General features: G+C 44.1%; 1 protein-coding gene across 1 annotated transcript; it reads right to left on the bottom strand.

Annotated features, from left to right (window-relative positions):
- Positions 1 to 11,065: 11,065 nt before the first annotated feature.
- On the bottom strand, positions 11,066 to 47,306 carry LOC124965197 (zinc finger protein 345-like). The gene is made up of 3 exons (XM_047525885.1): positions 47,153 to 47,306; positions 26,353 to 26,479; positions 11,066 to 14,727 (listed from the first exon to the last, which is right to left on the bottom strand). The coding sequence occupies exons 1-3, from the start codon at positions 47,153 to 47,155 to the stop codon at positions 12,395 to 12,397; spliced, it is 2,463 nt and encodes an 820-aa protein (XP_047381841.1). The 5' UTR covers positions 47,156 to 47,306; the 3' UTR covers positions 11,066 to 12,394.
- Positions 47,307 to 72,089: the final 24,783 nt, after the last annotated feature.

Below are 72,089 nucleotides of genomic sequence, written 5' to 3' on the forward strand. Positions count from 1 at the left end.
GGGCAGCGAGAGTCTTCCCCCAGCAGCCCGGCTCCCTCCAGCGGCAGCAGGCCCTGTCTATAGCCAGCTTCTCAGAGCAGGACCACCCAGTGAGAGGATTTCCACACAGAACCAGCCCCGAGCCCTGGACCAGTAGCGGGCTAGGGGCAGCCTTCTCCAGAAGCACGGCATTATCAAGTTCCTCCAAGGCTTCAGGCTACTGAAGGCTTGGAGGTGATACACTGGAAATCTACCAGGACACTATAAGCCAATAGAGGAAATCTGCAATATCTCAGGGTCCCACTAACATCTGACCAATATGAGAAAACAAGGGAAGAAAAGGTCCCAAACAAACCTAGATACTACATCAATAAAACCCAATGACAGCACAGTAGAAGAAATGTCAGAAAGGGAGTTCAGAATGTACGTAATTAAAACAAATAGGGACGCAAACGAGGAGATGAAAGAGCACATGCAGTCATTAAACGATCGCATCAATCAACAGTTAAGAGAGCAAATACAGGAAGCAAAAGATCATTTCAATAAAGAGTTAGAGATACTGAAAAACAAACAAACAAACAGAAATCCTTGAAATGCAGGAAACAATAAACCAAGTTAAAAACTCCATGGAAAGCATAACCAATAGAATAGAACACCTGGAAGACAGAACCTCAGACACTGAAGACAAAATATTTAATCTTGAAAACAAAATTGACCAAACAGAGAAGATGGTAAGAAATCATGAACAGAATCTACAAGAATTATGGGATATCATGAAAAGGCCAAATTTAAGAATTATTGGGATTGAGGAAGGCTTAGAGAAACAAACCAAAGGAATGAACAATCTATTCAATGAAATAATATCAGAAAACTTCCCAAATCTGAAAAATGAAATGGAAAACCAGGTACAAGAGGCTTATAGGACTCCAAATACACAAAATTACAACAGACCCACACCAAGGCACATTATTATGAAAATACATAACATACAAAATAATGACAGAATTTTAAAGGCTGCGAGAGAAAAGAATCAAATTACATTCAGGGGGGAAACCAATAAGAATATCAGCAGATTTTTCATCCAGAACCTAAAAGCTAAAGGGCCTGGAACAACATTTACCAAGCCTTGAAAGAAAACAGATGCCAACCAAGAATCTTATACCCAGCAAAACTTACTTTCAGATTTGACGACGAAATAAAATCCTTCCATGATAAACAAAAGCTAAAAGAATTTACAAAAAGAAAGCTGGCATTACAGAACATTCTCCCCAAAATATTCCATGAGGACGAGATGAAAAACAACGATGCAAATCAGCAACAGGAGGAACCAGCCTAAAGGAATAGCCAAATAAAGGAGAAACCAAATCATGTCAAAAAACAAAAATGAGTCAAATGACTGGGAATACAAATCATACAATAATAACCCTGAATGTTAATGGCCTGAATTCACCAATAAAAAGACATAGACTGGCAGATTGGATTAAAAAGGAAAATCCAACAATATGCTGCCTGCAAGAGACTCATCTCATAGAAAGAGATACCCATAGATTAAAGGTGAAAGGATGGAAAAAAACATAACAGGCACACGGACACACCCAAAAAGCCAGGGTATCCATCCTCATTTCAGATAATGTAAACTTCAAGCCAAAACTAGTCAGAAGGGATAAAGAAGGACATTACATACTGCTTAAGGGAAGCATCAATCAACAAGACATAACAATCATAAATATCTATGCCCCGAACAGTGGCTAATCCATGTACATCAAACAAATCCTTCTCAATTCCAGAAATCAAATAGACCACAACACAATAATACTAGGCAATTTTAACACCTGTCTCTCACCACTGAATAGATCTTCCAAACAAAAATTGAATAAGGAAACCATAGATCTCAATAACACAATCAACAATTTAGACTTAACAGACACATATAGAATATACCATCCAACAAAGAACAAATACACTTTCTTCTCAGCAGCACATGGATCCTTCTCTAAAATAGATCATATTTTATGCCACGAAGCTACTGTTAGCAAATACAAGAAGATAGAGATATTACCTTGTATTCTATCAGATCATAATGGATTGAAATTAGAAATAAATGATAGAATAAAAAACAGAAACTTCTCCAACACCTGGAGATTAAATAATACACTATTTTATGATGAATGGATAACAGAAGACATCAGGAGGGAAATAAATTCTTAGAGGTAAATGAGAACAAAGACACATTATATCAAAATCTCTGGGACACTATGAAAGCAGTACTTAGAGGAAAATTTATTTCATGGAGTGCATTCAACAAAAGAAGAAAAAAATCAATAAATAAATGACTTAACACTACAGCTCAATGCCCTAGAAAAAGAAGAGCAGACCAACACCAAAAGTAGTAGAAGACAGGAAATAGTTAAAATCAGAGCTGAAATCAACGAAATTGAAACAAAAGAAACAACCAAAAAAATTAACAAAATAAAGAGTTGGTTCTTTGAAAAAATAAACAAAATTGATAAACCCTTAGCCACACTAACAAAGAGAAAGAGAGAGAAAACTCAAATCTCTAAAATTCGGAATGAACAAGGAAATATCACTACAGACACGAGTGAAATACAAAACATAATTAGAAGCTACTTTGAAAATCTATACTCCAACAAAACAGAAAACCTCGAAGTCATCAACAGCTTTCTAGAGACATATGAATTACCTAATCTGAACCAGGAGGGCATATACAACTTAAATAAGTCAATTTCAAGCAATGAAATAGAAGAAGTCATCAAAAGCCTACCAACAAAGAAAAGTACAGGACCAGATGAGTTCTCAGCCGAGTTCTACAAAACCTTTAAAGAAGGGCTCATTCCTATACTTCTCAAAGTATTCCATGAAATAGAAGAGGAGGGAACCCTCCCAAACTCATTCTATGAAGCCAAAATCACCCTGATACCTAAACCAGACAGAGACACATCAAGGAAAGAAAATTTCAGACCAATATCCTTAATGAACATCGACACAAAAATTCTCAACACAATTTTAGCAAATCGCATACAAAAATGTATTAAAAAGATAGTGCACCAAGATCAAGTGGGTTTTATCCCAAAGATGCAAGGTTGGTTCATCATCCAGAAATCAATAAATGTCATTCACCATATCAACAAACTTAAAGTTAAGAATCACGTGACTATTGCGACAGATGCAGAAAAAGCATTCGATAAAATATAGCACCGCTTCATGCTCAAAACATTAGAAATAATATGGATAGTGGGAACATGCCTTAACATTGTAAAGGCCATCTACGCTAAGCCCATGGCTAATATCATTCTAAGTGGTGAAAAATTGAAAGCCTTCCCCCTAAAAACTGGAACAAGGCAGGGATGCCCTCTTTCACCACTTCTATTCAACATCGTCCTTCAAACTCTAGCCAGAGCAATTAGACAGACCAAAGAAATTAAAGGGATACGAATTGGAAAAGAAGAACTCAAACTATCCCTGTTCGCTGATGACATTATTATATATTTAGAGGAACCTGGAAATTCCACCAGGGAACTTTTAGAACTCATAAGTGAATCCAGTAAAGGAGCAGGTTACAAGATCAATGCTCATAAATCCAATGCATTTTTATACATAAGTGATGAATCTTCAGAAAGAGAAATTAGGAAAACTACCCCATTCACAATAGCCTTGAAAAAATAAAATACTTAGGAATCAATCTCACAAAAGAGGTCAAAGACCTCTACAATGAGAACTACAGAACACTAAAGAAAGAAATTAAAGAACACCTTAGAAGATGGAAGGATCTCCCATGTTCTTGGATAGGCAGAATTAATATTGTCAAAATGGCATACTACCAAAAGTGCTATACAGATTCAATGCAATTCCAATTAAAATCCCAATGATGTACCTTACAGAAATAGAGCAAGCAATCATGAAATTCATCTGGAAGAATTAAGAAACCCAGAATAGCTAAAGCAATCCTCAGTAGCAAGAGCAAAGCAGGGGGTATCGCAATACCAGATCTTCAACTCTATTACAAAGCAATAGTAACAAAAACAGCATGGTATTGGTACCAAAATAGACAGGTAGATCAATGGTACAGAATAGAGGACATGGACACAAACCCAAATAAATAAAATTTTCTCATACTACACAAAGGGGCCAAAAATATGCAATGGAGAAAAGATAGCCTCTTCAACAAATGGTGCTGGGAAAACTGGAAATCCATATGCAACAGAATGAAATTAAACCCCTATCTTTCACCCTGCACAAAACTCAACTCAAAATGGATCAAGGACCTCGGAATCAGACCGGAGACCCTTCATCTTATAGAAGAAAAAGTAGGTCCAAATCTTCACCTTGTTGGCTTAGGATCAGACTTCCTTAACAGGACTCCCATAGCACAAGAAATGAAAGCAAGAATCAACAACTGGGATAGATTCAAACTAAATAGCTTTCTCTCAGCAAAGGAAACTATCAGCAATGTGAAGAGAGAGCTTACAGAGTGGGAGAAAATCTTTGCCACTCATACTTCAGATAGAGCACTAATCTCCAGAATCTATAAAGAACTCAAAAAACTCTACACCAAGAATACAAATAACCCAGTCAACAAATGGGCTAAGGAAATGAACAGACACTTCACAGAAGAAGATCTACAAGCAATCAACAAACATATGGAAAAATGTTCACCATCTTTAGTAATAAGAGAAATGCAAATCAAAACCACCCTAAGATTCCATCTCACCCCAATTAGAATGGCGATTATCAAGAATACAAGCAACAATAGGTGTTGGCAAGAATGTGGGGAAAATGGTACACTCATACATTGCTGGTGGGGCTGCAAATTAGTGCAGCCACTCTGGAAAGCAGTGTGGAGATTCCTTAAAAACTTGGAATGGACCTACCATTTGACCCAGCTATCCCACTCCTCGGCCTATACCCAAAGGACTTAGAATCAGCATACTACAGAGATACAGTCACATCAATGTTCATAGCTTCTCAATTCACAATAGCCAGGTTGTGGAACCAACCTAGATGTCCTTCAATTGATGAATGGATAAACAAACTGTGATACACACACACACACACACACACACACACACACACACACTGGAATATTACTCAGCCATAAAGAATGATAAAATTATAGCATTTGCAGGCAAATGGATGAAATTGGAGAATATCATGCTAAGTGAGATAAGCCAATCTCAAAAAACCAAAGGACGAATGATCTCACTGATAAGCGGATGATGACACATAATGGGGGCTGGGAGTGGGGCAAGAATGGAGGAAGGAAGGACTATACAGAGGGAAAAGAGGGGTGGGGGGAAGGGAAAAATAACAGAATGAATCAAACAGCATTACCCTATGTAAATTTATGATTACACAAATGGTATGCCTTTACTCCATGTACAAACAGAGAAACAATATGTATCCCATTTGTTTGCAATAAAAAAAAAATTAAATGGAAAATCTTTTCAAGGTGTTAGATACTGGGGCTGATGTCTCCGTCATTGTCCTGAAGCAATGGCCAAAGTCTTGGCCTCTAGATATGGTCTCTGCAGACTTATAAGGTATTAGTCAAGTTTTCCCACCTCAACAAAATGCTCAAAACCTTAGATGGGAGGACTCTGAAGGTAATACTGGATTGGGTAAGCCTTATATTCTTGACCACCTTCCTGCAAATCTTTGGGGATGCTATGTTAGCTGAGATGGGTGCCCTGTTACCCAGTCCCAATGCAGTGTTTACTTCTCAAATGTTAAACCAAGGTTCTGATCCTACTGAAGGGTCAGGTAAAATGCAACAAGGCAGCCTGCTTCCAGTCCCTCCCACCAACAGGGGCAATGAGGGCTGGGTTATAAAGCCTCCTCGCCTTTTCACTCGGGCCTGGATCACCTCTCCCACCCAGAACACAGCAGCTAATGCCACCTGGCTTTCTGAAGACCCTGTTTGCGTCAGTCAATGGCCCCTGATGAGAGAGAAGCTGCAGCTCAATTATTAGTACAAGAACAGCTTCAGGTGGATCACACTGAACTTACTTCAGTCCTTGGAATACTCGTGTTTTGGTGATTAAGAACGATCTGGAAGATGGAGGTCACTAGAGGACATTAGAGCAGTCACCAAAACCCTGAAGCAGTGGGTCCTCTACCGCCTGGCTGCACTCACCGACTGCTATTCCTTTACCACTTACTATACTGGATCTAAGATGGCTTTTTCTCAATCCCTTTGCACCCCGAGGATTGTATGCATTTTGCTTTTAGTGTCCCTCAGTGAATTTTGAAGAGCTGGGCAAATGGTACTGCTGGAAAGCATTTGCCCAGGGAATGTCTAACAGCCCTACCTTGTGCCATCGTTTCGTAGATCAAGCTATTTCCTCCGTTTGTATAAAATATCCGTTACATGGATAACATCGTCATATCTCACGCAGAATTGCTCGAGCACCAGGAAGCCCTCGTGGACTTGCACATTCTTACCACACGTGGGTCATGTACAGCTCCAGAAAAGGTTCAAGACTCCTGTTTCGATATCCTGGAAGTCTGACTGAAGGGCACACAGTTCGTCCCCAGCGGCTTCAAATTACAATTAGACACCTTATGTACCCTCGGTGACTTCCAGAAACTTCTGGGTGGGTGACACTAATTGGTTACATCCTTCTTTAAAATTACAGCAGAGTTGGGGCCTTTGTTCAATATCCTCAAAGGAAAGCCACCTCCATCTTATCCTCGGCAACTTACTCCAGAAGCAAAGCTGCGCGGACTCGCGTAGAGTCTGCTCTTGAAGCAGCCCAACTCACCAGGGTTGATCTAAAGAGACCTATTTAAGTACTACTTCCTCCGACTATGCATAACCCCAAGGGAGTTCTTTGGCAAGAGACAGGAACTATAAAATCTCCACCTGCCGAGTTCTCCTTCTAAATCCTTAATGCCATTTCATGACTTAGTTGCCCAATTAATTGCAAAGCTTGACATCGAGCCTGGCGGCTCTCAGGACTAGAGCCTTCCCTCACTGCAGTTCTTTTTACTACTGCACAAGTTTGGTTTTGGCAAAATTCCACAAGTTGGCAGATCACACTTGCTAATTTTTCTGGCCAAAGTCATTACCCTGCTAATGAAGTTTTAGTTTGTTTCTATGACTACTTTTGTTTTCCCTTAAAGTGTTCGTACTAAACCAATTTCTCAGACTTCAACCGTTTTTACTGATGGGTCCAGTTCAAGGAGGTCCAGGTTTCATAACAGAAAGTCTAGTTCATCAGACAAATTTCCCCTGCACAACGTGCTAAAACACAAGCTGTATTTGCCCTGCAACACCTTCCATCAGAACCTGTCAATATTCACAATGACAGTGCTCATGCAGGAATAAATTAGAACAGCCTCCATGGGCATGACAACTCTGACAGATCCTTTCCGCTTTTTAAATCTTTACAAAATACTACACAACATTACCCAGGCTTTACAGGTCATATTCCAGCTCATTCAGGTCTTCCAGGACCTTTAGAAGGTTATCGATGTCACAGGTCATCTTGTTTCATCAATAAAATGTATGTCACCTTATTCCTTAGCTCAAGCACCACATGCCTGTACCACCAAAATGCTTCTAGTTGGCACAAAAAAGTCCATCTCACTAGAGAACAGGTTCATACCAGAGTTAATCGATGCTCTCAAGGTGTTATTCACCTGGTGGTCTTATCAACTGAGAGAAAGCCTCCAGGCCTAAAACCAAGTCATATTTGGCAGATAGATGTTCCACGTGTACAAGAATCTGGAAGACAGCAAAGGCACCTGTGTCTATTGACACCTGTTCCCATTTTATTTTTGCTACGGCACCAACGGGAGAAAGTGCTACATGTGGCATGACTCGACAGCTGGCTGGTTTGCAGTGTTTTTCCATCAGTATTATTTTAAACTCAAATAATGCACAAATGGACCAAGCAGGATGTGGTAGAACACACTTGTAATCCCAGCAACTCAGGAGGCCGAGAAAGGACGCGTGCACACTTCACCAGCTCAGCAGTGCCGTCTCCAAAGTAAGTAAACAAACAGGGTTGGGGCTGAGTGGAAGAGCGCTTGCCTGGCACGTGCGAGGCCCGGCTTCCATCCTCAGCACCATACATAAGTAAGTAAATTAAAGGTCTATCGACAACTAAAAATATTTCTTAAAAAAAATTTTAAAAGAACACAAATAAATAATAAACTAAAAGCTGGGGATGTAGCTCAGTGGTAAAGCACCCCTGGATTTAATCTAGTGCTACATAAAAAAGATCCAGCTGTGCATAAAAGATTCACTTTAGATTTAAAAACACAAATAGGATGAGAATGAAAGTGCTACACAAATAACTGGCATGAGGCAGTTGGAACAGCTTGGGGAACAGCAGACAAAATGCTCTAGAGAAAAAAGCTGCTGGAGAAGAGAGTCAGTCACACATTAGCAAAATGGCAGACCTCTCAAGATGTGATGGTCGTGAACACTTAAACACCTACCAAGAGTCACACGTATGAAACTATCGGAATCAAGGAAAAGGAATCCTATGAAAAAGCATGGATACAGTAGAGCCCCACTTCAACAAGGGCAGTCACTAGAAAAATGACCGATTTTACAAGAAAGGCTGAACGGGATCAGCCAAGCAGAACGACGCGAGCTGCGGAGGGCTGGTCCAGCGGCAGAGTGCGCAGTTTTTCCAAACACTCCTGGAACAGCCCAGATGGGGCATATTTGGGTCTCAGAACATTTTAAGTGCCAATAAACAGAGACTGAGATCAGACTACACATCTTTTGTGGTCATAATAAAAGAAGCCAGGAGAAAATAACAAAAGGAAAACTACAAAATTAGAACATATGTGGAAATTAAACAACATAAAGAAGAAATTAAAGTAAAATTAGAAAATACTTTAAGCTGAATGAAAAAGGTAATATTCCAACAAGGTGAGAAAAAAAATTTATAGCTATAAAACCTTACATTATAAAAGGTAAATGAACAACTTACATCTACACTTTAAGGAAAAGTCTAAGCTAAATCCAAAGCCAGCAGAAGGTGAACATAATTAAGACCTGGGCAGAGATAAAAAGAAAAATTAGAGAACGGAAAACAGAATCACTGAAAAATAATTGGTTCCTGTAAAGATTGATAAAATTGACTGTTAGACTAACCAGGAAAATAGAGAAGACTCAAATTGTCAAATTTAAATAAAACTGGGGACATCAATACTGAATTCACACAAAAATAATTTCAAGAGAATACTGTGAACAACCTTATGTCAATAGCTGAGATAATCTAGATGACATGGCAAATTCTTAAAAACAAAATTATGAAAACTGACTTAAAAAGGGAGTAGATACCTATAATAAGAGATTGGATCAGTAATCAAAGAAACCATAAATGACATCCAGGTGAGATATTAGCAGAGTAAACGGCTTTGTGTTTAGAAAACCATCAGGATTTCACAAATGAACTAAAAAAAAAGTGCAGCACAGCTGCAGAATCCAAGAATACACAAAGAATAATTCAACTTCAGTAAATTATGACAGTATCAATAACTAAGATATTCAGCAATAAGTCTATGAAAATTTTATGAAAAACCTGCCAGTCACTGGACACTAAGCATCCCACTGAAAGATTTTTAAAAGAACTAAGTAAGGGCTGGGGTCGCTGCTTGGTAGCAGAGCGCTCACTTGACACATGTGAGGCCCTGGGTTCAGTCCTCAGCAACACAAAAACTAACAGTTGTTTTCATCTACAACTAAAAAAAAAACTTTCTGAAAAGGAATTAAGTAAATAGAAAAGCATCCCATATTTGTAAGATTTAATGTTAAAATGGCAAATCTCAGTAAGATGCACACATCAATGCAAACCCATCAAAATTTCCACCTGTCATTTTGCTGAATTTTAAATGTGATCCACTGATTAATATTGATGTAAAGGGAATCGTGTATACTCAGTACTCTTCAAAAAAGTACAAAACTGGAAGACTGTACTTACCAATTCCCAATCTTTATATTACACCTTCAGTAATCAATCAAACTGGACCTTTATCTCTCATTGTCTAAAATCAACTCAAAATGAATCAAAGACCCCAATACATTACCTTTTTTTCCCTTTTTTTTTTTTGTAGCGGGGATTGAACCCTGGGTGCTTAACCACCAAGCCACATCGCAGCCCTCTGTAATATTTAGACAGGGTCTGAGTTGCTTAGGGCCTCACTAAGTTGCTGAGGCTGGCTGGAACTCCATCCTCCTGCCTCAGCCTCTGCAGTCACTGGGATTACAGGTTTGCACCACTGCACCTGACTCCCAATACATTACCTTAATCACTGAAAATACAGGATACAATAGGGGAAACACTTCAAGACTTATGGTATGGGCAAAGATTTTTTTATATGACCCTAAAAGCATCAAAGACAAACACAGAAATAAACAAATGGGATCACAAACCAAAAAGGCTGTGCAGAGCAAAGAAAACAACTAAAAGAGTGGAGAGATGACTCACAAAACGTCTGACACTCATGCAGTGTATGAATAATACACAGAACATGCAAAAAAACTAAAACTGGTACACTAAAAAAACATGTGATCCAATCTAAAAGTGGGCAACTATCTGACCAGACACTCTTCCGAAACGATCCAAATGGCTGATAAAATGCTGAAATGATGAGCCTTCAGGGACATGCAAATCAAGGCCACAGTGAGATGCCACCTCACTACAGTCAGAACAGCTGTTTTCCAAGAGGAAATAAATAATGAACGTTCATGCAGATGTGCAAGAAAAAGACTTATGCGCTGTTCGTAGTTGCAAATTTGTGCAGCCACTGTGGAAAACTGTGAAGGTTATGCTATGCATTCCACTTAGTTTTAATCTAAAACAAACTGGCTCAGTGAATCCACTAAATTTTATGATGTAACATAACAAACTAAAAAGAAAAGAAAATTACAAGGACCAAGCATTCTCCCATTGAGAGGGAAATAATGGAATATGCTGATAAAATAAAATGTATGTTAACATGCTCATTGTATCTTTAAACTGTTTCTAAATAACACTAAATGTTCCAATAATCATTCTTAAAATCCCTGAGCAGGAGATCAAGAGGTGTTTCATCACATTCAAACAAGTCAGTCTTATGTTAAGTGTAGAATGAGAAAAAATGAAGGGAGAAAAGTCAGAACTGGCCTGAGATTATAAAACACGAACGATGACACTTTGGAGAAATGAGATCAGTGTATTTAAAATGAATTTTTTTTTTCAGGTACCTGAAGTTTCCAGGTTACTAGTAAATCATCACCAATCTTGAAATTCTTTCAGTTGTTTCCCTTTTCTAAAGAGAACACTTGCACACAGTTGGTGCTTTCAGGTGCTCTTACCATGAGATTCACCATAAGATTAGAACATTTGTACAGTTGAGTCAACTTCAATCAAACCAATGTTTGTGTTTTGTTGATACCCGGAAGTGACATGTGGAAAAAATACTATAGGGTAAAACTGAAGATACAGAAATCTGGACTTATTGGCATTTCTCTCTCTCCCATAACATCCTAAATGTACAACTAATTATAAAAAGGAGAACTATTTAAAATATAACTTGTGATAATACTTGCCACACAATTTGAAGCTTAATTACACTGCCTAAATGGTGTAATGACCATTTATACCAAATAATATCTTTTATTACCTGTTACCTATAACCTTTAGGAAAGTAAAATTCTTTTAAGCCTGGCAGAATAACACCTGACTCAACAGAACAGTGTTAACACGTTGAGAAGCATTCACTTTACTTGAAACACTTTATTAATATTATGCATGAACGTTAACTATTTCAAATTCCATCACAGTCTTCAGAAAAATACAGATGGAAAATTTCATTAATGAGTCTTCTGATATAATTTCTAAGTGAGAATTATAATTTCTTCAACATTCACGAATGAATATACTTACGTAATCTTTGTAAGTTGATATCTTTTTAGAGATGCACTATCACTATTCTGATATCTGAGGATTTATTTCTATCACATCAACTAATGATGTTCCGTAAATTTTCATCAACAGTTAAAGGCAACGCCACATATCTGTTTTTACAGGATTTTTCTCTATTAATAATTCTCATATACATCTAGATATAAAGAATTTGCTATAATTTTTTCATTTGTCAAGATTTGATCTCCATCATAAACATTTTGCCGCATCTAAGGCATATGTTTTGGACTTTCCAGACACTTTGTCCACGAGGTTCTGACACGATGGAGTTTCCTGATGTTGAAGAACGTGTGAAACCCCGACAGTCATGGTGCATCACCTCTTCAGCACTGCTCTTGCTGTGCATTCTCTGGTGTCGGGCAGGCTGAACGACTCCAGGGGTTGCCACGTCCCCACGCTGTGCGGTCCCTCTCCAGCACGAATCCCGAGGCTGAGGAGGACTCAGATCTGATTAAGCACTCAGCATCTCTTCATTTGGAGTGGTCCTCTCCAGTGTGAGTCCTGTGGTGTCGAGTAAGGGTTGGACAAGACTTGAAGGCTTTGCCACACTTTTTGCATTTGTAGGGCTTCTCTCCCGTGTGGATCCTCTGATGCTGAGTAAGGGTTGATGTTTGATTAAATGCTTTGCCACATTCTTTACATTTGTAGGGCCTCTCCCCGGTATGAATTCTCCGGTGACTAATGAGGTGTGAGTTTATATTAAATGCTTTGCCACAGTCTTTACATTTGTAGGGCTTCTCTCCAGTATGAATTCTCTGGTGACCAATAAGGTTTGAGTTTTGAGTAAAAGCTTTGCCACAGTCCTTACATTTGTAGGGCTTCTCTCCAGTATGAATTCTCTGGTGCTGAGTAAGGTGTGAACTTCGTTTAAAAGCTTTGCCACATTCCTGACACTCAAAGGGCTTCTCTCCAGTATGAATTTTCTGGTGCTTATTAAGGTGTGAGGTCCGAATAAAAGTCATGCCACATTCTTTGCATTTGTAGGGTTTCTGTCCAGTATGAATCCAGTGGTGTTGAGTAAGTGTTAGAGAATCCCTAAAGGCTTTGCCACATTCGTTACATTTGTACGGTCTCTCTCCACTATGAATCTTCTGGTGTTGAGTAAGCGTTGCAATTTGCTTGAAAGCTTTGCCACATTCTTTACACTTGTAGGGCTTCTCCCCAGTGTGAATCCTGTGGTGCTGAATGAGGTGTGAACAATCCTTAAAAGCTTTGCCACATTTCTTGCATTTGTATGGTCTCTCTCCAGTATGGATCCTCTGGTGTTGAGTAAGGTTTGAGTTTCGATTAAAGGCTTTGCCACATTCTTTGCATTTGTAGGGTTTCTCTCCAGTGTGGATCCTCTGGTGTTGAGTAAGGGCTGAACAGTCTTTAAAGGGTTTGCCACATTCTTTACACTTATAGGGCTTCTCCCCAGTATGAATTCTCTGGTGTTTAATAAGGTGTGAACATTCCTTAAAAGCTTTGCCACATTTCTTGCATTTGTATGGTCTCTCTCCAGTATGGATCCTCCGGTGTTGAGTAAGGTTTGAGTTTCGATTAAAGGCTTTGCCACATTCTTTGCACTCGTAGGGTTTCTCTCCAGTGTGAATCATCCGGTGTTGAGTAAGGGTTGAGGTTTGGTTAAAAGCTTTGCCACAGTCTTTACATTTGTAGGGCTTCTCTCCAGTATGAATTCTCTGGTGTTTAATAAGGTGTGAGCTTATATTAAATGCTTTTCCACAGTCTTTACATTTGTAGGGCTTCACTCCATTTTGAATTCTCTGATGACTAATACGGTTTGAGCTTTGATTGAAAGCTTTGACACATTCTTTAAGTTTGTAGGGTTCCTCTCCAGTATGAATTCTTCTGTGTTGAGTAAGGCTTGACATTTTCTTCGAAGTCCTTTCACATTCTTTGCATTTGTAAGGTTTGTCTTCAATATGGGTATCTGAATGGATACTAACTTTTGAGCTCTGATGACAGACTTTCCCACGTTTACTAACTTTGCCGAGGTTCTTTGTAAAATGAACGCAAGGGTTTTTTCCAGGATTTGAACCAAAGTTAATATTTTCATGAGTTTCACTGCATTCAAAATTTTTTCCACCAATATAAATATACTGATAGTTACGTAGGGTAGAGAGTTGGCTAAAGGTCTTGGAGGTTTTATTATAAACATACAGGACTTTCCAAGTATCTTTATCTGAATTTTCATTAAGCAATAATGGGGAAGAATGAACCTCCCCACCTTTATTAAAATTGTATGTTTTGGCACAAGGAAGAACTGTTTGTTGATTGCAAAATAGCAGACTTTTTGTGAAGTGACACTCAAAGTGGTCACATTCAGAAATCTGTTCTTTATTTCTAAATCTCTTATCTATACAAATGTTTGAGTAAAAGTTTAAACCAATGCTGCAACTGAAATTGTTCATGTTGTTAACTGAAGCTTGGGACAGACTCCATTTCAGGTTTTCCAAGTTTCCTTTCAGAGGGAAGGTATGGTTCAAAAACGGCTGTGGATACACATTTAAGAACACACCGAGGTCCTCAAAGGTGACGGGGACGGAGTGAGCTGCTTTCTGAGATGTTGCGTGTTCGTGGAGTCTGCTGACACTGAAGTTTTCATTATGGACAGTCACCAGACATTTGCTACGTTCACCATGACACGGTTTCGGACCTTCACTCTCTCTGACACCTTCCCCATCTTTCCTAAGGTGTAAATTTTCAACGCCATGGGTTCCATATCTTCCCTTGATCACTTTTTCAAATAAATGTTTTAATCCCTGCTCTGGCAAAAAGTCTTGGACTTGATGAGAATATATAGCTGAAAGAAATAAAAAATAACCAATTATTTCACTTTCTAGACTGGTGAGAATAATTTGCAAATATATGAAATTACACGAAGGTGGGGAATCACTGGGGAGCAGCACAGTAAATCCGTGGTTATCCTTATCCCAGAAGTACATGGACTTGACAAGCACACACTGACGGAACTGATGAGCAAGAACCTTCAAGACCACCTGAGAGTTCAACCACTGCAGATGAGCCCACCACTGAAGAGGCACGCCGGAGAGGAAGGAACCACACCACTCAGCTAGAGCACGTGCAATGAGGGAAAACCAGCAACACCTTCTCTCTCAGTAGGAAAAGGGAAGAGAGAAGCATGCAAATATTTCTGGCTTTCTTGGGGGCTTTCTAAAAACTGGTTTCTGTCTAAACAGAGACCTGGAGATCATAGGTAGATTTGGGGTGACAGTACCACAGAAATGCAATAGAGCAGAAGAATCATTGGGCTCTTAAGAGATATGGACAAACCTTTATGATGGGAAAAATACATGTACACTTCTAGAGAAATATCCTGAAAACAAAATTGAGGCAGCAACCATCTCGCACAGCAGACATCAGTACCACCTAGATGAAGTCAACCCATAGATCAACCACAAAGACTCGCTTTACAATTGTTTTAACTTTTGCTGTTTATTGATTTCACTGAAAAATTAACCTTTATATATCATGATGTTTTCAAGTATATGTTTTAAAGGTAAAATGACTAAACCTAACTAACACATGCATTATTTTGTATAATCAGCATTTTTATTCTTAGAAAGCTTTACATCCATCCTAGTAGCATTTACTAAAGCACACACTAAACTACCCAGCCATGGTGGTGCACAGTTGTAATGCAGTGACTCAAGCAGCTGAGGCAAGAGGACTGTTAGTTCAAGACCAGCCTTGGTAACTAACCGAGACTGTCTCTAAATAAATAAATAAATAAGCAGGCTGGGGACGTAGTAGGCTCGTGGTGAAGTACCCCTGGGCATCACTCCTCAGAGAAAAATACAATAGCACTCACCTTTTGTACCGCAGAACTCTTGACCTCCTTACACTCATTAAGATGAAATCGCGCACCCTGTGACTAACATTACAGCAGCCCCCTAAGTTCCAGGCCCTGGAACCACATTTTATATGAAATTTGGGTCCTACTTTCTCAGATTGCACGTGAGTCCATTGATGCAGAAACTGACCTTCTGCCTTATTTCTTTTCTTTTTTCTTTTTTTTGCAGGTGGAGGGTGGGGGAGAGGATATTTGTGATCAAACCCAGAGCTGCTTTACACTGAGCTCTATTTTCAGTCCCCACTTTTTAAAGTGTATATGTATATATAATATACATGCATGTACAGAAATTAAAATATATGCACATATAATTTTTTTTTGAGGCCAGGTTTCATTAGCTGCCAAGACTCATCTCAAATTTGCAACCTCTAGTCTCAGCCTCCCAACTAGCTAGGATTACAGACATGTGTCATTACATCTGGCCTATTTTTTATTTACTTAGTAACTGTCATACTCATTTCCAAATTGACTTCCATAATCTGCTGGCTGGTTTCAAGTGGAAAATGTCCAGTGAAAAATAACAGGAACACAAAGAAAAAGTGAAAGATGGCTCAATCAAAGTAACAAAATAAAACAATAGGAACTGACCATTAGGAAACTGACAATTATGAACTACTAAAAGAACACTAAATAGCCATTTGAAAGATATTTAAAAAACTAAACAGAAATGACAGCAACAAAAAAAGAATGCAATTCAGACAAAAAATTTTCAACATAAGTAAGTAGAAACTGTGTAATAGAATTCCTTAAGAAATAATGTTTGAGGGCTGGGTTGTGACTCAATGGTACAGAACTTGCCTAACACATGTGAGGCACTGGGTTTGATCCTCAGCACCACATAAAAATAATTAAAAGTACTATGTCCATCTATAACTAAAAATATTTTTTTTAAGTTTGAGAAATTAGAAATATGAGGAAAACAACAGATATCCAACTTTAGGAATTTCAATGATTTCTAGAATAAAGCAAAAGATTGAATATAAAGCACATTATAATCAAAGTTTCAAAGTCAGAAAATTTTGAGAGGACCAACAGAAAAGAGGGTGTCACCTGTATATAATACTATATGTTTTAGTGTATGTCTTAGCAGAAGATTTCCAGAAAAGAATAGGGGGATGCAGTCAAAGGGGGTAATGAAACAAAACAGGAACCACAAATATTACACCAAGAAATATAATCCTTCAAAGGTGAAAATAAAGACTTTTAAGATATGCAAATGCTCAAAAGGTTCCTTACCACTAGACCTTACAAGATATACTAAAGGGAATCCTTCCCATTGGAAATAAAATAAATCTACACAGCAATACGAGTAATTTGAAATTTTAAAGCTTTCTGAGGAAAAAAAAAAAAGCGTAGGATTCTAAAGAACTGTAATGGTGGTGCATAAAACACTTGATTTTGCTTCAGAATTTAAAAGACAAAAGCACAAAATCATCGCACCTCTGTTACGGCACATGCCATTCCAAAATAGCTGTGACCTCAATAACCTAACACTAAGAGAACATTTAAAGACAATGATTTTTACACAGAATTGTCACTGACTTGTTATCACTTCAAAATATCCCATAAGCTTAAAGTGGTATAATCCCAATATAATGAAAAAAATAAATAAGAATAGAAGATATAAAGGGAATGAGGGGAGAAACCAAAACATGTCACTGTAAAACTCAATGAACCACAAATTAAAGCAAAGTAGAAAAAGCACTATAACAAACAACTTAAAAATGGCAAGAGTAACATATTTAAGTAATACATTTAAGTGTAAGTGAATTATTATTAGCCACCGATCAGTACACATAAGGTGACTAACTGGTTTAACCCCCAAATAGCCAGCTGGCTGCTTTGAATGTCATTTTTCACTCTCTCGGTCTGGCTTTCTATATTGTCCAAGACTAATGAATTACACATATACTTAACTATTTTTGTAGTATCCTAAAGGTGGTCCCTTTTACCTTTATATTTTTCTTTGTCTCTTATCAAAGTGTTTTCACTTAAAATGTATTTGCTCTTACGTAACTTCTAGGCTATTTAAGGTCTAAGGTCACAGAGAGTAAAAGCGAAAGGATGAAAAGGATATTTAATGAAAAAGCAAATTAAATAAAACAGAGGTGGCAATAATTATATTGAGTAAAACAGATCTAAAATAAAAGTTATATGAAATAAAATACATTTTAAGTGAAAAAACTTTCACAAAACACAGTAGAATATCATATAATAAAAGGGACCTTTCTCTAAGACACTACAAAAACAGTAAACACGTCTGTAACTCGCCTCGCACTTTTCAAATATAGAAAGCAAATTTGAGCAAATTAAAGAAACAGAAAGCAACACAATAATACGAGGAGAAACCAATCCCCACTTACTGTAATGAAAGCTAAAACCAGACACAATGGTAATCAGGAATTAGAAAACTTCAAAAATTATTACGTAGCAATTAGACTTAGAGTCAATCTTCTTAATAGTTCATGAAATATTCTGGATAGACCAATTTAAAAACACAAAACAAACATTAATAAATATAAAAATAAAATTAGAAATAAAAAATGGAAGTGCCCACACATAGTAACAGGTGGCAATTAAAGAATAGACTCTTGAAGATGGTCTTGTTTAAGAACTGGAAGATAAAATTAAAAGATATCTGTACTACCCAAAGGGATCTAGAGACACTTTATAATAGCTATCAAAATCCCAATATTATTTTATACAGAAACAGAATTTTTAAAAATTGTATGGAATCTCAAGGGTCCAAAAACAAATAAAAAACATTCAAAACACAAATAAACTTGGAAAAATCATGATTCCCTAATTTAAAAAACATATTTGAAACTATAATAATAGTTTAAAACTGACATAAAGTCACACAAATAGACAAATGGAACAGAGCAGAATGTATAGTAATAAATCCTCACATATGTGGGCAAATAAAGATATACTTTGATACCAATGATCATTCAATAGAGCCAACAGGAAGAAGTAAACCAAAGGTCCCTTAACATGAGTGGATGAAGGCAATGTAGAATGTAGAAACTATGAAATACCTTTCCACTGTAAAAAGATATCATCTAAGCCAGACGCAGTGGCACAGGACTGTCAACCCAGAGGCTCAGGACACTGAAGCAGGAGGGCTGCAAATTCAAAGCCAGCCTCAGCAACTTAGTGAGAGGTCTTTATCAACTTAGCAAGACCCTGTCTTTAAATAAAAAATAAAAAGGGCTGGGGATGTGGCTCAGTGGTTAAGCACCCCTGCGTTAAATCCCTGATACCAAAACCACAATCAAAAACAAAAACCAGTAAGCTTTATTTTATGTCATTTAGATCACAATTAAAATTTGAAAAACTACATAAAACAGAATTTGTTCCTGGACAAAAAAATAAAACAGATGCATCACAATATAGACAGCGCACATGCCAGCGATGCCAGCCCCCAGGAAGGCCAAGGCAGGACAACTGCAAATGAGAGGCCAGCCTCAACCCTTAGCAGGAACCTGTCTCGAAATGAAGATAAAATGGGGCTGGGGACGTGGCTCGGTCCCACAGCACCCCAGGTTCCATCTTCAGCATGTGCACGTGTCCACGTACTTACTTGATAAAACTGAGATAATTTCCACAAATACGCACCTATACAGGACAAGGAATCAATTGAGATACAATATACAAATCATAAATGAAACATGGACAATATTTTATATAAGCAAATAAAAGCATATATAATCTCAGTGACAACAGGCACACGGTTTATGCGTATTTTAATTTCACCTTAAAGTGTGAAATAATTAAAATCTCCACCTGATCATAATATATGGGTAAAAAAATAAGGGCTGGGATGTAGCTCAGTGGCAAATCATTTGCCTGGCATTTACAAAGCCCTGGGTTGGCCAAAAATAAAGACAAAAATAAATGAATAAAAACATTATTAACAAACATAAGGAAATTCAATCTACAACATAGAAACTTCTCTAAAAATGGAACACAAAAAAGGAATCATGAAAAAGAGAAACTTTAACCCCAAAAATTCTGAATAATCATATTATAAAAATCCTATATATGTTCAAGTTTTAACTCTGACAATGTACCCATAAAGAGCAGGCATTTGAATCACTGACATTCATTAATTTGGCAGAAAAGTCTCACAGAAAATCCATTATAAGCATTCATAAATAATGCTGATGAGAAAATCTGAATGAATATATAAATCATATCAGAGAAACTGATTTATACCGTTAAGATGTTACAATTGCTCAACCTGAACATATTCAGAAATGTGCACACTTTCTGGAGACCCCAAAGAACAATGAAGAATTGCCAGATCATGCAAACCCTCACAGGCGGAGGGGAGTACTTCGGCTGTTACTCTGAATGTCCTGGGGGAAATCACTAGAATGCAAGGCATTTTAAAGAATTTTAAATCATGATGAAGACAGAGCAGAACATGTCCTTCTATGACACAAAGAGAAATAAACCTAGGTTTCTGAAAAAACGTTTTTATTGGATTATAGCTTCACCCTTTAAAGCGTGGCTCTCCCCAGGACACGGGATCTCTCAGCTGCCCTCTGCTTCATCCACTTCTATTTGACTGGGTACATACAAGCCTACTCTTCCCTATTCAAATCTGATGGCTCTTTCCTTTGCTCCAGAAGGTGGCCAGGGATGGCTTAGACAGCAAGACCTCTCAACCAGAAAATGGAAAGTAACTACCAATGTTTCTATCCTAGAACCATGCTCATTAGAAAAAGGTTTAATAAAAGAGCCTAGAAAATATTTTTTTCAAATGTTGTTTCTTGACAGACCCATTAGAATGCTTAGGAAGCGCTTTGAATCTGCAGATCCTGCACTTGACTTCCAACTATCAAAAGTAAAGAAATCCACCAAAGATGGTGGATGAGAAGAGTGCACTGCCCAGCACTGCCCTCGACACAGGACTTACTCAACAGGAACACTGCATCACAGTGAGGCAGGGGACGAGGGAAGTCAATGAGATCAAAACTTGAAGAGTAAATTAATCAGAGGGACAGAGTCAGACGCTTTGAACATAATATGAAAAATGGTATGTCAGAGATGCACCAGCCCCTTGCTGAGGGGTGGGGAGAACAGGAAGAAAGACAGGAAAGTGCAGAGATTTAAATCAGCTTAGAAACTGTGGAAAAGAGAGGGAGGCCGATCCTAACTAACCCGAGTGTGGGGGAAGTTGCTGAGTGAAAAGCAACAAAGCCCCTCAGTCCCAGGGCAGAGGCCTGCGGTGCGGGAGCCATTCTCAAGCTGCTGCAGAAAATCCCCAAGCCATAAAGGAAGTGACTAGTGTGACCCCGCAGCTGCTGGCTGTGGGTCCAGAGCTGCCTGGAGACTGAGACCCGCGCTGCGCCTAGGTGATCCCGTCTGGGACACAGGCAGAGACGCCCTTTTGCAGCTGGCCTCGAGAACACGGGAGGGCCTCAGTAACCAGACGCACCGAGGTACTTGCCTCCAGGTCTGCGGGGACCAGGCCTCTCACTTCAAAAGTGCCCGAGACCCAGACTCCAGCACAGGGTGCGGGCAGGACCTCCAACACCCACCACGATTCCGAGGGCCGCCCAGCACAGCCTCACCTAGCGAAGCTCCCACAAAGCCCCACGCCAGCCCCATGTGCCAGTGCACCTGTCGCCAGCCCGGGCTACTCGTCCTGTGTGCGAGAGGAGGCACGAGAGCCACCGCTGGCACTGGGCTCCATCCTCAGCACCACAGAGAAACACACTTCAACAATAAAGGTGTCGTGTCCATCTGCAACTTAAAAAAGGCACAGCAGTAGGAGCAGTGAACACCCAGGCACCAAACCTGGTCACCCAACACACAAACCCTTCTCCTCATTAACAATTTTTCCAATCCTACCTTTTCCTGTTATTTTACTTTTTCCGATCTGTGTCCTTGATGCATTGATAGGTCTGAAAACATATGTGTATGTATTTATATAACTCTTCTTTCATTTTAATTGCTTGTTTTTTCACTCATTTATCATTTAGTCTAGGTTTAACTTTAGTGTGGTAAATTTTTTTGTAGTTTTGAATAGTTTTAATCTTATTTTTGGTTGCTTACACCTTGGTTTTTGTTCACTCTTTCCCCACTAATAGACAAATTTTCCTGTTACAACATTCTCTTTTTCTGATTACTTGTAGTTATTTTTCACTCCTCCATCTTTATAGCTCTCTTCTGCTCCTGTCCCTGCTTCTCCTATTCACTATTGAATATTTCAAGCTTTCTCCTACCTTCCTACCCAGTCTGCTTCACTTTAGTATCTCCTACCTAACAGAACTGTATGGTTTGCTATTCCAGTCCCATTCCTGTTGTGATTATTAATACAGCAGAAAACACAGTAGACAGCAGCTAATGTCTGTAGATGAGGAAGCAGACACTGAACATTTGTCTTACGGCTGCACATTGGTAGCTAACATTTTCGCTACTCCTTGCTTCTCCTTTCTCTAAGAGGAGCTAGGAAATGCCTGGGACACGTTAAGTTCATAGAGCAGATTCTGCTGCTGAGCAACCTGTACAACTGAGCCAGCTAATAACAAACCTCACTCCCCACATGAACTAGCCCCACTCAAAACTCAACCATAGCTCAACATATAAAAGAGGGAAGAAAAAAACCCCAAACCAACAACCAGAGCCCAAGTAGGAACAACCAGAGGGGGAGGCCTTAGGTCTCATTCTTAGACATTTAATCATACAGCAAAAACAAAGGGGTGGGGCAAAACCAGTCAGAGGTCCCTAGGGAAAAAAGATAACTACACACCAAAGGACACATGTCAAAAGAGGAATGCAAGAGGGACACATCTTGATCATGCAGAAGTCCAAGACCCCCCCCCCATAGTAGGAGGAAACAGGCGACGCCCCACCTGCCCCACCCCAGTCCCACCCAATTCACCATCATCCAGCAAAGGAACCCACAGATAAGAAGGGAACAAAATTCCAGAACTATAAAAAAACTGATTATCAAATTGTTTAATGAACTAAAAGTAGATCCAAGGAACGAATGAAGAGAGCAAATACAGGTGAAAGACCATTTCCCAAATCCTGGAAATAAAAGGCACTAGGAATCAAATCAAAAATTCACTTGAAAGCATCACCAACAGATTACACTGGGTGGCAAAAAGAACTTCAGACCCTGAGGACAGGGTATGTGAACTTGAATAGTCAGTATTCAATTAAGGGGGAAAAAGTAAAAGACCATGATCAGACTACATAAGAACTCTGGGAAAACACCATGAGACTGAAGCAGAGTCACTGGAATGGAAAAGAACACAGAGATACTGGGTAAAGGCATTAAGAACTGCTTTGGTGAGATGAAGCAGAAAACTTTCCTCATCTTAGAATAAAGACAGCCGCGTATAAAAAACACATAAGGGGCTGGGGAGATAGCTCAGTCGGTAGAGTGCTTGCCTTGGAAGCACAAGGCCCTGGGTTCGATCCCCAGCACTGAAAAAAAAAAAAAAAAAAAAAAAAAAAGTCTTCTAAAAAACACATAAATCCTAAATAGACAAGATCATAAAAGAACCTCTTCAACAAACATCATGATCAAAATGCCTAATACAGAAAATAAGGAAAAATATTAAAAGTTGAAGAGAAAAACATCAGTTTACACTTACACGCAAAACAATAAGGCTCATTTCTGACTTCTTAAACAAGATCTTAAAATAAAGGAGAGCCTGGAGTGAGACAGTCCCAGCTTTAAAAGAAAAAAATACCAGCCAAGATTGCTATATTCAGCAAAGGTATTTTCAGAACTGATGAAGAAAAAAAACTTTCATAAGGATAAACTAAAATAGTCACAATCACTAAGCAGCACAACAAAAAATACTTAAAGGTGTACTACATACCGAAGAACCCAAAAACAAATGCAGACTTACCCAAATAGATAAAGCTAACTAGAAGAGAAACTACCTCAATGAAAATAAAGAGCAAATTAAATATAAGAAACAAAACATAACAGCAGGATATAGCAAACAACTATCCATAACAACAATGAATGCAAATGGTCTCAACTCAGCAAAAAAGAGTCACAGGTGGGCAGAACGGATTAAAAACAAGATCCAAATGCTAGCATGGTGGTGCACACCTATAATTCCAGTAGCTCAAGAGGCTGAGGCAAGAGGATCATAAATTCAAAGCCAGCCTCAGACTTAGCAATTCCAAGTCTCAAAATAAAAAATACAATGAGCTGGGGACATAGCTCAGTGACTAAGTGCGCCTGGGTTCAATCCTTGGTAGGCCTCATACCAAAACCAGACAAAGACAACTGGAAGAGAGAAAACTACAGACCAACATCCCTGAGGTACATACATGCAGAAATCCTTAACAAAATATTAGCAAACCACATTAAAAACACAACAAGAAGACAGTATGCCATGATCAAGCTGGTTTTATCCCAGGGGTACAAGCTTGGTTCACAAATCAATACATGAATCAATAAATATAATTCACCACAAAAAGGGAATTAAGGCCAAGAATCATGTAATTATCTCCATATATGCCGAAAAGGCCTTTGATAAAATCCATTCATGTTAAAAATGCTGAAAAAAACTAGGGATAGAAGGAACTTATCTCAACATTATAAAGGCTATATGTGGCAAACCCAAAGCCAATATCCTACTGAAAGGAGAAACTGAAAGTATTTCATCTAAAATTGGGAACAAGACAGGGATGTCCACTTTCACCACTCCTAGTCAATATAGTTCTTAAAACTCCAGCCAGAGAAACTAAGATAAATGTTACAAAGAGGAAAAGAAGTCAAATTATTTCTGTCTGCAACACAGCCAGACCCTGCCTCAAAATTTAAAAAAGTAAAATGGGCTGGGGATGTGCTTGATCACAAAAGCACCACTGGCTCAATTCCCAGTAGAGGGCAGGGGGAGGGGGAGATCAAGAGTCAATAAATTGAATGGAATCAAATTAAAAAGCTCCTGCAGAGCAAAGTAAATGATTGAGTCTATGAAATGAGAGAAAATCTTTGCAAGGTACTCCTCAGAGGGAATTAATATCCAGAATATATAAAGAACTCAAAAAGCTGCTAATACCAAAAAGCAATAACCCAATCAATAAATAAGCAAAAAAAACAAAAAAAACCAAAAACCCCAAAACCAAACCAAAACAAAACAAAACCCTAAATAGACAATTCTCAAAAGAAATGTAAATAATCAATAATTACGATAAAATGATCAGTTTTCCCAGCAACTGGGAAATGTAAATCAAAACTATAAGGAGATTTCATCCCATTCTAGTCAAAATGGAAACCATGAAGAAAACTGCCGGTGAGGACGCAGGGAAAAGGTGCGCTTATACGCGATTGGTGGGGCTGCAAATCAGTATAACCACCCCAGAAAGCACCACAGATTTCTCAAAAACTAGGACTGGAAGCACCAAATGACCCCACTATCCCAGGAAAATCGGTGTACTCTAGTGACAGAGGCACATCAGAGCTTACAGCAGCACAATTCAGAACAGTCAAGTTATAAAACCAGCCCTGGTGCCTCCAACAGATAAATGATTAAGAAAATGTGGTATCTATAAAACATATACACACATGTTCTTTACTCAGCCACAAAGAAGAAAGAATTTATGGTATTTGCTGGTAAATGGATGGAAACAGAATCTCATGCTAAGTAAAATAAGTCAGACCCAGAAAGTCAAGGGTCAAATATTTTCCTTCATATGCAGAAACTAGGACAAAGCAAGGAGAAAGGAGGAGTCCCATAACGTGAAGGAGAAGGGAAGACCAGTGAGGCAGAGGAAGAGCGAGGGGAGGAAAGGGGGACAGAAAAGGAAAATGTGCAAAGAATCTGACAGTGTTCTGTTACGTGTGTGTGCAGATATAGCACAGGGAATTCCTCCTTTATGTCTATCTATAAATCACCAATTAAAAATAAGCTGATAAGTGAATAGAAGGTAGGTAGAATAGAGGCAGGGGACTAGGACGAGAGGAGGGGAGAGAGGAGGGGAGAGGGAGAGAGAGGAGGCACCATGAACTGAAATGGAACAAACCAAACTGCATACGTGTATGATCATGCAACAATGACCAACTATGAGACTGAACTCTGATGCACTAGTAAAAGAACAAAGAGGCAACCAGGAGGAAGACTCCCGGAGCAGAGGTGGGGGACGGGGGGAGAGGGGAGGAAACAGAGGGACTGAAATGGAGCAGACTGCAGCCACCAAGTGTGACCATGCAAAGAAGGAGCCACTCTTACACACAAATGCAGGACACTAATAAGTACCTTAAAAAGTAAAGGAAATGAATGAAAGATAAGGGAATAAATGGACTTTAAGATAGAGGTCACAGTATTTTATACCACAGAACTGCTGTAACTACCACTGATCTAAAGTGAAGAATGTTTACCACCTTGAGAAAGAAGTTCATCCGAAGGGAAGTATCATGACTACTTTCCTGTCTATACTAACAAATGCCCAACCTCCTCTGAAAGTGTGTACCTAAAACACTCATTCGGAGCAGCTTCCAAGAGTTCATCTGCAAAGGAAGGAGGTTTCACACCGATAGTGAATGTGAATTCTGAGGGAAGTCATGCTCACCCAGGAAGAAAAGGTTCCTGTAGTTTTCTAACATCACGTCTCTATACAAACTCTGCTGCAGGGGCTCCAGGCAGTCCCATTCCTCTTGAGAGAAATCAACGATAACATCCCTGAAGGTCAACGGTTCCTGGAAAAAGATAAGTGTATGAGTAGCATACCGACCATGTGATCACTGACAGTTCTTATCTGTTGAGATGTTAGAACTGGCTCTCACAGCAACTGACCTCGGTTACTCAACAATACACTTTTAAACAGTGAGATACTCTAGTATCTAACTCTGAGGAAAGAAGATGACATAAGCAAAAGGAATATATACCACTAAAAAGAACATGCTAAATGGCTCTAAAATAAAATGTAAAACTAAGGCATTAACACAAGAATATACATTTTAACTTCTATGTTTGTATAAGATAAATCACGTATCATTCTCAAATGAGAGTTACACTGAGTTCGAAGAATGCTTCTCAAATTTTAACATGTACAAACGAATTAGAAATTTTACAAAAAAACACAATGATTCAGCAGTTCTGGAACATGATACGGCTTCCTGAGCACACAGCAAGCCCTCCAGTGGTTCCAATGCCAATAATCCAAGGAAAGCCCTTGAAGAGCAATGAAGTAGAATAATAAAGGAAAACTCCATTGATGAATTTGAATTTGAATATTTTAAGAGATTTATGCATTTCATCATAACAGCAAGGAGAAACAACAATCCTTTTGGATCACTGGAAATATATAAATATCACTCTAAGAGATTTTCATATCTTATGTATAAAACCCATAATAACTGATGAGAGGAGTAACACTTTTCATCTTTTAATGATACTTTATCAAACATCCACTAAACGGTGGAATTCGAGTTTTACCCAAATTTATCTGACATACAATTCATAAAAAGGGAACATAAAGGTCAAAATAAGTGTGAATATTAAAAGAATTTTCAGAGCAGGACAATTATAACCGAGGAGTAATGTAAACCTTGAGAGGGCAGCAAAATCAGAATGATCAAATGACATTTACATTTTAGCACACATAAAAAATGGCAACTTTTTATACATTCATTAAAACGACAGAATTTTCCATGTGAACATAAATAAATATGTTCAATTGTGGGAAAAATTATAAATCAATTTGAGGCTGGCTTTTTTATGATATTATTGAGATAGACTGAAGAATAGAAAATAAAGAGCTACAGCTGAGTTGTGTATCTTCTTTTTTTTTCTTCTCTCATTTGTTTTGAGCTGTAACTTAGAACTTAAAAGACGCATGGTGTACATATTCCTGTTTTTATAACTGAAAATGCAGGGGGAGGATGCACATGCAAGGTGGAATGAAACGAAAGCACATGCACTAGGTCTGCCTTAGAGACTCCAGGGAGGAGGCCCTTGTCTCTGGCAGACCAGAGACTCTTCACTCTCCAGAGCAAGCCACACGCCAGGAGATTTTTGTACCAGGGATTGAACCAGGGGCGCTCAACCACTGAGCCGCACACCCAGCCCTTTTTATACTTCATTTAGAGACGGGGTCTCGCTGAGTTGCTGAGGCTGGCTTTGAATCCATGATCCTTCTGCCTCAGCTCCCCAGCTGCTGGGATTACAGATGTGTGCCACTGTGCCCATGCTAATCAGTAGCTTTTCTACACAATAATCTGCTGAAAAAGAAATTAAGAAACCTATTCCATTCAAAATAGCTTTAAAAAGTAAAATGCTCAGGAATAAATCTGACAACAGAAATGAAAGATCTTTACAAGCAAAATTATAGAACACTGAATAAGGCAATAGAAGAGGATGCCAGGAGAAGGGAAGACCTCCAATATTCATGGATAAACAGAATCAGTGAGAGAATTCTACAACTACAGAGCTTCAAAGCAATCCCCACCAAAATACCAATGACATTCTGCTCAGAACTAGAAAAACAACCCTAAAATTCACATGGCCTCCTAAAAAGCCAGGCAAGTGAAGCAATTCTGACCAAGGACAGTAAAGTTGGAGGAACCACAATACCTGACTTCTAATTATGTGACAGAGACACAGTAACAAAACATGATGGTACTGGCGTAAAAACAGCAAGGAGAATGAGAACCGGTGGAACTGAACAGAAAACAGAGTCACATAGCTATAATCATCCGATTACTGAAAAGATCAAAAGGAATAAACATCAGAGAAAAGAAGTCCTCTTTAACAACTGGTGCGGGGAAAATGGGACATTTAGAGAGAAAATACGGAAAAAAAAGACCTCATAGAAAGAAGAGAGAGGAATGAATCTGGAGTGGAATGGAAGGCAACAGAGATACTGGGAGTGGATGTGTGCCTCTGAACATATGCCACAAAGAAACACCACTGTCCTGTGGAATCAATACCCACCCATGAAGACGTATTAAGAGTCCACTGACACCCACTGCTTTTGCCCCAATTCTGGTTCCAATTTCAAGGTGAAAACGTGAAGTTGCAAATCACAGAAAGCTTAAATATAGGTAAGGTGTTATGTTTTCCAGAAGCCAGAAAATGTAGTTCTGACTTATTTTAATTTCCAGTTCCATGAAGACTAATCAAATGACCACGGGTTCACGACAAGTGAATGTTCGTTTAACAGTAAAGTGAATGTGAAAGGTGTGTGGTTTCCAGAGAGAACGGTGAATTAGATCAACAGGGAATGAGACCTGGTCTTAAACAGACATAAAGACAGACATACTACTTGACGTAAACCTGAACACGGAAGACAGCACTAACCATGACCTAAAATAACTTCCAAAGTGTAACAGAGGAAAAGGATACTTAAAAATCATAGCTGGCTTCTGAATTAGGTTTGTAGTTACAGTAGAACTGATAAAAAGTGTTTCTTCTACACATGAAATAAGAAAAATGATGGGGGCTGGGGAGATAGCTCGGTGGTAGAGAGCTTGCCTTGCAAGCACAAGGCCCTGGGTTTGATCCCCAGCACCAAAAAAAAAAAAAAAAAAAAAGGTGGGAAAAAACAAAGAAGGTTAGGTACATAGCTCAGGGGCAGAGTGCTTTCCCAGAACACATGACATCCTGGGTTTCACCCTCAGACTGCAAAAAGGAGTTCAAAATTAAAAATAAATGATATTTTCTGAGTTCGTGCATAATATCATAAGAGACAAACAATCTGGTATTTTGAGAATAGGGAACCCTGAAGAAGACACAGGCTACCATGATTGATTTCTCCAGGAAAACTATGTTAAACTAGAAAAATGAAACCAGTGTTTTGAGCCAGTCCCTGAGAACATGGGCAGGAGGGTGAATGTGAAAGTGAAATCCTCCAGGGTACAGACCAAGGGTCACCACCACCGTGCCTGCTTGTCCTCAGGAACCTCAAAAGCACGTCAGAGAAGACGGGCAAGATCCTGAGGCTCCTTCCCACAGGGAGCTCAAGAGGAGAGATCACCATCCACTGCTACAACTCTGGAGACAGCTCTCACACGTCACCTGCAGAGGAAAACGCCTCATATAACCCGGGCCACAGAGCACTGAGGCAAGGGAATGAGTCACTGTCTAGGTTCAGACACGCACACTTCCACATCCTCCAGCCGTAAACCTGAGAGACAACCGAAAAGTCATCATCAAATAAATGAATTATCTAGTGCTCGGAGGGTAACCACCACAGTGACAAGGTTGATCCCAGTCTAACCTTGTCTAGACTGACACAAACCCCCACACTACAAGTCTAGGGAACACTGCTCATCAAAAAATTTTAAAATGTTTCCCTGAAAACCACTATTCTACACAACGTAGTCTGCCTTCGACAAGTATTTTCAATTGAACTCATATAATTTTGTTCTTATTTTCAATGTTGGCACGGTCATTTGATTTCCTTTTCCTTCCCATAAGAACTTTAGTGTCAGTTAGCTAATTTCAGCAAAGAGATTGACCTAATTACACTGAATTTGCAAAAGCATTTTGGGATACAGTGCTTTTAACTTTAAAATTTTGGTCATTAAATATCAGCTGCTTCTCCATTTGTTTTACATCTTTTTTTCTTTTCACTGGGCAGATCTTGCACATATATTCTTCCATTCACAGTAGTGAATATATATCTTCTTTACATTCACATATATTCTTTACATTCACAGTAGTGAATGTAATCATGTCTTGAAACTGATCATTGCTAGTGTAAAAATCTACATACTTTAAATATAATTTAATACAATTTTATTCACTTTGCAACTAGTGCTTTGTATATGTGCTAATTCTTCAAACATTTCATATGAAGGGGTGGTCAGCACCTCATTAGAGCAGGAGGTGCGAGCCACCTGGGAGAATGAAAAGTCTGAAACAATCAGTAAAAGATAAAGACAAAGACAAAGATCAGATATAAAAAGTGGAGCACCTGGTGGGTCTTCCAGTCCTGACAGGAACGTGAACAACTGAAAAAGGCCCAATTCTCTAGTTAAGGGGAGGTCACCGAAGGCAGGGGTGAGGTTTCAGTGGGAGGAGTCTTGTTTCTCGGTGTGGCAGGGGTCTTGCAGTAAACAGGTTGACTGGCGTTTGGCATGCTACACCCACCTCTGGAGGTGCTGAGCTTGAGCTGTGAGCAGGTCAGGGTGCAGCCTGAAGTGGGTGGTCTCACACCAGGGGGTCTCCACCAGGGGGTTCCCAAGACAGCCCTGTCCCAGCCCATTGGTTCCAACATGCTCAGTTCACACACAGGGTTCATAGATGGCTCCCAGCAATTTTATATGCAGACGATATCATCTATGAAGGCTATTTTGCTTTGTTGCATGTTTAAAATTTCCAGAATATGTCATAGAAGCCATAAAAACATATTTTTCCAATTTAAAGAGTAAAGCACTCAGATTTTCACCATTAAATATAATATTAATTCTAGGTTTTTCATAACTCCCTTTGGTGAAGTGAAAGAATTTCCTTCTAATCCTACTTTGCCATGTATTTTACCATGGACATTTGATTGGTCAAAAGTTTTTCTCTACAAAAATGATTTTCATAAATTTAAAAAATCATGATGTATTACTTGATTGGTCTTGGATATTAAATATGTACTTTTGAGATATCCCTCTTCGTATGGTGTCAAAATCTTTTTTTAATATACTTTTACCTTCAGTTTGCAAGTGCTCTGAATACCTGAGTTTATAACCAGAGTACCCATAGTCTGTAACTTCCTTCCTTGTGCTACTTTTGTTGTGTGGTAAATCTGGCCGTATAGAAAAACTTGATGAATGTTTTTATTGATGAATTTTTTATTGTTGGAAGTGATCTTAAATGATCGGTATTGATTCCTTATTAAATATTTGGCAGAATTCATCAGTGAGGATGCTTGTTGTCAGTCAAGGGGGTTTTTGTTTTTGAGATACGCCCTTCTTCTGTTGCCCAGGTTGCCCTCAACCTCCTGGGCTCATGTCCTTCTTCTGCCTCAGCCTCACAAACAGCTGAGATTACAGATACAAACAGCCATGTTCAGCTTTTGAGCTCCTCATAATAACATTTACAATTGCACTAATTCTTATTTATAGATCTATTTCATATTTCTTCACATATAGGTCAACTGACATATTCTATTTATTCTTCAATTAACATTCAAAACTCATGTATAGTTACAAATTTGCCAGTAGGTTTTAATATTCCATGTTTCTAGACATTTCACAATTGGGATGAAATACTAAGTTGGGAAATGGGGTCTTAGCAATTTGTGAATTCCCCCAGGCCTAGGGATGCCTTTTGAAGGATGCAGAATAGGCAGTGTTTAATACGTACATCTGCACCACGTAAATGAGGAACAGAAGCAAAAGGCAATCAGGATTTTGGCTAGTTTGTTCCTGATTTTGAGTACTTCAGTGATGCTGAGCACTTTTCACATACTGTCAGACATTTTATGTCCTTTTTAGATTTTCACCCATATATGAATTAGGTTATTAGTTTTTTCTCTTTCCTTTTTGATGAGTTATATTCATTTCATTTATTTTGGATTTTAAACTTTTATCAGATATGTGGCTAGCACATATTTTCTTCCAATTCATGACTACTTTTTCATGTCACTGATTCCTTTGCTGGGTAGAAGCATTTTTTTATTTTGCCATAGTCTCACTTACAGACTTGATTGTTCTTTGTACATTTTATCCAAAAACTGTTGCTAAGACCAATGTCTAAGAATTTCCCCCTTTTAATTTTAGAAATTCTGAGCTACCAGGTTATATCACAGTGAGATACCATGACATGCTTGTCAGGATGTTATTTAAATGATAGTAATAACAAATGTTGCAGAAGATATGTGCAACCTATAATGTTGGCAGGAATATGAACTGGCAGCGACATAGAAAACAGTGAGGTCACCAAAAATTAAAAATAGAACTACCCTAAGATCTAAATACTCTTCTGGACACATACACTTATACAATCTGGGATTCTTAAGGAAAACGGAATCAATATACACGTATAAATGTATATGGGAGATGGTAGATTTCACATGTTAATCATACACATCAGCATGATATTTCCATATATGCCTACACATGCATTGATAACACCCAATCACACTTATTCCAACCTCCCCCCACAAGTCCCTAGTAATCAGTACTCTACTTTTAGGTCAACTTTTATTTTAGTTTTCATATGTAAGAGAATATGTGATACTTTGCTTTCTATGTCTGGCTTTCTTTGCTTAGCAATGACATCCCCCATTTCCTTCAATTTTGCTGGAAATAAAAGATTTTATTTTTATTGATGGTCAAATAATAGTCAATTGTGTATATAAACCGTATTTTCTGATGCATATGTTAAAGTGCTTACCTACACCACTAAAGTTACTCTTTATGTGTATTGCAAAGCTGTGTGATATACAACTTTAATTTATACAGCAAAGGGAAGAAATAAATAAGTAAAGAATGAAGGAAATAAGAAAACTAGACCACTTGGCCTAATTTTACCCAACTTTAAAGATGCAATCCAAAACATGAAAAAAATCATGTCTCTATTTTACTCTAATACACAAGAAAATAATATGGCAATTCTATCTGAACCCATCATTCACTGATTTGAGTCTTTAGTAATTATATTAGTTATTTACTATTGTGCAAATAATGAAATAAAACAACGGGGTAATAGAGGGGTGCTCCATAATCCTTCTATAAATTTATACTTTCAGTATTCCAGTTATACGGCCAGAAACCTCTCGAGTTCACTTAATTTATCAATTTTCCTAGAACAACTTATTTAGGTGTGTGTGTGTGTGTGTGTGTGACAGAGATAGTCCTGATGTGTCACTCCTGCCTGGTTCCCGCTCGGAGGAATGCATGGAGTTCTGCCCACACTCCCCAGAGCTCCACTGTCACTGACTCCCTGTCTCTTCGAGCAGGGCCAGCCTGAGTGACCCCAGTGGATATGGGCTTGCTGGTGGAAGGACAACAGGAAAGTGACGCTCGTGTGTAAATGCATGTGTTACAGTTCTGACTTTCGCCCAAGACCGCTCCCTGATGATCGCTTTTCCTACATATGCTCTGCATTGTTCCTATTCTTATATATTCTCTGATCCTAAAAATGACCCTAAGGGACTCTATTCTTCATAACCAAGTAACTCACTTTGATTTTCTCAGAGTCTTCTTCCCTCACATTTTTAAATCCCAAGTCTCCCTTCCCCAGAGTTCTGGCTTCCAGGTCTCATGCAAACAATTATTGTTATACTATCTGGAGAACCTTTCAATACTGAATAACTGCAGGCTTGGGTGAGGCCAAACAGTACTTGGTATTTTACTCTCGAGGATATGGATTATCACTCCCTCAATCACAGCTACTAGAGAAAATGAGGCAAGAGGACCACAATTTTGAAGTTAGCCTCTAGAACGTAGTGAGACCTTGTCTCAAAATAAAATTAAAAAGGGTTGGGGATGTAGCCCAGTGGCAAATCACCTCTGAATTCAATCCCCAGTACTCACCTCCCGCCCCCCCCCGCACCCCCCCACACACACACACAGCAATTCCTTTGTTCTCCTGTGAAATTAAAGGCCTCAGAGACAAAGAAATGAGTCTTGGGGACACTAGGTCTTCCCAAAACAAGCCATGTATTCCAGTTTTTAACGTTCAAGACTTCAAATCTTGAAAACATTATTCCCAAGTGTTTGGCTTTTGATATGACTGTCACTAAAATCGGTTCCTTAATTTTATGTTTGGATTGCTCTCTTCCTGTATACATTAAAAACAATCGCCAGACCAAGCACGGTGGTGCAAACCTGACTCAGCGGCTGGGGAGGTTGAAGGCAGGAGGATCATGAATTCAAAACCAGCCTTAGCAACTTACTGAGGTCCTAAGCAACTTAGCAAGATCCTGTCTCAGAATAAAAATCAAAAGGGCTGGTCATGTGGCTCAGCAGTTAAGCACCCCTGGTTCAATCCAAGTACCAAAGGAGAGAGAAAAAGAGAGAGAGAAAAGGAGGTAATCAGAAGCTTGATAGTGTCAAGGAAGTAAAAACATCACAAAGAGCGTGTGAGTTGGTCTAGAGGAAATTCATGCAGGTTAACTGACTGCTGATTTTGGAAGTCAGGCTCCTGATCACCCATAAAAGGAAAGGAGACAGGAATCCTACCTTCAGGATTGTTGTGAGAACAAACAGGTGTTTCCACACAGCCTTCAGTTTGCCCAGATGTACACACTAACCGGGGATGGGGTCATGCTCAAAGGATGGCTCTTGGAGCCGTTAGAAACCACACAGGTGTTGTATTTAGGACTTTGTGGACCACGGTTAAGGCCCGGTCTGACACAAGCAGCAGGGTCACTGAACACCAAGTAGTCTAACCCAAGATGTGGACAATATGTTGTACAGAGTATATGGCAGCCACTGTGTGCTCACTTGTGCTCAGCTGCCCACAAAATTCAGCCAACAGGGCATCTCTCCACCTTCAGAGAGCAACAAATTGAACAAGAGGGATACGTATTCCTGCTTTGGTATGTCTCAATGCTCCCTCTAAGAAAAATGACAGAGGGACATGCTTCTAGCCAAGCAGTTTTAAAAGCTCGTCCCCCTCAAGACAAAAAAGGGGAGGGGGCGGGACAGATCTACCCTGGGATGTGCTAGCCTAAGCCAGCGCTCTGCACAGCCTCCATGGGAGCCCAGGCGGACAAGCAGGTGCCCATGATCCACAGCAGAGGGACAATGGAACTCAGATCCAGGAGGGAAGGTGGACTCCCTCCCAGGCAGTGGAGAAGGAAGGCATCCACATCGTGGCTGCAGAAGGCGGGAGGTCAGTCATCCCTGGAGGGACTCTGTATCTGTAGCTGGCAGTGGAGAGAGACGGTGCCTGCATAGTGGACGCAGACAGTGGTGTTTGGACATGGATGGGATGCTTCCTCGGTCCCAGTGAGGAGAGGGAAGCAGTGCCCATGGTTTACAACCTTGGGCAGTGGAAACCAGAACCCAGGTGAATCAGCTGAGTGTCTTCATTCATTCACGGACAGCTGTCACTCAGGGGAATGCTTCTGCACCAGAGACCACCCGCTGACAACCCACAATCACAGGACCCATGCTTGCAGATACCACCATGCTCCATGCCACTTTGAAAGAGATGCTGTGGAGGGAACAGGCTCATGGTGAACTGTGGCAATCAGAATCACAGCCCAGAACGCTGCACTCCAAGTGCCTGTCCACAAAAAAGACAGCACTAACACTGCACCCCCGGAGCAGCCAGCTCAGGCCCGACCAAAGGGAACCAGCTAGAGGGAAGCCCACAGCAACCAGGGGAGTGGCTTCCCCGTCCCATCAACTCTGGAGGGATGCAAAGGCCAAGAAAGATGGACACCTTCTAAAGCTCCCAAATCCTGATGAAACCCAAACCAAGTCACAATAAGCTCCACCTCCACCTTGACATGGTTTATTACATAGCTCTTACATCAACTGTGATCACATGTATTTCACACCTCACTGTGACTGGATAGCTGTTGTCCTAGTACCTAACACTATACCCTCAATCCACTTAATTGTACTTCTTCCAGTGTTTCTAAGGATTAACTGAAATAATATATAACAAGTCCTGAAAGAAAATGGGTGCCAAGATGACCATAATCAGCAAAACTATCCTTTGAAACTGAAGATAAAACAAAAACATTAACATGATAAGCACAAACTAAAAGAACTTAACCATTAAGCCTGCACTACAAAAAATACTCAATGAAATATTTCACGCCCACAAAATGAAAAATAAAAAGGAAAACCAGCATAGGCACAAACTGCACTAGAAAAATAGTCAATTAAAGGAGAATCACTTAAGTGTTAGAATTAAATTAAAATGTCAGGAAATAAAAATCATCTCTATATAGTAAAACTAAATGTAAACAGTCTAAATTCTTCAATCAAGAGACACAGATTGCCAGGTATGGTGAGGCACACCTACAATCCCAGAGGCTTGGGAAGCTGAAGCAGTAGGATTGCAGGTTCAAAGCCAACCTCAGCAACTTAGTGAGACCATCTCAAGATAAAAAATAAAAAGGGCTGGGGATATAGCTCAGTGGTTAAGCACCCTTGGGTTCAATCACTGGTATTAAAAAAAAAAAAAGAAAGAAAGAAAGAAATAAAGGACAGAGACTGGCAGACTGGATAAAAAAGCAAGACCCAACAGTATGTTGTTTGCAAGAGACTCGTCTTACCAACAAAGACATTCAAAGACTTAAGGAAAAATGATGGGGAAAAATATGCCACACGGGGCTGGGATTGTGGCTCAGTGGTACAGAGTTTGCCCAGCATGTGTGAGGCGCTGAGCTTGAGTCTCAGCACTACGTTAAAAAAAAAAAAAAAACTAAACAAAAGTATGGTGTCCATCTACAACTAAAAATATTAAAAAACGTGTGTGCGTGCGCATGTGTGTATATGTGTGTATGTGTATATATATATATATATACACATACATATATATATATATCTCACAAATGATAGCCCAAAGCAAGCCAATGTAGTTACTCTGATATCAGATAAAGTGAACTTCAAGTCAAAAATTACTCAGAAGAGACAAAGAAGGTCATTTCATACTGGTTAAGGGAATCATTCAACAAGATACAATGACTGTAAATATTTATGCCCCAAACAGTAGTGCAACCATGTACATAAAGCAAACCCTTTTCAACATTAAGAATCAAAAAGACCACAATACTATAATACTAGGTCATTTCAACACACTTCTCTAACCCCTTGATAGGCTATCCAGATATAAACAAAGTAAAGATCATTTGAAACTAAAAAATACTATTAATCAAATGGACCCAATAGACACTTATAGAGTATTTTATCCAAAAACTGAATTTACTTTCTTAGTAGCACATGGAACATTTTCTAAAATAGATCATTTTATGTTACAAAGCAAATCTTAGCAAATGGGAAAAAAAAGATAATTCCTGTATCCTATCAGATTATAATGGAATCTTTATCAATAAAAAGATAAAAAAAAAAAAACAGAAACCACTTTAACACCTAGAGGTTAAATAATACTCTTTTGAATGTAGAGTCCTGGACTACATAAGAGTCTCTGCTAAATTCTACTAATCTCATTGAAGGAAGAATTAACACCAATTCTTCTCAAATTACTTACTGAAATAGAAAAGGAGGGAACACTACCAAATACAATCTTCAAAAACCATTAACAAAAAAAAAAAAAAAAAAAAAAAAAAAACCATTAACACTCTGCTTCTAACACCAGACAGCACATCCAGGAAAGAAAACTTCAGGCCAATATCCGTGGAGAGCACAGACGCACAAACCCTTTTTTCTGGTACCGGGCTGGACCCCGGGTGCTCAACGAGCAAGTCACATCCCCCTTATTTTTCATGTTGAGACAGGGCCTGGCTGAGTTGCTGAGGCTGGCTTTCAACTCCGGATCTCCCACCTCCGCGTCCCAGCGGCTGAGATCACAGGCGTGCGCCCCACGCCCGGCACCGCGCTTCTTCATGAACTTGATGCAAACTGCACTGAGGGCACAGAAAGAGGGGGCGCGCCGCGACCGCAGCTCGGAGCTCCGGCACGCGCAGCGCCAGCACCGAGTCCTCCCCGCTCGGCGCGCACACAGCAGACTGCGCCACCGCGCGGGCGCAGCGCGCTGCCCGAGGCAGCCTGGGTGCGCCTAGCTCCCCCTCACCCGCCCGCCGACTGTGACTCGCCAGCTCCCCTCCGGCACCCTCGGGGCTCCAGCGAGGCTCTGCGCTTCAGCGGCGGGGGGCTGCGCGGCGAGGCCTCCCCGGCCTTCTGGAGACCCGAGCGGGACTGCGCGGCGAGGCCTCCCCGCCTTCTGGAGACCCGAGCGGGACTGCGCGGCGAGGCCTCCCCGCCTTCTGGAGACCCGAGCGGGGCTGCGCGGCGAGGCCTCCCTGGACTTCTGGAGACCCGAGTGGGGCTGCGCGGCGAGGCCTCCCCGGCCTTCTGGAGACCCGAGTGGGGCTGCGCAGCGAGGCCTCCCTGGCCTTCTGGAGACCTGAGGGGCGCAGCCGGGCGAGGCCTCCCCGGCCTCTGGAGACCCGAGGGGCGCAGCGGGGCGAGGCCTCCCCGGCCTCTGGAGACCCGAGCGGCACTGTGCGCGCCCACGGAACAGGGAGCCAAGAGGCGCAGGCCAACAGCCGCGTCCTGACAACGCCACCCACAGGAAGCGTTTCATTCCCAAAAAACAGCCTGTTTCTCTTCTTCCTGTTACTGGTGGTTCGGAACATTAGATATTTTTTCCATGGGTCAAAAGGCACCAAGGTATAAGATGGCAAGTGGAAAAATAGGGGACAGAAATCAGGTATTGGTTGTTTTTCCATTTTCATTTGTGTGTGTTTTTAATATAAATGCGGGGACATAAAGCATTAATGCAAGTCAAAATGTTTCCGCAACAAGTTTCAGCAGTTCAATTTTATAACAATTATAAATAACTTAGATTCCTGGACAATGCCAGCATTTTGATTTTTTTAAGCAAGTAAATTTCTTATTGATGGCAACAGTAGACTCCATCTATTCACTATAATTTTCTGAGTTGTCTTACATGCAAATTCATGTTTTTAATAATGTCTGTATTCTGTTGTGTTGTTCCTGTAAGTCTACTATTAAAATACATTATTAAAGTTTTAAAAAAAAGTGTGCCATGATCAAGTGGGTTTTGTCATAGGAATGCATGGTTAGTTCACCATACACAAATCAATAAATGTAATACACCACATCAATTGTGAGAAGGACAAGAATTATGATTATCTCAATAGATGCAGAAAACATCTGACAAAGACCAGCAGCCATTCATGTACACAACACTAGAAAAACTAGGGATAGAATAAATAATGCTGAATGGAGAAAAACGAAAAGCATTTCCTTTATTAAAAAAAAAAAAGGATGTCTGTTCTCACCACTCCTATTCGACAGAGTCCTTGAAACTCTAGCCAGAGCACTCAGGCAAGAAAAGAAAATTAAAGGTATAAATAGGAAAAAGTCAAACTATCTCTGTTTGCTGATGATATATTTAGAAGATGCAAAAAAAAAAAAAAAAAAAAAAAAAAAAAACTCCACCAGAAGACTTCTAGAGCAGATAAACAATTTAGTTAAGAAGGATACAAAAGCAACATCCATCAATCATTTTTTGACACTCCAATAATGAATCTACTGAAAAAGAAATTAGAAAAACTACCCCATTCACAATAACCTCAAAAACAATAAAATATTTGTGAATTAATCTAAGGAAAGAGATGAAAACTCTACATGAAAAGCATAGAACACTGAGGAAACAGAAGTAGGCCTTAGAAGATGTTCCTGAATGGGCAGAATCAACCCTGTCAAAACAGCCACACTACCAAAAGCACTACCAGATTCAATGCAATCCCTACCAAAATTCCAGAGAACTAGAAAACAACAGTTCTGAAATTCATTTGGAAGAAGCAAGCCAAAACAAAACAAAGCAATTCTGAGCAAGAAGAGGTCTGCTGGGAATGCAAAAATACTGATCTCCAACGTGCTGGAACATGGCATTGGTATACACTGGCACCAAAACAGACGGGACAGTCTCGTGGAACTAAAGACACACAGACAAACCCACAGAGATACAGAAACCTGATGCTTGGCAAAGGTGCCAAAACACATGCTGGAGAAAAGATAGCCTTTTCAACAAATGATGCTGAGAAAGCTAAACATCCATAAGCAGAGGAATGAAAGTCGCCCTCTCTGTCACCCTGCGCAAGTCAACTCAGAGTGGAACAAAGGCCTAGGAATCAGGACAGAAATTCTGCAACTACTAAAAGAAAACATGCTCAACACTACAACATACCGACACAAGCATCAACTTCCTTAACAAAACTTCTAACGCTTAAGAAATAAAAATAAGAATCAAAGAGTGGGATGGTGTCAAGTTAAAAAACTTTTGCACAGCAAAACAAACAAGAGCATGAAGAGCAAGCGTCCAGAATGGGAAAAGTCTTTGTCACCTGCTCCTCAGATAGAGGATTAATGTCTAGAATATAAAAAGAACTGGAAAAACTTAAGAGCAAGAAAACAAACAACCAATTAATGGACAAACTAAATAGACAATTCCCCAACAAGAAATACAAATGGCCAGTAAATATATGAAAAAAAAGGGGCCAACATCTCTAGCAATCAGAAATGCATATCAAGGGGCTGGGGAGATAGCTCAGTCGGTAAAGTGCTTGCCTTGTAAGCACAAGGCCCTGAGTTCGATCCCCAGCACCCCAAAAAAAAAAAAAAAAAAAAAAAAAATGCATATCAAAACTACACTAAGACTTCATCTCACTCCAACTGCATGGCTATTATCAAGAATAAAAATACTAATAAATGCAGACAAGGATAGGGAAAGGGTATACTCATATGTTGCTGGTGGGACTACAAATTAGTAAAATCACTCTGGAAAAGAGTATACAGACTCCTCAGAACCTGGGAATGAGCCACCATGTGGCCCAGCCATCCCATCTTTGGAACACATACAAAAGGTCTAAATCAGCATACTACAGGGATGCGGCCACACCCGAGTTTCTGGCAGTGCGATTCACACTAGCCAAGCACAGGTGCCCACCAGCAGATGGATGCATCTAGAAAACGTGGGATACACACACAGTGGAGGGTTGCTCAGCCATAGAAGAGAATGAAATAAGGTATTTGCCAGGAAGTAGATGGAAATGGAGAACATCATGCTGAGTGAAATTAGCCAGACCCAGAAAGTCAAAGGTCAGACATTTTCTCTGATATGCAAAAGCTAAAACAAAATAGGAAAAATAAGTAAAAGGGGGAGGGAATTCCATGACAATAGAAGAGACATCAGCAGAGTAGAGGAATGAGGACTGAAGGGAAGGCAGGAAGGATTCAAAAAAGGAAAAACAGTGGATTAAGTTTCATCAAAATTCCCAATGCACATATAAGCGTATGTCACAGGGAATCTCACCTTCATTTCTATCCCCAGGGCACTAATTTAAATATATCTATAAATACATGAAAGATCAGTAGACTAGAGGAGAGGGAACAGTGGAAGAGGAAAGATACGAGGAAGTAGTGAGGACTGAATTAGAGAAAAGTATATCTCGTGCTTGTGTCATTATGTCAAAATGAACCCTAATATTATGTGTAACTAAAGTGAGCTAATGAACAAAAATAAATACTCATTCTTTACTAACTTGTGAAAATGAAATGAGATCTGTACGTACAAGTCCTGATACTGTGGGTAGGAGAAAAGTACATGTCATTTTTGCTTTCTTACATCATTACCAATATTCTAACCAAGGTCGCTGGCCAAATAGATAACTATTATTAAAAAATAGTAAGATTTGGTCCTCTCATCCCATACTAAAGGTCCGCGTATTTAAAACAAAAAAATATTTTCAGCGAAAAACTCTGTTACTATACTATTAAAAAATATTCTTACATTGAATATTTTAAGAGCATCGAATTTAAAAAAAATTTTAAAAAGGGTAACGGATTTTTGTATAAAACTTCATCTGAATTAGTAGATTCCATGTCAAATGCTACTACCAAAAGTGCATGAAGGTAAGAAAGAGTGGGGAGTGTCTGTGGTGCCCATTTCCAGAGAGCGCTTATAGTGGACAATTATGAGGTACTAGATGCTTGTAAGAAAAAAATTAACATCTTAACAAGGAAAAGCACTGCCGAGAGATTTCAAACATACTTTACAAAGAAAAAAATTCAAAAGACAAGTGGACATACGGACACACACGTGAATCAACACAGCTGAGAGAAGTCAACTTTCAAGATGCACAGAACACTGCACCCTCACCAGGAGGTAAACACAGTAACAAAGGAAAACACGAAGCAGAAGCATTGACTCAGAGATTAACAACTGCAAAGGAGGTAAGCAGTGGACCTGTGACGTGCTGGGTCTGCTCTGGCCATGGTCCAGTACTGCCCACTCGGGCACACCTGGGCACCAGCCCTGCCACCCCTAGGCAGAACAGAAATGCACCAGAAGATGCCACGAGAAAGCTGCAGTGGGCCAGTCTCCCTGCTGCCTCGGTCACCCTCTGGGTCCCTGGCCTCCGTCCAGGCTCCAGGACCCGGGCCCCTGGCCAGCGCTGGACGTGGCACATGTTAGAGAGGAGGCTGGAGCCACGGGAGAACTGACTGCAGAACCCGAGGGCACAATAGGCGTGGGGAAGGCGGCAAGGTGGGCAGTGAGGCTGCAGTGCAGAGGGAGGACACAGGGAGAGTGACAAACACCTCCAGGTGGAGAGGAGCAGGCAGCATGGACGCAGGCGGGGAAGGGAGAACAGGGTGACAGGGCTGAGCTGGAGGACGAGGTGCCCCAAGGTGCAGAGGACAGAAGATGGGGTGGCAGCACGAGCCCGGCAACGCACTGGGGCGGGCCCCTCGGGGACGGGCAGGGGACAGTTGATGGTGGGAAGCTTCACCTGGCTCTCTCCTCTGCCACTTTCCTCCTCCTCCCAGGACACTGCCCCTCACCCTGGCTCTGCCACTGCTGACCCTTACCCTGCTCCATCCGGGTCCCCTGCTGGGCCTGCTTCCCCCCCTCCCCTTGCTTGCTCCTCCCCCTGCCCACCTAGACCACAGTCCTTTCTTCCCCTTGGCCAGCCTCTCCTGCCCACTCTGCTCCCAGCCTCACATCCCACCCCATCCCTCTCCTGCCTGATCCCCAGCTCTCTCTCAGACCCCTCCCCTTGGACAGCAGTAGGCCAGGTGGGACCCAGGTGGGAGCTGCCCACAGCTGCCCCCTCCAACTTCCCTTTAGGTGAAATTTAATGAAAAGTTGTCACACTTCTGTTTTCCTTGTTTTAAAGAACACTCTAAGAGTACTAGTTAAAACAGAAAGTAGTAGTTATCTCTAACAGGTAGTAGTTAGTAACAAGCAGTGGAAGGCACAGTAAGGTCACCGGTTCACTTTAAATCTCTCTGAAATTGTTCTGCGCTACCTGGTAGATGAGTGAGTAACACCTAACCTGTGAACAAACACCGGCACAGGGACCTAGAGAGTAAGAAACAGAAACAAGAGCAGCTGGCTGGGCGCGAGCTGGGGAAGTACATCGATAAGCAGGACTGATGGACCGTCTATGGACAGGGCCCACCCAGGCCAGGGTCCAGCTAGGAGTGACGGCACAGGGGCCGCCACATGTCTTGGAAGGGAGGATTCTTTAGTAACATGCACTAAGGTAAGTGCTGACTGGCCTCTGACCCCCAAACCCACACTACTATGGGAAGATCTGTAGATAAAGCTCCTGAATAGGATGGCCACCGTGACCATTAAAAACCCCGTCCCTGCATGAAGGAGGAGTGGAACACTGACTGGCGATGAGTGCACCAGGTGGACCCCCGTTCTCAGGGGTCATCCAGGGCAGGAGGCCTGAAGCAGCTGCTTCCCTCTCCCCCTGCTGAGACCCCGCCTCCCAGGAGTGCTCGCTACCTGAGCCTCCCCTTGCTGTTCTTCGTTACTTCCACCTAAGTGGCTCTTATAATAATGTGCTCTTGAGTGCCTTTTGGTGTCTGACTTTAAGTTTTCTTTCATGGGAACACAAGCAAAATATAAAACGTTCAACAGCTTTTTGTTTTGTTTTGTTTCAACAAACATGAGAGTTATGGGGCAGATGAGGTGGTCTATGCCTGCAATACCATTCACTTGTGAGGCCAAGGCAGGAGGATTGCAATAGCAAGGCCAGCCTGGACAAACGAGTGAGGTCCTGCCCCAATATATAAAAGGGCTGGGGATGCAGTTCAGTGGAAGAACACTCTTGGTTTCAATCCCAAGATTCACACAAAAATTTACTTATTTTCAAAGTTACACAAAAGGACATGTTTAAAAATGTACAAATTGTACAACATTCAAATAAAAACTCCATCCATCAAATGATACCACTAAATGGTACAAAGGAAGTGACAGAGGGAAAAATTAATTACTTCACATATAACCAAACTTTTAATAAGGAAGAGAGAGATCCCAAAACAAAGGCAGGCAGGAGATTGCATAGTCACTTTTTATGAAATATCTGTGTTCAAGAATCACAAAAAGCTCAACATCTTTAGAAATTAAATAAATAAAAAGTAAAATTAAATACTGTTGATGAAGATGTGGAACAAACGAATTCTCATGAAATACCAATGGAGTGAAGGAAGGCAATCATACTCCCCAGCAGGAGCGTATACTGACAGGAACATCTGCAGAGGTGAGCCTTGATCACACAAGAGGAGCACCAGCACTGGGGGGACATCCGGAGTCAGGGGTGAGGAAGAGAGAGCCGCAGGGAAGAAAAATGATCCACTTCAACAAACAGCGAAGAACACCACTGAAGTATCACACAGATGCCACATTCATGCGAGACTTCACATGTATACATGTTTTAAAGAAAATACGTAGAATTTATAAGAAAATAAAAATTTCCAGAAGTACTTGAAAAACTAAATTACACACACCATGTAGATAAAACTCATCATTAAAAAGATAATCATTTTCCCCAAATTAATCTATAGTATAGTCTCATTAAAATTTCACCATGCTTATCTTTTAGTGGAAAAAGAGATTAATGCAAGTTTTTTTCTGAAATGCAACTGGTAGTAAAGCGTAAAACAGTCCCCAAAACCACTGATTTCTAACAGCAAATGAAGTAGCTAATATAACGAGACACTAATGTATAATATGAAACTATAATATTGTAATAATAAAGACCAAGGAAACATAATACAAACAAATCCATGTATATGCAAACATTTTTGTATTGTTAAAAGTAATAGAAAAGTCTATATAAATCCAACCATATGAAGAACATTAGATGTACATAGATAAATTACCAAATCTGAAAGTAGCTGTTTGGCTGGGAAGCACTTCACTGTTAGAGAGCATGTGCAGAATTGAAAGGTCCCGGGTTTAAAGGCCAGCACCACAAATAAAAGGCTTTTCTTACGCGGATTATTTTGGAAACAGAATGAGACACCTGACTTTCCCTCCACCTGTGGTTACACTGAATAGATGCTCATGCTTTGGGTCCCTTTGGGACAGTCACACATGAGTTTAAGACTCAGGTCCATTGGACAACTGAGAAAACATGTACTTTCAAATGAGTAGGAAAAGCTGGGGTACACTGGCCATGGGGGTACCCTGCAAAATGGCCCATATCATCGGGACTGGATGGGAGACTGGGACCACACACACCCTAACTCAAGTTTCTGTGGTTTGCATTTTAATTTATATAGTGCTGGGAGAATAACTTAAGTATCAAAAGGTGGTGATTTTCTAGGGTCATGCAAGTACTTCCTGGGCTTCATCACCTGGGATCAGGGCAGAGGAGTTCAAACTCAAAGTCTAAGTTTATCCTTGGAAGGTATCTGTCAGCATAGTCTGCCAAATGCTGCTGCTGACAGTTGAATTTCTATCTATCTTGCTTAACAGATTTAACAGGAGAAAGCACCATAAACCACTGACTGCCTGAGACAGAGTTCAGCATTTGCATCCTAAACCTCCAACCTCCAGACCAAAGATGACTGGGCATGTCCAAATCTCCGCAGATTAAAAACAAATGCATTTGCTGTTTTGCAAGAATTTCCATGAGCTATAATTCCCAGGAGTAATGCAGGAAAGATGTTGGAAATCACAGATCCCTCTTTATACTCTTCCAGGGGCTTTCTGACAGCTTGGATTCTAACAGATTTGTTTCAAGAATTACACAAGTCAAAGAGCAGACCTCCTGCAGCCTGAGCACAGGTGTTAGAAAGGCTATTACAAAAAAAAAAGAAAGAAAAAAGAAAGAAAGATAACAAGTACTCCAGAGTACATGGATATAGATAAAAGGAAACCCGTGCACGACTGCTGGTGAGAATACAAAGTTAGTACAGCTGTTTTTGTAAACAGTATGAATGTTCTTCAAAAAATTAAAAATAGGCCAGGCGCGGTGGCGCACGCCCATAATCCCAGCGGCTTAGGAGGCTGAGGCAGGAGGACGCGAGTTCAAAGTCAGCCACAGCAATTTAGAGAGGCCCTGAGCAATTTGGCGAGACCCTGTCTCTAAATAAAATATAAGAAGGGCTGGGGTGAGGCTCGGCGGTCCAGCGCCCTGGGCTGGATCCCCGCACCCAACCCGCACGGCCGGCCGCCCGCCCCTCGGGAGGACCCGGGTCCCCACCGCGCCGCCTCGCAATGGGGCGGAGGCTGAGCCCCGCCCGCCGAGGCCCGGGCGGGTGCCGCAGGGCTGGGCCCCGCGCGGCCGGGGACAGGCTCCGAGGGCGCCGTGCCGACCTCCGCCTCGCGGCCCGGCCGAGGGCCTACGGGCTGAGCCGCCCAGCAGCGCTCGGGCGGAGGCAGGAGAGGACGCGACTCCGCCATTTCCAGCGCCGCCGCCGCCGACTGCGAGCCGCCGCGCCCGGTCTCCGCACACTCACCATTTCCGGGCCTTCGGGGCGACCGGCCTTCCCCCGCGGACCTGCGGCACCTGGCAGCAGAGACACCGGCCCGCCGAGCGCGCCAGAGCAGCCCAGACGCCGATCTGAAGAATGGCGGGGCCCCGAGACAAAGGCGCACCCGACGTGGGGGCCCGCCCCCTCCTCGCTGCGGATGTTCCGGATTGGACGGGTCTCGCCCACTCGCCTCTGATTGGACGGCGCCTCAGGCCCCGCCCCCCGCCGCCCAGCCTAGCGCGCCCACCGGCTGAGTGACAGCGGCTTGCATCCAACCCAGGAGTGACCCAGGCCAGAATGGCAGCTCGGCCCTTCTCGGCTTCGACTTGCTTTCCTTTTGGCAGCTGGGGGTCGAGGCCAGGAGCGCTCCATCACTGAACCACAGCCCCACGCCCTTCGGTGTTTATTTTGCGACAAGGTGTCACTAACTTGCGCAGGCTGGCCGCAAACCCTCCCACCTCAGTCTCAAGCGGCTGCAATTGCGGGCATGCCCCACCACACCTATTTTTGTTTTATTTTTGAATTGCTGGAAATTGAACAAAGAGGTTCTCGGCGACAGCTTTTCTAAACAGGGTTTCCTTGCAGTAGTGGGATCTAAGCAAGGGGGACATTTATATTTGACCTTATGCAGTCTTATCATTTTATGAAATAAAAGCATATATATTATTCATAAGTAGAAATTATATAATGACAATTTACTTTAAGTTTTTATTTATGGCCCTGGGGTTGTAGCTCAGTGGTAGAGCGCTTGTCTAGCACGTGTGAGGCACTGGGTTCGATCCTCAGCACCACATAAAAATAAATAAAGGTATTGTGTCTGCCTACAACTAAAAAAAAAAAATTTAACTTTTCTATGTCTGGTCTTGTGAGGAGGCAGCTTAAAAGTTGAACTGGGAAGCAATCCCTTAAAGCAGCAATTTCCAGCACAGAAAAAAATGTGAGCACAAATGTAAATTTAAATTTTCTATTATTCACATGAGTGATTAAAAATAACAGGTCAAGTGAATTTTAACAACTTAAAATGACATATTCAGGACATTATCATATATGACCAATATAAAATGTCTGATGAAGTAAGTACATATTTGGAACCACATCCTCAGAACTCACTTTCTACTTTAGGCCTGTGGGACCTGTCAGTTCACGGCAGCCACACTCCAGGTTTGGGAGCTGTGGCTCCTCTGACCTCTGAGAGGTGAAGTCCCTGGACTCCTCCTTTTTATGCCAGAGGTAATGAAATACACTCCTAACCAATAATTCTCTTCAGTGCCAAAGAACAGGAGAGACACTTCCTGAGAGAGAGCTGGGAACTGCACTCAGGAAGGGCCCCAGAACAGACCAGTCTCCCAGCGGATGCTGGGCACAGTCCGTCCCATTTTAGATGTCACACAGCAAAGAAAGGAAGATGGGTGTCCCAGGAGGTGGGGGCCCACGTCTTCAGATCTTTCAGCAGTTTAGACTCTAGCATTTAAACAGATTAAAGGAAAACTTATTTTGCAATTTTCTTTGATCCTAATGGCAGGACTACGGTGTCTGTTTCCTCCTATAGTATGAGGTACTGTGAGAATTTTAGTGTAAATTATATACATATATGTCTGTACACATTTTTGTATAATTTGATACCATCTATCAAAAGATCCAGCTTCAGATTAGGAGAAAAGAAAAATCAGTACCTATAACACATCTGCCGTTTTCCACAGAACTTCCGCACAACATGTGACCCACGCTTGGCATCCCGTTTACAAAGGGTGTATGCGTTATCTATCACTGGATAATAAGCCTCTTTAAACATGCTGACCCACCATGGCACCGATCAGCTTACACTGGGCTCAGCTGGGAACTTTCAGCTGCATGTTAGCTGACGGTTGGTAAGATTTCTGAACTTCGGAGGCGAGTGCCTGTCAACTGGAGAACCTTGGTCCTCTCCCCGGGTATCTCCCACTCTAGCGTCTGAAACAGGCTTGTTCTCTTGGAGGTGGCAGGGTTCTGAAAGCAAAAGCACAAGTATGCAGTATCTTTTAACCTGGGACCCGTCTTAGACTTTCACAATCACAGCTTTATATGAACATAGCAAATGAGATCCCAGATCCTCATCTTGGGAAGCAGTTTCTGCATCTTGGCAGGAGTAGGAGTCAAGGCACATTGTCAGGCTGTGAATACCTGTAAGACAAAAGAATTCTGACATTCTGGCACTCTGTCATTTTTTTCTTTTCTTATAGATGAGGTTTATATAACCGTTCTGTGTAAAGGAACGTGTTTAAAGCCTAGGATTCAGGATCAACTCTGACTCCAGAGCTGAAGCGCCTCTGCTAGATCACACGATTCATCCTTCTTATTCTCTTAGGTCTTGGATTATGGGAAGCCGTCCTTATTTAGCAGAATCAGACTAGGTTGAGCTACTCGAGGCAGAGGCCTGGCTTCCAGAAACTGCCGGGAAGCATGTGCACTTCCTGGGAGTGGTTCCCTGTCTCCTTCTGGAATACTCCCCCGAAGAGAAGGGCTCCCCTAACTCCACCCTATCCTGTCCATCACAGAAGATGGTTCTTGCCCCCTTTACCTGTGTATTAAAAATAAAGGAGAGTTGGGCGTGTTGTTGTTGTAAGAGGCCAGAGCTGGTAAAAAGAATAGTGGCTCTTGTGTGTTTATTAAGTAGATAAGTTTTTTGGGTCATGGATAGAAAAACCGCCAACAGCCTCCTCCGGCAGTTAACCCTTTTCTCATCCACGCGGGACGTGGCAGAGAGGACCCCCACACTGGATAGTGACACTTATTCAGATAAATGGGATTTGTGTCCATCTAGTGCTCTTCTCCAGGGGGAATAGTATTCCTGAGAGAATACTTCTGGAGCTTGTAGGAAGGATTTGGAATAATTCTGAGCAATAGCTGAGGACTGAATTTAAAAAATCAAGAAACAGACTCTGTGGCAATTGAAGTCACAGGACAGTAAATAAAGCAACCAGTAACGTCATGTATCGTCACTATCAAGTGTCATGCATTGTACGTAACTCCACAGGCTGTACTTCTGTGATGGGCAGTGCCTCAAGTTGTCTACACCAGCAACACCACAAATGTATGAGCAGCGCCTTTTGGTGTAACATTGGACCATCATGCTGCCGTCTGTTTTTGACCAAAATGTCTTCAGGTGTCTGTGGTTTTTACATTCAGTATCACACAGTCTGGTGAATCAGTGAGGTCATTGCTGATTTTACACCACCAGCTCCGCCCATTTTTTTTTTTTTTTTTTTTTTTTTGGCAGTGGTGGGGATCGAACCCAGGGCTCTGTGCTTGCAAGGCAAGCACTCTACCAAGTGAGCTATCTCCCCAGCCCAGATCTGTCCATTTCTAACAGAGGGTTGTTGAAATCTCACATTATCATGGTAGATTCATCTTTTTCTCCTTGCAGTTCTATTAGTTTTTGTCTCATGGTATTGTTAAGGTGCAATTTCCAAATTCCCAAATAAAACTACAGGTCTTTCTGAAGCAAAAGACAAGGAGTTATTGCCAGCTGGGGTCAAGAGCGCAGTTCTGCAACCCTCGACCAGGTTGGGGGCAGGAACCAGCTCACAAGAACCACAAGGGGAGGGGGGAGAGGCACTTAAAATCACAAGATGTATTTCATAAAGTGGAAAAGTGCCAGATTACATCTTCTCAGAAATCACATTTTTAGAAGACCGGAACATAGATTCTCAGAAAACCACTCTTGCTTTAGCTTTGTAGATCAAGGATATTGTGGGTCAGGGTGCCAGGGGGTGGGGTGGGGGTGTTAGCCTTCTATGCGAGTGGGCTCATGAGGAAGGGGTCCATGTCCCCCGAAGAAAAGGGCTCCCCTAACTCCACCCTATCCTGTCCATCACAGAAGATGGTTCTTGCCCCCTTTACCTGAGTATTAAAAATAAAGTGGGATAAGTTTGGGCTGATCTTCAAATCAGCCCATAACAGTTAAGGGTTGTGATGTCTCCTTGAAGAATGGACCACTTTATCTTTTTGTAATACCCTTTTAATCTCTGACGATTTTACTTTGAAATCTTCTCTGAAGTTAACCTGGCTGCTCCTTTGATGATGTATTTTTCTCCGTGCACTTTCTTTTAATGCCTATGTATGTTTTGTTTTTTTTGTTTTGTTTTTTTTGGTACTGAAGATTGAACCCGGGGTCACTTCACCACTGAGCTACGTAACCAGCCCTTCTCTTTAACTTTGAGACAAGGTCTCCCTAAACTGATAGGACGGGTCTTGAACTTGTGATCCTCCTGCCTCGGCCTCTTGAGTCACTCGTCGTTACAGCTGTGTGCCAGCAGACATGCGTGGTCCTGTGTGTTTCCACATTTAAAATGAATTTCACGTGGACAGTCTAGTGGCGTCTTATTTTACCTGTTTGATCTTGTGTGGTGTGTCGTTTCCATCAAGCCCCTGATTATATTAATCAGACTTAAAATTCCCTGAGAAAATTCTAACACTCCTGACATCTCTGGGCCCGATAACTGCCTTGTCACTTCAGATTTTGATCATTGCCTCAACCACGTAGCCCCACCTAGCCCTCTTTTATTTTTTATGTTGAGACAGAGTCTCACCAAGTTGCTCAGGGCATCGCTAAGTTACTGAGTCTGTCCTCAAATTTGTGATCCTCCTGCCTCAGCCTCCCTAGCCACTAGGATTACAGGCAGTTGGCAGAATATTCTGGCAAATCCCTTCCAGGGATAAACTGACACTTTTGAGACTTAACTCCCTCCCTGCTTTGATGCCAGGTGTTGAAGACTGTGGAAGAACTTGCCAAGCCAAAGAAAATCACTTTTTTTCTGTCATCTTGATACTTGTGTTTATCTAGTCCCTTCCAGTCCTAGTGCTAGAAATATCAGGGTGCTGCAAGAAATCAGCGCGTGCTCACAAGCTACTCGGCCATGCACGCACTACTTCTGCAGAAGGGTGTGCTACCAACAAACTCTGGCCTGCAAGCACACAGATTGGTGCGCCAGCATTGTATCCTCTAGAGCGCAAGCTCCCGCGGGGGTCCTCATTGGCTGAGCTGTGGGGTGCACCTGACATGTAGCATCCCCTGCTTCTTACCCCACGTTCCTATTTCTTAACAGAGAGAATTTGTCTGTTGGTCAGGCCCACCCCTTTCCCCACCTGGTTTGTCAAGGGGCTGCTCAGGGGCCTGGACGCGGGATCTGGCACATCCGTAGGCTGTGGTGCTATTACATGAGTCAACTTCTTGTAACTTTCCACTCTGGTCTATTCCCCGCCCCAACCCCTGGCTGCCTTTCTCACATCCCAATTGCCTTTTAAGGCTAAATACTGTATTCTGAAAACCAGCCTTTCTATTTCTCACACTAGCACTAGGAAAATTAAGACACAAACCATAGGAAACTTGAGAGTGAGTGTGCTTTGCTCGGGCTCCCAATCTCCCTTTGCATAGGGCTGCTGGGAATTCTGAACCAATCACATGGCATAGTGCCAAAGCGGGATGAAGGCCCAGGTGTACCCCAGCTTCCAACTCATTTGACAGTAGATATTTTCTCAGATGTCCAATGTATTTATGTCTTAACTCATTTATGACTAGGTCTAAGAGACCCAATGCATGAGTAGATATTTATTCTCCATGTCTACAGATGGAAGAGAAGTCAGCAGTCCCCTACTCTGCTGAATTGTCGACAGAATCCCTCCTGACGTCTGCCTGTTGTCGTCATGCTGAGCAGGTTCTGCACACACACACTGCACCAGTGCGCTATGTCCCCAGCCCCAGCATCTCCCTTAGATGGGGCTGCGTCATCCATTCACACTTAACATGATTCTTTAAGTGTGTGGATTTATGCAGACCTTTCCATTAGCCTTAACAATACAAAAAACTCAACATGATGATGCCTTGGTCTTTATTATTACGATATTATAGTTTCATAAAATACATTACTGTCAGGTAATAGCAACTTTTTTGCTGCTATAAATCAGGGTTTTTGGCAAATTTCATATGTATTTAACATTTCAGATGTATCTTAGAACTCCTTTGTCTGGTCCCTTCTTCCATTGAAAGTAGAGTATGCTGGGCTGGGGTTGTGGCTCGGTGGTAGAGTGCTTGCCTCACAGGTGTGAGGCACTGGGTTTGATTCTCAGCACTGCATATAAATAAGTGAATAAAATAAAGGTCCACCAACAACTAAAAACTTTTTTTAATATATTTTAAATTTTTTTAAGTAAGTACAGCATGCTGAAATATTGATAGAATAATATTATAGATTAATTTGTGGACAAACGGTCATCTTTGTAGTGATGAGTTTCATGTATATATATGACGTGTACAATTGAGTCTTTCATGTGCTTCTGTAAATTTGTATTTCTGATAAATATTACAATTTCCTATTAAAACTTGCACATGCATCTAGCATCACACAAATGTGATGAGTACATACTACTCGTGTGGACTTGTATACTATTTATTAAACTGACTGTAATATGACCAGTCAGTTTATAGGACCATGGCTGGTCCTATAAATCGTCTTTCTCACACTTTGCTATCTGTCGCTTCTTAAATGTACATCCTCTTTCCCAACCCCTTGGCTTGAACTGGTTGGACAAATACTGCTATCTCATTATATGTTATTATGGTGCATATGTGCAGTAAATGTCACAGATCTCTGGTTCCAGTAGGAGAGTATCATGTATTTCAACAGCAGTTTTCACAAATATATAACAACTTGCACTCCAACTTTAGTTCTTGAGCATTCGTTCCATATCTTCATCAATACTATTTAATGTGTATCTATCTGCTGTGACTTTATTTTCCATTTCTCTAATTTTTTAAGATGTCGAGCTTTTTTGTGGTGATCAAGAACTTAGATGTCTCCCACATAAAGTGGCCGTTCAAGTGTCTTCCTGTTTGGGGGTTGGAGGTTACTTATCTCTTCTTTCTTACTAACAGAGTTTGGTTATCTATCAAGCAATTGTTTTCTCCCACTCTCACTTTTCTTTAATGGCATCATTTCACGAATAGAATCTTCTTAATGCTGCTCGATCGATTCGTGTATTTAACCTGCCGTTTGGTAGGCTTTAAAAGGAAATATTTCCTTTTCTGTTGTTCTTGGGAGGGAATCCAAGGGGGGATGCCTACCACAGAACCACATCCTCAGCCCTTTTGAAAATTCCGTCTTGAGGAAGTTCCCACTCAGCTCCTCAGGCTGCGGCATCATGGACGGGCAGCCCACCACCCTGCGCTCCCTTGCTCATAGGCTGGCTGGTTCCGTATTTTTCTTTATATATAAGCGTACCTTTGATAGTGAGTTATGATGTGATGTGAGGAAAGAGCAATTTTTTTTTTCCCCAGAGAGAAACCCCATTGTCTGAGCAGCTTTCTTGGAAAGGACGCCATTCTGCTTTTGCAGTGTGAGCTCTGTCATCATCATTGTCTAAACGGCAGGTCCCTTTTTAAGGTTTCTGTCTGTAGCTCCACAGGCCTATCATTCATCTCATCACGAGGCGCACACTTACGACAATGGACTCCATACTACAGCGCTGTGTGCACCACAACCGTGGTCAGTCACGGGCTTCCTGTGTACTGAAGCTGTGCACGTGGCCTAGGTGTGCAGCCGGGCACCAGCCAGGTGTCCTTCACGCTACTATGTGTGGAAGGGACAAAATCACCTTGGAGCGTGTTTTCCAGAATGTTCTTCAGTCATTCACTTAGGCACCATTGAATATAGTCATGCACATTATAATTACACATAAATGGATATAAACCTTTCACTTCTCAAATTTAGCAGAGCTCTCATTTTAATTTGTCTTTTACAAGCACCAACGTTTGATCCTGCTAACACTCTCTGTGTACATGTGCATTTTCAATGTCTTTAAATTTTACTTTTTTGCTTAAGATTATCTTTCATCTCCTTTTGATAAAATTTGTCTTCTCCAAACTATTGAGATTCTTGATTAGCTATTGAGTGCTTACTCTCTTCTTTAAGTATTCAAAACTCTATATTTGCCTTTTTAGCCTCAGCTTTAGATGCACTCCACTTTTTAAAAACTTTGTTGTGGTATGATTGATATAAATACTTCAGGCACATACTCTTTTTTTGTCCTATTTACACATCCATGAAACCAGCACCACAACCAACACGATTCACAGATCCACTGCCCTCAAGTGTTCCCCATTGCCCTTTTAAAATCCCTCTTTTCCACTCTTCCTCACCTCCTTTTAAAATTAAATTCATGGGGCTGGGGAGATAGCTCAGTTGGTAGAGTGCTTGCCTTGTAAGCACAAGGCCCTGGGTTCGATCCCTAGCACCCCAAAAAAAAAAAAAAAAATTAAATTCAATCTCACTGATGAAAACAAAACCAGGACAAATGTCCAAATCAAGTAGATCCATGAACACAAAGAAAGCACACCTGAAACGATGACCACCACCACGTTAACTCCCAGGACCTTCGTGCCCAGCCAGCCCTGGGGCCTGCTCCTCCCGCGGCCCCCCGAGGCACTCCTTAGTGGAATCGCCACTTTTCTGTTCTAACCAGGACTGTTAGTGTTCTTTAAGCAGAAGAACCAGCAATCTGCCTATTTCTTTACTAAATTTCACCTAAAGGGAAGTTAGAGGGGGCAGCTGTGGGCAGCTCCCACCTGGGTCCCACCTGGCCTACTGCTGTCCAAGGGGAGGGGTCTGAGAGAGAGCTGGGGATCAGGCAGGAGAGGGATGGGGTGGGATGTGAGGCTGGGAGCAGAGTGGGCAGGAGGGGCTGGCCAAGGGGAAGAAAGGACTGTGGTCTAGGTGGGCAGGGGGAGGAGCAAGCAAGGGGAGGGGGAAGCAGGCCCAGCAGGGGACCCGGATGGAGCAGGGTAAGGGTCAGCAGTGGCAGAGCCAGGGTGAGGGGCAGTGTCCTGGTAGGAGGAGGAAAGTGGCAGAGGAGAGAGCCAGGTGAAGCTTCCCACCATCAACTGTCCCCTGCCCGTCCCCGAGGGGCCCGCCCCAGTGCGTTGCCGGGCTCGTGCTGCCACCCCATCTTCTGTCCTCTGCACCTTGGGGCACCTTGTCCTCCAGCTCAGCCCTGTCACCCTGTTCTCCCTTCCCCGCCTGCGTCCATGCTGCCTGCTCCTCTCCACCTGGAGGTGTTTGTCACTCTCCCTGTGTCCTCCCTCTGCACTGCAGCCTCACTGCCCACCTTGCCGCCTTCCCCACGCCTGTTGTGCCCTCGGGTTCTGCAGTCAGTTCTCCCGTGGCTCCAGCCTCCTCTCTAACATGTGCCACGTCCAGCGCTGGCCAGGGGCCCGGGTCCTGGAGCCTGGACGGAGGTCAGGGACCCGGAGGGTGAGACAACTGGGACCTGGTGTGGTGACCGAGGCAGCAGGGAGACTGGCCCACTGCAGCTTTCTCGTGGCATCTTCTGGTGCATTTCTGTTCTGCCTAGGGGTGGCAGGGCTGGTGCCCAGGTGTGCCCGAATGGGCAGTACTGGACCATGGCCAGAGCAGGCCCAGCACGTCACAGGTCCACTGCTTACCTCCTTTGCAGTTGTTAATCTCTGAGTCGATGCTTCTGCTTCGTGTTTTCCTTTGTTACTGTGTTTACCTCCTGGTGAGGGTACAGTGTTCTGTGCATCTTGAAAGTTGACTTCTCTCAGCTGTGTTGATTCACGTGTGTGTCCGTACGTCCACTCGTCTTTCGAATGTCTCCTTCTTTTGTAAAGTGCTTTTTTTAAAATCTCTTGACTCTGATTTTCTTTGTTGAAATGTTTTTTTTTTTCTTTTTTGTAGTTATCATGAGGTTTACATAAGGCATCTCAGAGTCACAACAATCTTTCCTATTGGTTCTTTTCAGTTACACATGACATGAGGATCATTTTGCTATAACTGTAGTAGCGTGGAATATAATTGCCAAATTCCATCTCCAGTGCTTCCCTTTCCCTGCTCCCCCCCCACCCCCACCCCCACCCCCATTGAACTTTCTATTTTACTTTAGTTTAGTTTTTCTAATACAGTTTGGGTCTCGTGGATCTACCTGATGGTGAGATTCTTTGAAGTATATAATATCTCAGACTTTCACTCTTCACTATGAGCCCCTGGCTAGAAAGGGACACCACAAACATCTCACTCCTGTGCAAGGTCATGCAACAGCAAGCTCAATGGAGGAACTTCCATTGCCTGTGATAATGGTGCCTGGAACCTGGGGGGGGGGGGGGGGGGGGCTTGAGGGTAGCTCTCTGGAGTCACCACCATCTTTTCTATGAGGGGGAGGGTCTCTCTTCTTACTTTTGGGGTCTCCATCAACGCCCAGAGTACGGGTGACCACAAGTGAAGAATACCAGCATCCACCAGAATTTTTAGCAGCCATAAAGAAAGAGACTTTCTTGAAATGTAAATCTTCAACGTGACCAAATTTACATAATGCAAATGCAATTAACACTGAATGGCAGCCGTCAGTTCAGTGAACAAAGCCACTGTACCACATGATCAAAGGTCCACCGACAGTTCTGAACCAGGAGCAGCCTGATCAGGCTGCGTCCACCTTCTGACTGATGTGATAATACATCTCGATTGTTTACCAATGCCAGGTTTCTGGGGCCAGAGTTCCTGCAGGATCCTCCCTTCATGCTAGACACGGCTGTTCCCTTTGCTTCACGTTACTTCTGCTGCCTTCTGCTCTACCATGTCTCTCCTTGCAAAGCTGGCGGGGTTTGTTTTATTATTTGCAACTAAACATAAACACGCTGATTTGCACGGAAGGAGGGTCAGTTTCCGGGTCACCCTGGTTTCTAATTCATTTGTCCTCTTTTCTGAGAACTAGGCCTTTTACTGTGGCTTCTCTATCACCTCTTGGGTTGGGTGATGTGTTTGTGACAGGATTGGTGTCCCATGCTCTCCTTGGGGGCGTGTAGGGATGGGTGTTTGCTGAGGTTTCCATCAGTCTTTGACCTGGTCAGATATGGGGTGCTGGGGCTCCAGGTTGTGCTGGAGTCTTGGTTTTGTCCCCTCCCCAAGACAGCCTGAGGCAGCATCGTGTGCGACAGGATATCTTCAAAACAAACACAAAGAAACGCGTGGAAGTGAGAAAAGAGGCCAGAAAGGAGAAGCGCCGAGACCGTGGGTCCAGCGGTGACCCTGGGCTGGCCAAGGCCTCCGGTGGCTGTTTTCCGAGGGGCTGCACTGTGTGCTCCTCCGTGCTCACCTGAGCCGTGGGACGGAGACTCCGCTGCCTCTCACGTCACGGTGGCCTCCAGTCACCTCACCTCTCCCACAAAGGAGCTGGATGAGTGTTTTTAGATTTAAAAAAAACAAAAAACAAAAAACAAAAAGTACTTGTGGCTAAAAAATTCAGAATCCAGGCTTCATTTGAACTGGGCTCTGTCTCCACGTAAGTCTCGCCCTCTGCGGCCATACCCAGATGACGGGTGTGGCCAGGGTCACTAAAGGGTCCGCGTGATGCTTTCTTAACAGTGCTCAGTGAAACCGAAGTTCCACTTTTAGTCCCCCTTTCCTCTAACTTCTCAAAGAATCAGCTATAAACAAAATCTCCAACAGAGCTGAGAATGGCTAGCAGAACAAATCAATAATTTCTGCTGCTCCAGCTGCTTCTGAGGCTACAACTGGTATTCACAGTGCCCTGCAGATGCCATTGACTTGTACAGAAGTGTAGGTCGACACACCTGCATTGGATTGATGCTAAGCCTCTCCCTGTACCCACAGCCCAGGAGAAACAGACTAGAGCCTGGTCATTCAGTCAAAGGCTGAGTTGCAAAATAAAATGTTTGCCTTTAGCATATTTAAGCTCTGGAGTCAGGACTGCGGACAGGTCTGTTAACATGGGACCCCCAACTCCTGGGATCCAACTTCCATTTTTTGCCATTTCACATCCACAATGGGAATGGGTACGAGTTCAGCATAGGTGGGAGAGTGTGTGATTGGGACACTTCCTTGTTGGACCTCCCTGCTCTCTCAGGGCAGTATCACTCCCACTCTTTGGGTCGGTGGAGAAATATTGGTAAAAACGTGCATTCCCTTATCTCTTGCAGTAAAGCAGGGATCCAGGCGCTTGACCTCCCTGAGGTCAGGGCAGTCTTAGCTCTCAACCTGCAATGCTGCCGCTATGAACGGAAACGTGCTAGAGGCTTCAAATAGAGAGCAAGTTTCAAGGATGTATTTCCAAAAATATACATACTTTGTAAGTAATTTTATTGTGCATTTATTTGTTTATTCTTAATTGTTTCCATATTTTTATTGGTGCGTTACAATTATACATAATGGGAGTTGTCAATATCTGTACATGCACACAATACAGCAAGATAATTTGGCCAGTATCATTCTCCAGTATTTTTTATTGATCACATAATGATGATATTTTCAATATATTTAGTTCTGTGGTTATAATTGATTTCCAATTTCTTGCAATTTTAATGTAAATACCAGAAAATTTTAAATTACATTTGAAACTTGCATTTTATTTGCCTTGGATATTAGGGTAGCACTTCCAGTTCAAAGTTCAAGCTGCCTTCTTACAAGGCCAGAGAGAAGTTAAATAAAAAAAAAATTGAATTGCCACTTTATTATTTTCATGCATGAATAATAGATACACATGATTCATAAATCGATATGACCTTTGCATACAAAGGTAAATGCAAATGTCCTCCCAGCTCTGCTTGATTTCACTACTCAGGAAGACCCTGCCTTACAAACCTGCTGTTTAAGGCTCTGCATTCAACTCTCATTACTGCAAAAGAAAAAAAATGCAGTCAAGGGTCTGTCACTCTGGCCTCATTGATCCCTGGGTTTGATGGCATCGACTGTCACTCAGTGGTGTCGGCAGCTCAGACTCAGAGGGCAAGGCATCCCCAGGTCCTGTGGTCCCATCTGTGTGCGGTTTTCCTGCTTGGCAGTAGCTGTGGCCTGCAGGGGACCCAGTTCCTCCTTCCTCCTGAACTTTCTACCTGTGTGGGCAGAATCCTGTCCTCCCAGTTCAGTTTTTCCTGGGAATATGTTCCCAGGTTTCCACTTCCCATCCAAACCCCTAAGCCGACCTCGCCTCTCCAACAGGGTAAGCTACTTGTTTCTCAAGCTGCTTTTCAGATAGACACCGTAGTTTGTGATTTCTTCCCCAAGCACCGGATGGCACTCTTTAAAGGCTGTGCACTTCGTATCACAGGAAAGGAGAAGCGAATCACTCGACCTCTTGTAAAACAGGGCTCGTTCCCATCCTCCTTTTGTCTTCACGGCACAGACACTGTGTCAGAAAGGCTGTGTTGAGATTCCAACTGTGGACTTCACAGTGTGAGGTGTCTTCATCCCACCCTCAGATTTTATTTTATTTTTTGGTACCGGGGATTGAACCCAGGGGTGATTAACCACTGAGCCCCAGCCCCAGCTCCTTTTTTTATATTTTATTTAGAAACAGGGTTTTGCTAAGTTGCTTAGGGCCTGGGTAAGTTGCTGAGCCTGGCTTTGAACTCTGGATGCTCCTGACTCAGCCTTTGAGCTGCCGGGACTCCAGCATTTTTTATTGTGCGTTTTTTATTGGTGCATTACAGCTGTACATAATGATGAAATTTGTTGTTGCATTTCATCCCTACATACAGTGTAACAGTATAATTTGACCAATCTCCCAGCAGTTGCCCTCCCTCCCCGCCTCCCACTCCTGGCTCCCCTTTCCTCTACTGAGCTCCCTCTGATTTTCCCAAGACACCACCCCTCCTGCACCTTTCTTTTTCTTTTTCCTCTCTAACTTCCACATGCGAAAGGAAACATTCGACCCTTGACCTTCTGAGTTTGGCTTATTTCGCTTAATGTAATGGTCTCTGGTTTCATCCATTTTTCTGCAAATGACATAATCACTTTTATTTATAGCTGAATAAAACTCCATTGTGTATCTCTGCCACATTTCTTTATCCATTCATCTGCTGATGGACACCTAGGCTGCTTCCGTGATTTGGCTATTGTGAGTCATGTTGCTATAAACATGGGTATGCACTTATCACCGTAGTGTGCTGACTTTAATTCTTTAGGATAAGTACCAAGGAGTGGTAGAGCTGGGTCATGCACAGGTCAGATCAGGGCACTCAGGTGGAGCCACAGCAGAGCTCTAAGAGTGGAGGTCCTGAGGGTGGGCTTTAGTCTGATCAGGCCTCCTGGGCTTTGTTGGGTGATGTGTGCTCTGGGGAGATTAGGTCAGTATATACCCCAAGGCCTGGCAGATGCTGGTCTCTGCTGAGAGTCTCCAGTGTCTCCCAAGAATTCTATCTGTGGGACAGGGGAGCTAATCCTCCACACACTCTACCGCCCATGAACACAGCCTCCCCAGGCTGAGACCCTGAGTGCATTCACGCCATCTTGTTCAGCTTCCAGACACACTTCAGCTGGTCATGTGAGCTGCCAGACTCAAGGAGAAATGAGCAGGACTCCCCTCTGCTTTTCCAATCTTCTCTGTGCCTGTTTTGCACCCATTCTGCTAGTCACACCCTAGGACATACAGCAGGCCAGGACCATGCAGCCATCTTTGCTTAGACCTCTCAGCTCCTACAGCCACCTCCGGATGGCTCTGCCTCAGCTCTCCCTGACGGACTGAGAGACAGGGCACTTTCTAAGCACCGGTGCACGGCACAGCCTCCGGTTCACCCACACCTAGGCTGCTTTTCTGATCTACATTTCGCGTATGCCAGATCTGCCCGCTGTGTTCCTCTCTGTGTCCTCCTTCCCCTCCGGGGAACCAGGGCCACTACCACTGATGTTGCCACCATTAGTTTGGTTCCAGTGTGGTCTTTCTTCCTCCTTTTTCAAAGCACACAAATTTCTGATTGTTCAATACTGGATTTTGGTAAAATCCCTCTTTCACCCACCTCACTGAGAAACAGTACCACCACTGCTTGAATCCCGAGCCACAGAACAAGCAGGAACGCAGACCTCCTCTAATCCGCCGTCTTGAATCTCCCTAGATTTTTAAATTCCATAACGATTTTCATCTCATAATAACTAATTATAAATATAATCATTAATAATTCCATTAAAATCCCAATAATGGTTTGTTCACATTACTACATCTGTCCTTCAGGGGGTCAGGCCCTGGGAAAGACTCAGGATCCTGGCAGGTGAAAGAGGATGCAAGGTGCAATTGGGATGGTAGACCTGCTTTATTCAAAGGCAGCAGCAGCCCCTGAGTCTTTCCATAGGCCTTTTTTTATGTGTAGGCCAAAAAAAGAAGGCCAGTGTCCATCGGTCACATAAGTGAGTACATGCTCACAAGCAGATATGACCTTGAGTGCTTATGCTGAATCAGGGTGTTACATAGTAAAACATAACTGACCAGAAGTCTTGGCGAGAGAGCCCAACTATAGCCATCTGGGGTCTGCCCTACAATATCAGGTCCCCAAATTTCAGGATACTTTCCCATAGCGATAGCTATAGCTAGAGTATGCACAATACTTTTCCATAGTTGTAGCTATAGTTTGCCCAAATACTGCTATCAATCCCCCCAAAATAAGTGAAAAACACCACTAATCCTACAAAAGACCCGCCGTAAGATAATACAATCCCACAACCAATTCCATCACTAATTATTGAACCTTGCTAACCATAAATAGGTAAAGATTTTGAAGAAAATCGTAAAATAGCTAAAACAAAAATTATACTTAACAAAAACACAGTATGTCATTATTGCTACAAGAAATCTAACCATGATTAATGAAATGAAAAATCATTATTATTCAACTATAGAAACTTCAATGACCAACATATGGAAAACCCATTCCCTAAGATAAATCATCAACTACTCATTCACTGATTTGACAGCCCCTTTGGTATCTCAGCATGGTGTACCTTTGGGTCCCCTGAGAGTATGTATTTTCTTTCCAAGTCTTTTCTCCTCTTCCTCCTCCTCCTCTTCTTTTTTCTTGTACCAGGGATTGAACCCAGTGGTGCTTAACCAGTGAGCCAAGCCCCAGCCCTTTTTATTTTTTATTTAGAGACAGGGTCTCACCAAGTTGCTTAGGGCCTTGCTACGTTGCAGAGACTGGCTTTGAACTGGCGATCCTCCTGCCTCAGCCCCCCGAACCACTCTTTCCAGTTCTCACGGGGTTTTTTCTAGGCATATATTCCACACTGATACCATAACCGTACTCTCTTCCATCATTCACTTTGCTGGGTGGTAAAATACTCTCCCTAACTTTAACTCTCTCTGCAGACGTGGCTTCTGCGTTCCAGGTCTGTTCATTCTTACACATAGGATGAGCCTGCGACATCTATCCTGGAACGTGAAGCTGGGCCTTCTTCTTTCACACATAGTAATGGCTATGGATCCATGGCCTCTGTGTTATCAGAGGACAAATGTTCTCTGAGGAGCAACTGTGATGACTCGTCTCCTCCCGACTGTCCCTCACCTGGGACGAGTTTAGCAAAGTGACTCTGCGGTGGATTCTCTGTGGACAAGGTAGCATCGCTTGTCAGACTTCATCTCTTCATCCTCTACGACAGCACTGGTGACGGTCCACCTGCCGGTTCTTCATCAAGCAGGGTAGACAACCCTCAGGAGAGACGTCAGACTCGGATGAACCCCGTTTCACCACTGCCACACAAAGATGTGCATCCCATTACAAATACCTCTGCTTCTTTTCTCCCCAGACTCGGTAGGAAAACCAGACACTTTCAGCACGGCCAACCCTCCGGAGACCGCTCCTCAAAGAAAGCCAGAGGGACAGCCAGAGGGACGGCCAGCGAGAAAGGCAGGGAAGCAAGGGACTCGGCCCCTCCTCTGCCGCTCCCGACCTTCCTTCCTCTCAGCCCTCTTTGTCTCCCTGGGTCCCGGCTGTGTTCCCCGGGTTGGGCCTGCCCACCTGTGCTCAGGACCCCAGCCTTGTCTTCTGGGAGCTGGGGTACCACAGGCTACCCGACATGGGCTGCTCCTTGAAAGGTGCTGGTTTACCTTCCAGTTTGTCCCTTAGAGTCCCACAGGACATTCCCCCGAGACTGACTGGTGCCCCCTGAGCACACTCTGCTGCTTCTCAAGATGCCCACAGTCAGCCTCTAGTGCAGAGGACACGTCTACGATGCCCACAGTCAGCCTCTAGTGCAGAGGACACGTCGAGGATGCCCACAGTCAGCCTCTAGTGCAGAGGACACCTCTCAGGTTCCTGGCATCCCACAAACATTTCTGCTCCGCCTGCTTGGTGGCCTTCCATTTCCCTTCACTCCTCATCTGGGCAGCGGTCCTGGGAATCCCACCAGCACATCACACCTTCCAGGGAGGGCCCCCGACTCAGGTCCGTCCCCAGCCCTGGGGGTCAGCGGTGCCAGGCGAAGAAGACTCCCTGTCCCCAACAACAACATCGCTGGGCCCCGAAAAGGCAGCTTGAGGCACAGAGCGTGTTCTCCTGGCTGGACGGGAGCCCGGAGGGCCTGAGGTCCCTGGAGCATCTTATTCTCATGGATGCTTCAGAGGAAACGCTGGCCAGTGACCAAGGAGCCCGAGTCGGAGAATGGAAGGTTGACAGGCTCAAAATGGTCCTGGACAACCCAGGAGAGAGTTTCAAGATAAAACTGAACAGAGAGAGGCTGGGGCCACAGGGTAGCTTGCACCTGCCTTCAATCCCCAGATTCACAAAAGAAAGAAATCTGTTTCCTGTTCTCCTTGCTCTGTTCCACTCTCTCCTCCCCTGTGTTCTTCCTCCAGGCAGCAGGCAAGGGAGAAGCCCAGGTTTCCCTCCTCTGCCTCTCCCTTGGCTTGCCATTCCCCCAGCCCCTTTATATCCCTCGGCTCCCCCAGGGGAGGCCCCCACTGCCTCCTCTACTGGAGGCTCTGCTGCCTCAGGCTACCACGCCTCCTCCGCTCTTATTTGGGAAGAATTATCATCTAATTTCCCAAAACGTTATTTTTCCAAGATTTGACTTCTGTCCCCTTGAACACAATTTTCCACACTTTTTGCTGGTGCATTAGAGTGGTACATACTGATGGAATCTGTTGTTACACACTCCTACCTGCACACAGTCTCCCTCCCCCTCCCTCCCCATTCCCGCCCCCTGGTCCCCTTCCTCTACTGAGCTCCCTTTGATTTTCGTGAGATCCGCCCCCCCCCACCCTTCCTTTCCTTTTTCCTCTCTAGCTTCCACATGAGAGAGGAAACATCCGACCTTCGACCTTCTGAGTTTGGCTTATTTTGCTCGACAGAATGGTCTCTAGTTCCATCCGTTTTCCTGCAAATGACATAATTCCACTTTTACTTACGGCTGATAAAACTCCAGTGTGTGGCTCTACCACATTTTCGGGTCCACTCCTCGGTGGACCCACACAGAGGCTGTTCCACAGTTCGGCTGTGTGAGCGGTGCTGCTGTGGACGTGGGGTGCCTGGCTCTCTGCAGTAAGACGGATCCTTCTCCTGGACACACAGAGGACCGGTCCAGCTCGGCCGTGTGCGGGTTGCTGCCTGGGCTTTTGCTCTTGAACACATCTTGGTGTTTTTCTGCCACAGATTGGAGCTGCGACCTGGGCGCCATTCGACCGCCCGCAAGGCAGAGAGGGCACCTGCTCCAACGGTGCCCAGCCGGGACACAACCCGGGGGCGCGAAATTTTTTTTATCCTGCATAAATATGGAATTCAAATTTTCATGCTTCCCTTTTTTTCTGGTTGTACTTCATCTTCATTTAAGAAAGAAAGCAACAGAAGAGAGAAACTGGGTTTTTCCTTCATGAATCCCCTTTTCTTTATTGACAGCATCTGGGCTGTGTGGCTCTGGCTTCCTTGCTCCTCCTGCCTCTGCTTCTGGGGTGGCTAGGACAGCAGGCTCCCACCCTAGCTATTTCTAATTTCAGAAAGTCATAATTATCTTCTTAGCTTCACAGAGAATATCTCTTTAAGGAGATTTATTTGTAGATATTTTACCTCGTTTCTATGTTTCTTTGAAACCAACTGTAATTTTCCTACAGAGTGGACGAAGTTTTGTAGATTATTTGTATCTTATGCACTTGGTGGTTTTGCATCCTTCCTTCTCAGGGTTTAGTACAGGTCTGCGCCGAAGGCAGGCCACAGCTGCGGGCAGCCGCCCTCCACCCGGCTGCGCCCAGCCTGGGCGCAGTGCTCCCGGAGCGCAGAGGGGAGCCCGCGCTCCCAGTGGGCCCGCCGCGCCCTGGACCTGTTCGCCTCCCATAAAGACGCAACTCGTGGTTTTCCCGGGCGTGCTCACTGTTGATGAAGAAGGGAGAAGGAAGGAGGCAGGTGCAGAGAGTGAACGGGAGAGCTCACGAGAGCAAGAGCCGGGCCCTGAGGGCTGAGCGCCGGGCGCGCAGTGGGCTCCGCGGGTTCACTAGGGGTCGGAAACCCCCGCACAGCCAAGGCTTGCGTGAGCATGGGGACCACCGGCCACCGAGGAACTGCGGAGAGTCACTCAAGTCACACGCGAGTACTCCGTACCCGGCGGACAGAGCCGGCCCTGGCTCTGCCCCCGAGCGGAGCGGCGTGCGGCGGGCTGTCTAGACTGGACTCGGATCCGGGGTCTCCAGTCCGCAAGGCGGAGGCCAGGCCCCGAGAGACGCCCAGCGAGCCGGCGGCAAACCCAGACCCAGAGCCCTGCACACCGCAGAGTGCGTGGCCCGCCGGCGACCACCTGATGCCCTCTACCTGGAGGACGGTCGCAGTGGGCCTCGGAAGAAAAGCATCGATGCGGCGATCTCTACAATAAGTGCCCCAAATACCGAGTGAGGCTAAGGCGACCTTAGGGCTGTGACATCGCAAACGGGCAGTGTGGTGGCCTGTCGGCCCGCTGCTCTGGAGGCAGAGGCAGGAGGATGGGGAGCCAGGTGTGCACCGCCCACCTGGGGACGCACTGGGCCAGAGCGGGAGCCGACAGGAAGGGAAGTGGTGGAAGAGGCAGAAGTGGCCCTCGGCACGGAGGAAGAGGCAGACACAGAATCGGGCCGAGGGAAACAGCAAGGAAGCATGGCGCCCGCCGTGTCTTCTGCGGGAGGAGCGCGGGCACGCAGGCTGGCCGGTCCACGCTTTGTAGATTCTCTGCTTTGGGACAGGTGCTCGCTCCGCACCAGGCCTCCGACCTCCGCCTGCCTGCTCGCTGCGGCCTCCCTCTGAATCACGCACTGGACTTTGGTGCTCACTCTATGCAGGATGAACTGGGTGTGCAGCAGGCGTCTCTACTGGACCGGGAACTGCTGGGGACACCGAGCCTTCTGCTCCAGCGCTAGGCCCACGGTTGGGGTGGAGCGCGGCGGTGGCGCCCCCTGCCGGCAGCTGTCGCGCCTTGCACTCCACACACAACTGAAAAGAAAAAATATATATAAAAAATAGTAAAAAAAAAAAAAAAGTACACTGAAAGATAGTAAGAGAGGAAGAAGGGCAAGAGTTGTTTTCTTTTGTTTCATCCCTGAGGGTTGAACCACGGGCACACAAACAGAGGCTTCCACGGTTTTTATTCTTTATTTTGGGACAGGTCCTTGCAGAGTCCAGCTGGGAAGGGCAGCCCTCCAGCTTTGCCTACTAGACACCGCAGAGGATTCCTACTTTTTTTTTTTTTTTTCTTTTTGGTACCACGAATTGAACCCAGTGGCACTTAACCTCTGATTCACATCCCCAGCCCTTTTTATTTTTTTACTTTGAGACAGGGTCTCACTAAGTTGCTTAGGGCCTCGCTAAGTTGCTGAGGCTGGTTTTGAATTCACCATCCTCCGGTCTCAGCCTCCTGAGCCTCCGGGTTGAGAGACGTGCGCCTCCGCACCCGGCTAGAGGGTTCCTTTTTAATCACACATCTACACCGAACAAACTCTGGGAGAACACTAAACCTTGGTGCAAAACTCACTTTATGAAAGAGAAACTACTGCGGGCTGTCTTTACTGGAGGTAGATCTGCGGGAGACGCTGAGCCTTCTCCCCGCAGCCTTGAAACCCAGGGCTAGGGATGGAGCGTGGCGATGGCGCCCTCTGCTGGCAAGGGGAGGCAACTCCACGCAGAGGGGACCAAAAACCTAAGGAACAACAAAAGCCAACAAATGTATTCAGATGCAAATAATTGAAAATTTCTCGATTGTGCTTATACTTGACCTCTGCAGGACTTCTGGAGGCATCTTCCTCCTATAATTCAGTATCGAGAAGACTATTTTCTGTCCATGAGAATTTGTCTTTTTCATTTGACTGGGCAAGGCATGTGTCCTCTTCTGAGTCCCTTTTTGCCTTGAGTGATGGGAAGCTCAGAGCTCAATTTATTACTTAGTTGGTCATCACGTCTCTGCAGGAGGCCACAGCATCCTGGACCGCCCCTCAGGGGCCCGTCCTCTTCACAGACCCTCTCTTGGCCTTGGCTCGGTGCTGGGCCGAGTCCACCCTCACAGGCCTCAGGCGAAGGCTGTGGGCCTCCACCGCCACCCTCCTCTGTCTGACTTGTCTCCTTGATGAGTCCTAGGCCCAGGGCTCAGCATGGACACCAAAGGTGGACTTGGCATACCTGAGCCCCTGGGTGACAATGAGCCTGTGGGCCAGCCTGAAGAGTCCCTCCCTGCAGGGACCAGGCAGGCCCAGGACTCTCCCCACAGTACCCCTGGGAGGCCAACGTGGTGCCAACCGCCTCCTGCCAGCCTCTGCTGGTGCCTCTGCCTCAGGCCAGCCTCCGCCAGGCCGAGTCCCTCCCAACCATCCCCAGGCATGTGTGCCCAGGTGCTGTGCCCTGCTCACCCTCCAGGGTGCCTGACAGCTGGCGTGTCCACGCTGGGACAGAGGTGGCCATCCGTGTTGTTGGCACCTGCTAAGTGGTAGGTGTCGGCAGCACTTGCACACATGGCGGGGACGGCCATCAGGGATGAAGTCTCCATCCATGGCAGGGATGAAGCCAGAGAGCAGCGCGGGGCTGGGTGGGAGAGCCCAGAACCTGGGCCTGGTGGCGTCCCCTGCCCTCTCCTGGGCCCCTCGAGCGGGAGTATTCTCCTTCCTTCTCTGGTCTGCGCCAGGGTTTCTCGACGCCAGCACTAGGGACCTTTGGGACTGGCAGTTCTACATTGGGAGGGTGCCCTGGGCAGGGTGGAACACTGAGCCTCAACCCTCTAGATGCTGTGGCAAGCTGTCCGCAGACTGCCGTGCAGCCCCGCCCGCACTGAGAGCCGGCCGCTGGAGGGCCCGACCGGTCATCGGCTCCTGCCTCAGGCCCCCGCCCTGCCCTTCCTCAGTCGACCTACATCAGGAGCAAGGGAGACCTGGAAGCAGCTGGGGAGAGAGAGGGGCTGGTTCTGGCTTCTCAGCCAGGACACGACTGTGCAAGGACAGCAGCCCCCAGAACCCCGAGGCCCTGGGAGGACCAGGTGCTGGCTGGGGCCCTCCTGGCTCTCATGAGGCCCTGCACGGCCTGTTGTCAGAGCAGCTCAGGGGCAGGGCACGGGCTTAGCCAGCACCGGGCCTGAGACTGGTCCCCGTGCCTAGCATGGAAAAGAAGAGAGAGGGCTGGTTAGCACCAGGCGCCACACTGTTTGCCGACACCCGCTGGTCAGTCCACGTGGTGCGAGATGCTAGCGCTGGGCTTCCTTAGACTTGCCTAGCAGGGTGAGCCAGAGGGCATTCCACGCCAGGGGCATGCGCTGGTGGCATTCACGGGTGTTTGCTGGCGGGTCCCAGGTCGAAGGCCATGTGCTCAGCAAACTGAAGGATTGAGTGGCCACGTAGGGCGAGCGCCTGGGTCTGGGGCGGACCTCCCTCAAATGTGTGCTAGCTACAGCATCTGCCTGCGTTGGGGGCGTGGGGGCCTGGGGTTCAGCTTCTCACTGAGGGTGCCCATGACCCCTGAGAACAGGAAGAGAGAACGGCCCTCCCCTTACCCCTGGGGCCCTGCAGCCTGCAAGGGGGCGTGGGTGGCAGTGAGCTGCCTCGGGACCCTGGCAGTTAGTGCCAAGGTCAGCCCCAGCCCCAGCCCCAGCACCTTCCCCTCCTGTCCAGGAACTTGGCAGCTCCCCAGGCTTCCTGCACCTGAGCCCCCCATTGCCCCCCCTGCACCCAGCGGCACCCACTCATGCTCCAGACCTGTCGGGGACAACTTAGAGGCCACATCAGGGCACAGGGGCCAGCGGACATCAGACACGGGCAGCCGCCTCCTCGGCAGCCTGGGGGTCGGGGAGCGGGCAGGGGGAAGATCAATGATTAGGCAGAGTCATCAGGGCAAGGGTGGGAGGCAGGACAGAGAAGGGAGTGAGGAAGGCCGGGTACTAAGAGCCCTCTCCTGCCCAGCCCTGACTCCCTCTGCTTTCCTTCTTGGCTTGGGCTGCCCTGGGTGGCCCAGGGCCCAGCCACACTGCTTTGCTAATAGCTCTGGATGAGGTCCTCATCGCCGGGAGAGCGTCTGCAGCCCCCAGACCCTGTTGCTCAGGCTGCACGCACCCCAGCCCACTTCCCCTCCCAACCTTGGGGCAGCGCCCCCCAGGGTCCTGGGAGGCACATCCAGGTGGTACCCCAAAGATGCTGTTGTTCCCCAGGCTTCCGGAAGCGGGCAGGAGCCAGGTCAGCAGGAGAGGGGTTGGGAAGTCCCTCTCGGCAGTGTCTCTGTGGTTGGTCTGGGGGCCTCAGGGAGGGGGCTCTGGGGTGTGGGGACCCTGAAAGGAGTCACAGAATGGGGGTGGCTACTGGAGCAGCAGGAAGAAACTTGGGTCCTTTCAGCACCCCCGAAAGAACTCTCCCAAGAAAGAGTGGCATTCCCCCCACGCGCATGGCAGAGGTAGCCCAGGACCAGCGCCCCAACTTCCAGGTTCGAGGGTCTCAGGGGCAGGAGTGGGTGGAGAGGAGGGCCAGCCTGGGAGAGGGTGTCCCCAAGGCCTGCAGGGCAGGACAAGTGGTGCAGAGGGAATATGTGGTGAGGGCCGAGGGCATCCGTGTGAGCGCTGCTGGGCTCAGGGACAGGCCGGTTCCCCCTCTGTGCCTGTCGGTTTCTGCAGCTGGCCCCTCACACCTCGGGAAGGCCCGTTAAGCTGACGCCCCAGGGACGGGTGCAGCCCGACGGGCACTCTGGAGGGACCCTGCACCAGCTGGGAGGAGCGTGAACTGGAGGTGGCGCCAGGCGCCTGACCCTCCTTAGGCTGGGCCGGCTCTCGGACTCCGTTCCAGGCGCTGGGATGTCGGAGGGGGTGGTCGTCTCTAGGCCCCGCTTTCCCTTCTGCAAACGGGGAAGCGCGGACGTCGGCAGGTAGCACCCGCAGACGTGGCAAGTAAACACGAGGCCCACCTCACCTGAACTTCAGGTCAGCGTGGGCTTCTCCGGGTCCCCAAGGTCTCGGGAGGCACTTCCCACAGGGGCCCTGGGCGTCCTGTGCTCCGCCTCAGGTGAATGAGACGGGCTGGGCGGGGCCGGGGCGGGGCCTTGGCGGGGCGGGGCGGGGCCGGGGGCTGCTGATTGGGTGGTGGCTGGGTTCTCTTGGTCTGGCTGGCCTAGTCCTCTGTCTGTCTTCCATCCTAAAAGACCTGGTTCAGCAGAGGAAAGAGGGGCCTCTCTCCTGCCCTGGCCCTCTGCAGGGCTCTTGCTGGCCTTCGCAGCACTTGCCCCAAGACCCCAGCCCCAGGCCCCCATGGAGTCTGCCCCTGAGTGCCCTCCCTCTGCGCCCTGGCATTGGCAGAGCTGGAGCCAAAGCTGCACACACGCACACACGCCCTGCATGGGTGCGGGCAGGTCCATCTTTCCCGGGCTAGACTGTTCCCAGGCCCCTGGTGCACCTGTGAAGGTTACTGCCTACCTGGGAGCAGAGGCAGAAGGCTCAGGCAGGGGTGTCCAGGGTGGGGGCCTGGCCGGGTGCTGCCTGCCCTACCTTCTCACTCATGATGGGCTGGGTGTCATCTTCAGAGAAGTGGTATGCCTCACCTCCATGTCCTGCCTGACCACTAGCTCAGCAAGGGGAGTGGGTGGAGGACCCGCGTGTGACTTTAGGTCAGAATGGCTGACCTTCCTTGTTCAAGGAGCTTTTACCTAGGGCCCCTGGGCAGGCGGGCTGGGCTGGGCGCAGGGCCA

This window comes from Sciurus carolinensis, chromosome 15 (assembly GCF_902686445.1).
Source record: "Sciurus carolinensis chromosome 15, mSciCar1.2, whole genome shotgun sequence".
Taxonomy (NCBI): Eukaryota; Metazoa; Chordata; class Mammalia; order Rodentia; family Sciuridae; genus Sciurus; species Sciurus carolinensis.

Bases quoted from the DNA above. Each gene is read 5' to 3' on its own strand.
- LOC124965197 (XM_047525885.1), bottom strand. The intron at 14,728-26,352 runs GTGAGCATGACT...TATTTCTTTCAG, and splicing joins CAGGAACCTTTTCTTCCTGG to CTATATATTCTCATCAAGTC.